The sequence below is a fragment of the Musa acuminata genome, chromosome BXJ1-7, assembly GCF_036884655.1.
Source record: "Musa acuminata AAA Group cultivar baxijiao chromosome BXJ1-7, Cavendish_Baxijiao_AAA, whole genome shotgun sequence".
NCBI classification, from domain to species: Eukaryota; Viridiplantae; Streptophyta; class Magnoliopsida; order Zingiberales; family Musaceae; genus Musa; species Musa acuminata.
In genome coordinates, this window is record NC_088333.1 from 27875234 (window position 1) to 27947322 (window position 72089).

Sequence of the window (72089 nt, forward strand, 5' to 3'; positions counted from 1 at the left end):
TGTCATTGAATATCTAGGGGCTATGAAAGTGGTAGGTTGTGTAGTTGGTATAGCTGGTGGTGAATTACGGACACCAGCCGGGCCAATTTGTGGCACTTCAATATCACGAGGTCTAGGAGAAGATGAAGCCAATGGCGATGTTGCCGAGGGTATTGCTTTATTAATTGGAGAAACCTCTAAAGGAGGGAGTGGAGGAATAATGGAGTGAGAAGCTGTTGAACTGGATGAGTGTGTTGATCCTGAGGGTAAGGACTGGACGGTGATGTGGGAGGTTCGGGTGATAGGATCAGAGAGATATTCTAGTAATGTATATTTGTCGGAGTAGCTTGCATGGTAGGATGCTCATGATTTTGAAAAGGAAAAGTCTTACTCCACAAAAATAACATGACATGATATAAAGACTTTTTGAGTTTGGGGTTCGTAGCAATGAAAAACGTTATGTTCAATAGAGTATCCTATAAAAATGCAAGGCTTAAATCGTGGTGTTAGCTTATGTGAGGCATAAGAACGTAGCCATATATAATATAGACAACTAAAGATTTTAAGTTTTTGAATGTTTGAAAGCTTATGGAATAGTTTTTCAAATGGTGACTAGTATTGGAGGACTGGAGTGAACATACGATTAATGAGATAAACTACAGTTTGAAAGGTTACTGACCAAAATGTGAGGTGGCATGGATACTTGATGTAGAAGTGTGAGACCAGTTTCAACTATATGCCGATGCTTACGTTTGGCAAAACCAACTAATTGGGGAGTATGGGGGTGACTTGAGGTGTTATATATCACAAGCTGTAAGGCAAGATGTAAGGGCTTGATATTCGCTTCCGCCATCAGAGTAGACTGTTCTAATGGAAGAGTGAAAGAAATTCTCGACCAACTTTCTAAAGTTAGTAAAGATTATTGAAATTTCATATTTATGTTGGAGAGGATATAACCATATGTACTTAGTGAAATAGTCGACAAAAATAACATAAAATCTGAACTTATCAAAAGAAGGGGTTGGAGCAGGGCCCCAAATATTGACATAAATAATTTCAAACGGTTTAGAGTAAGATATGGAGGATATTCCAAAAGGTAGTCTATGACTTTTATTGCCATGACAAGTATCACAATGAATTATAGTGCTACTAGTATTAAATATAGTAAGAGAGTAACGAGAAAGTAATTTTTGCTAGATAAGGAACAAGGGGTGACCAAGACGTTGATGCCACACATCAACTAGAGCGATAATTGAAGAGTGAGAAGTGGGCTAGGTTATTTACGAAGCTGATGACCACTCATAAATGTTGTCTATCTTTTGACCTTAGACTAAGGATGCCCTCGTGCTCAAATCATTGACAAGAAAAGAGTTAGGAAAGAATTCAATTATGATATTATTTCATTTGTAAAATTAAGAATTAGAAATGAGGTTTCATTTAATGTGAGGTGCACACAAAATATCATCAAGTGTAAAGGTTGTAGTAAGTGAATTAAGCATTGCGGAATCAATATGAGTAATGGGAATTCCATTATTGTCACCGATGATGATATCTTCATTTTTGTCATAATTGTTGTGCATATGGGTTTTAGGGGTTTACTAAAAGCCCATAGGGTTAGGAGACAGCTTAGCCAAACCTTTGTTGACGTTCTTATTGTATTAGTTATTTTTCCTCTTAGATTTTTGACTGACTTGAGCTGTGATAATTGGTTTGGGCAACTTATTCTCATGCTTTAAATACGTCTCATAGTCAGTCAGTTTGTTATAGAGTTCTTTGAATGATATAGGTGAGTCGTGTGCCCAAATTGCTGTTGTCATTTTCTTGTACTCGTCTCCTATACCATTTAGGATATGAACTAAGACTTCTTCATTACTGAGCGAATGACCTATCAAAGCTAAATCATCGATAATAACTTTGATATGTTATAGATAATTAAGAATAGTACTTCCCTCTTGTTTTGTTTTCATTATATTGGATAGAAGACTAAGCATGCGAGTACGCAAGTGATTTACCAAGGTGGTTTGCAACTTGTACCAAGCTTCTACAATAGTCATACATGAAGATATTAGTGGGGCAACGAACCTGGCGATGGAGGCTTGAATAGCTTGGAGGGTGAGATGATCTTGATGTAGCCATAGTTTATAGGTTGGATTTGGTACCGGACTGGGGTCTCCTGAGATGTTGATCATTGATGGTGGACAACTAAGAGAGTCATCGATGTAGCCTAGTAAATCATAGCTAAATAGGAGATTAGAGAAATTATGCATGCCAAAATACATAGTTGTTGCCTTTAGATAGTTTGAAAGGGATGAGTGATACAACATTGATGGTGATAAGGCATGTATATTGAGAAGTTCTATGATGTCCTATGGGAACAATGATTGGAGCATCAAAAATAGATGATAAAGACATTTTGAGGATATATCTGCAAGAGCGACAGTTGTCAATTGTAGAAAGAGAGTCAAAGTTGGCTACGACGAGGTGCAATGGACCATGCTTCTTCTTGAGCACGGTTGCTACAACGATTAGGGAGGAAGAAGGCGTCGGTCTAGATCAATGTCGCATGGGGTTGAAGTAGGTCTCTCCTGGAGCTACGACACCTTGATGTGCTTTGGTGGGGGTGGTCACTACATACGACAAGATGGCTATAGCAAGTGTTGTTGCTGGCGGACGAGGTATTGGCGCCTTTGCCCCTTTAGGAGGTCGCAGATCCTTAGAGTCGGGATTTTTATCGAAGTTGCAGGTCTTGAAGAAAGTTTATAGCTGACCGCTCAATCTCTTCTAAACGGTGTTATTTAATGCAGACAGAGCCCAAGAGGAATGCTGCACTGAGGGGAAGTGAAGAGGAGCCTTCGACAATGGGAATGTTTGCTATTATGAGTAGAAAAGACGATATTCGTTTTCGGTGCAAGCACAAGCACGAGATCAGATTGAGAGCAGATCAGTCATTATAAGCATCCATAGCAGTGTGAGGAGGTGGTAATGTTGCTGCTTCAGCGATGGCTTGTAACATCCCTCATTTTTCTGAAAATTTATAAGGATTTATTTATAAATATGAGGATTTTTTTAAATAATTCTTTAGCACTAAATATTTTTTATATATTGAAAATATTATGAGGGATCAAAATATGAATATCATTAATTGAAGGTGATTTATGAAAGATTCACACTAAAAAATAAAATAAAATAAAATGGAGGACATATGTCATTAGCAAGGATGAGCCACTTATATTTATTCTAAAGATGACACCTAAACCTCCATGCATGCTTGCCACCTCACTATTTTAACATGAGCCAAACCTAAGTAATTTAAGGCACAATTGAGGGAAACTTTACAGCGAATATAACTTGAGAAGAGGAGAAGGAATTGAAGGAGAGGAGAAAGAGAAAGAATTGAAGAAGAAGAAGTTTTATCTTGGCTTAAGGCTTTACATCAAATCTCCCGCATTTGGAAATCAAAACATTTTAAGGCAAGTGTTCTAACCCATCCTAGAGAAAAATTTTGATCCTTGTTATTCACCTTGATTTTAAGAAAATTGGAAGATTGTGGCTGCATGTAACATATCCATGCCATTTATACATCAAATGTTGAATCTGGAATTTTTCAGATTTTAACCTTTCAGTACTCATGTGGCCATAACTTTTTGCACCAAATTTGGATTGAGGAAAATCCTCTTTCATACGAAAGGAGACTTATAGAGCTTTCATTTGAAATAAAAGTCGAAATATTTGGAGTAAATTTACCTATCCAAACATATAAATGAAAAGACCTCATGTATTCATTAAAATAGATACTACAGCTTCTGATCTTCTATTACTAAATTGCTCATAACTCTCTAGTAAAAATTCTAAATTATGCAAAACATAGTTATTTGGAAACTATATTCATATATCTTTCTTTTGATACTTAATTTAGAAATTTTAAAGTATGTTTGCCTTCTAAAACATCTGTTTAAATTGATTCTATCAATTCTGCAAAACAGAGATAATCAATTCTAACCTTCTATTACAAAATTACTCATAACTCTCTAGTAAAAATTCTGAATTATGAAAAACTTAATTTTTTGGAAACTACATTCACATATCTTTCTTTTGACACCTAATTTGGAAATTTTGAAGTATGTTTCCCTTCTGAAACATCTGTTTAAATTGATTCTATCAATTCTGCAAAACAGAGATGATCAATTCTGACCTTCTGTTACTAAATTGCTCATAACTCTCTAGTAAAAATTCTGAATTATGCAAAAATTAGTTCTTTGAAAACTAGATTTATATATCTTTCTTTTGACAATAACTTGGAAATTTTGAAGTATGTTTGCCTTTTGAAACATCTGTTTAAATTGATTCTATCAAGTCTGCAAAACAGAGATGATCAATTCTGACCTTCCTTTACTCTATTTGTTGTAACTTCTTGTTTTTGGTTCATCTAAAAATAGATTGATATAAATTTCAAATGACATCCATTTTTAATAAATTAGAGTATACTTGGTCACTCAAACAATTTAGGAAATGTACCCTCCAAATTCTGTTAGAATTGAAAACTTTGTTGGGTTTTGCCTATTCAATTTTCAGACTATTGGAAATTTGATTTTTGCTAAATTCTTCTTCAATTGAGATTTATATTAGTCCTTTAAAATTCTTATATTGTTCATCCTAAAATTGTTGTATGTTTGAAATTTATTATGTAATGCTTTGTTTGCATTTCCTTATTTGATAAAGGCACATGCATATCTCCGTTGTTCCGCATGTGTTTCCGATATATGCCAATATTATTGTTCATACTACCCTTTTGTACTCTGGTGTCTTGTGAGATATTGTGAACCTTTATCATAAATGGTAAAGGGAGCTATGCATAGAGCCCGTGATGTTTTGCCGGCCCCCATTGACTTCATTTAGACGTGGGTGGATGGAGCTCTCAGACGTGGGAGACTTATGCTTGGTGGTCATCCAGAAATGGATGAATCACATTATATATGTGGTCCCACAGCGCCCTCTATGTTTTTGATATGATATCCAAAGCTTTGCTTATGAGTTTATATTTATGCTTTGGATAAAAAATAGAATGCATGCTACATCAAAAAGGGAGCTATGCATAGAGCCCGTGATGTTCTGCCGGCCCCCATTGACTTCACTTAGACGTTGGTGGATAGAGCTCTCAGACGTGGGAGACTTATGCTTGGTGGTCATCCAGAAATGGATGAATCACATTATATATGTGGTCCCACAGCGCCCTCTATGTTTTTGATATGATATCCAAAGCTTTGCTTATGAGTTTATATTTATGCTTTGGATAAAAAATAGAATGCATGCTACATCAAAAAATGACATACAAGCTTGTGTTTATTATTCGGTTCACTTGTTACTTTGAAGTGTTTTGTATGTCATTGTTATGCTCTTAAATACTCTTACACATTTGATATGCACCTAAATGCTTCATATGTCATTTGATACATGCCTAAATACTTCTTTTGCCAATGAAATGCTCCAATTTCCTTTCTCCTATTGTTATATCTAACGCCTATTTTCGAATGAGGTAACCCTTTGTGATTTTTTTATATCAAATGAAATGATTCCAAATGAACGCTTGTATTTCTGCTTTTGTTATCTTGATACTAAGTCTGCTTGAACTTCTCCTACCGCCATGAATATGTTAGTCACTTGCTGAGCTCTTTATGCTCACCCCATTGCTATATAAATTTTTCAGGGTAGCTTATCATGCACTGAAAAGCTAGAATTGGGTTCAAGCAGTGAAAGGCTAGAAGATTTTTTAGCTAATCTTTGTTGGATGATAGTTTTTTTTGTTGTATAGTATACTTTACTTCTGATGTAATGTTAAGGATATGTTGATACTTATGTGTTGTAAAAGTTTAAAGGACCGCTCATGTTTATGGAATGATAAGTTTAAGTTGTATAAGGATAAGAACTCATTGTAAATAATTATCTTTTTGTGATTGTATATATTTCTACTATTATGGATTTGTATTGTGGTTGATGTTTAGTTGAGTTGCCTTTAGATTTTGTGAATCTCTGAGTGAAGTGGATTATAATTTATGTAATGTACAGGTTTATGAATTGTGAATATTGATTTTGAATGATTCTTAATATCCTCAAATTGTTAGATTGGATCCTGGATTGAATTGATGATGAATTATAATATTATTGATTTTAGACAGGGTCACACCTCCTAAATGTGATAATTCGGGGGGCGTGATAGAGTTGGTATCAGAACGTGATTTGAGCATTTCTAATAATTTTGATATGCTAGATGTGTAATAAATTTTGAGTTTTAGTGATTTCTATTTAGAGACTGATCAAAAGTTTTCTTTTGCTATTTTTAGGAAGCAAGGATGACGAGGTCATTTGTTTCTCCTATTGCATCTACTTCTGATCAATTGAGTGGAATTATGAAAACTCTAGAGGCTATGACACAAGTAATGCAACAACAAGTTCGACAAGGAAGAAATGATGAAACGGAGAATTCAAACCAAACTGGGTTGGGAATTGAACAATTTAAGAAGCTTAGCCTCCCAGTTTTAGTGGTGAGCCTGATCCAATGGTAGCAGAACAATAGATGATGCGGATAGAGAAAATATTTGATGTTTTAAATTGCCTAGATGATAAGAAGGTTTCTCTTGCTACCTTTATGCTAGAAGGAGAGACTGAGCACTGGTGGCGAACCATGAAGAGGATTTCTGAAGCTCGATAGGAGCCAATCACTTGAAAGATATTTACAGAAAAGTTCAATGATAAATATTTTCCAGATTGTATCAGAGAGCAGAAAGAATTGGAGTTCCTGAATCTTATCCAGGGAAATTTGGCAGTAGCCAAATATGAGTCTAAATTCACTGAGCTCTCTAGATTTGCCACGCATATGATTGATGATGAATATAGGAAAGCAAGAAGATTTGAAAGAGGACTAAGGCCAGTAATAAAAAGTCGGATATCAGCTTTAAAACTCCAAGTATACACTAATGTAGTAGAAAGAGCTTTCATACTTGAAAAAGACTTGGAGGAGATCCAAGAAATTAGGGACAAGAACAACAAGGATAAGTTTATTGGTAAAAGAGAGGAAATAAAGCAGAAAGAAGTAACAAGAGGGTAAAGGTACCTAGATTTGAGAAAGGAACTCTATCGCAAGGAACTATATCGTGTACAAAATGTGGACGTAATCATAAAACGAGTGTTTTCGGGTGACTGGAGCTTATTTTGCCTGTGGAAAGTTAGATCATAAAGTCAGAGACTACCCACTAAACAAGAAGAAAGAGCCACTACCCCCTAAGCCAACAACTCATGCTAGAGTATATGCTATCACAGAACAAGATTCTAGAGCATTTAAATCAGTGGTTGAAGGTATTCTATATGTTTCTAATAGAAATGCAAATATTTTGTTTGATCCTAGTTTCAGCTTATCTTTTGTTTCATAATATTTTGCTTGTCACTTGGGCATTCAACCTAAACCACTGGATTATTTGCTACACGTAACTACTGCTGTTGGGGATTCCTTGACTACAAATCTAGTTTATCCATCTTGTTTGATTTCTATCGAAGAACATGAACTCCTTGCCAATTTGATACTCCTAGAAATCTAAGGTTTTGATATTATACTAGGCATGGATTGGTTATCTTCCTATCATGCTAGTATTGATTGTTATACAAAAATAATTACTTTCTGCATATCAAATCAGCCTATCTTCTACTTTGAGGGTATTAGGCATGATTTGTCTCTTTGCTTAATATCGGCACTTCAAACTCAACGCCTTATGTAGAAAGGATGTTTTTGTTATATTATATGTGTAAAGGAACATTCAGAATAAGAAACTCACCTAAATAAAATTTTTGTGGCTAAAGAGTTCCCTGATGTATTCCCAGAGGATTTGCTTACCTCCAGACAAGGAAGGTGAGTTTGTTATTGATTTAGTCATTGGGACAACCCCATTATCTAAGCCTCCCTACAGAATGGCACCACTCGAGCTCGAAGAATTGAAGAAACAAATATAAGAGTTGTTAGATAAGGGTTTCATTCAACCTAGCGTCTCACCGTGGGGTTCTCCAATGCTATTAGTTAAGAAGAAGGATGGGACGTTGAGGCTTTGTATTAATTATAGATAGTTGAATCAGATGACCATAAAAAATAAGTATCCCCTACCTAGGATTGATGACTTGTTTGATCAATTGCAGGGTGCAAGTATTCTCCAAGATTGATCTAAGATCATGTTACTATCAGTTGAAGGTCAAGAAGGAGGATATTCCAAAAACAGCATTTAGAACTCGATATGGCCACTACGAATTTTTAGTAATGCCTTTTGGCTTGACTAATGCTCCTGCAGCTTTTATGGAATTGATGAATAGAATATTTCAGCCACTCTTAGATGATTGTGTAATTATATTCATTGATGACATATTAGTATATTCAAGGAGTAATCAAGAGCATGATAAACACTTGAGAGATGTATTATCTATACTAAGAGAAAAGAAGCTATATGCAAAGTTCAGCAAATGTGAATTTTGGTTGAAGGAAATTGCTTTCTTAGGCCACGTGATTTTAGGAAAGGGCATATCTATTGATCCAAAGAAAGTGAAAGCAATAGTTAATTGGGAAGTGCCAATAAATGTAACAGAAGTTAGAAGTTTCTTGGGCATGGCAGGTTATTACAGGAGATTTGTGGAGGGATTTTCTCAAATTGCTCATCCCCTCACCAAACTAACTCAAAAGAATGTGAAATTTGAATGGAGTGGTGATTGTGAGCAAAGTTTCCAAGAATTAAAAAGAAGATTGACTAGTGCCCCTATTCTCACTATTCCAAGTGGTAATGAAGGATTTGTTGTTTATACTGATGCTTCAAGAAAGGGTCATGGATGTATTTTGATGCAAGAAGGGAAAGTAATTGCTTATGCTTCAAGGCAGCTAAAGAATTATGAATTGAATTATCCGACTCATGATTTAGAATTGGCAGCAATCATCTTTTCTCTAAAGATTTGGAGACATTACTTGTATGGGAGGACATTTGATATATTTACTGATCACAAGAGTTTAAAGTATATTTTTACATAGAAGGAGTTAAATATGAGGCAACGAAGATGGATAGAACTTCTAAAGGATTATGATTGTACTATCCGTTATCACCCAGGTAAAGCAAATGTTGTAGCTAATGCACTTAGTAGAAAATCTACAAGTTTTATGGCTAGTCTGGTTGTGAAACAATGGAAGCTATTAGAAAGAAATTATGATTCGAATGTAATGAGGAAAGGGCAAGACTCAATAATGTTGATGGCCTCTATCCAGGTGCAAACTGATCTCATTCAACAAATTAAAGAAGGACAACTACGAAATCCACATTTAATATACTTGAGGAATGAAGTTGAAAAGGGATTGAAATTGAATTTTCAAATTTCAAATGATGACCTATTGAGATTTGGGGATAGAATATGTGTTCCAAATGACCTAGATATCAAGAACCAGATCTTGAACAAAGGTCATAATTCAAAGTACACCATACATCCTAGTAGCACGAAAATATATAGAGATCTCCAAAGTCATTATTGGTGGAAAGGCATGAAGAAGGATATTGCAATATATGTTTCAAGGTGTTTGACATATCAGCAAATCAAAGCAGAACACCAGAGACCTGGAGGTTTGTTACAGCCCTTAGATATTCCTAAATGAAAATGGAAATGCATTACTATGGACTTTGTTTCAGGACTACCCAGAACCTCTAGAAAGCATGATGTTATTTGGGTCATTGTTGATAGGTTAACCAAGTATGCACATTTCTTACCAATCAATATGACTTATTCTCTTGATAGGCTTGTAGATTTATATGTTGATGAAATAGTATGACTTCATGATGTCCCGAAAGAGATCATCTCGGATAGAGACTCCAGATTTCTTTCTAGATTGTGGAGGAGATTACAAGATTCTATGGGCACCAAAGTAAAGTTTAGCACTGCCTGTCACCCTCAAACTGATGGTCAATCTGAAAGAACAATTCAAGTACTTGAGGATTTGCTAAGAGCCTATGTTATGGATTGGAGAGGTGAATGGGATAAAGATATTTCTCTTATTAAGTTCACTTACAATAATAGTTACCATTCGAGCATTCAGATGGCTCCTTATAAAGCATTATATGGGTGAAAGTGCAGAACACCTATATGTTGGGAGGAAGTTGGTGATAGAAAGTTGTTAGCACTAGATAAAGTACAAGAGACTACTGAAAAGATTCAGGTTATCATAAAAAAGCTAAAGGCTGCTCAGAGTCGGCAAAAGAGCTATGCTGATAACAGAAGACGAGATATCAAGTTCCAAGTAGGGGATTTTGTATTCCTAAAGGTCTCCCCTTCCAAAGGAGTTGTAAGATTTAGAAAAAAAGGAAAGTTAAACCCAAGGTTCATTGGACCTTTTGAGATCCTTGAAAGAATTGGCTCTGTCGCATACAAGATTGCCTTACCACCATCGATGTGTCATATCCATGATATATTTCTTGTATCAATGCTCAGAAATATACCTGATCCCTCTCATATTATTGAGTATGAGCCGATTGTGATTGAGAAAGACTTGTTTTACAAGGAAGAGCCCATTCGGATTATTGATAAAAAGGAGAAGGTCTTAAGAAATAGAATAATTACTTTGGTTAAAGTAATTTGGAAACATATTCCTACAAATGAAACGACTTGGGAGCTAGAGGAAGAAATGAAGAAACCTTACCATCGTCTTTTTGTCGAAAGAGGTATGACAAATTTAGAGGACTAAATTTTCTTTTAAGGAGAGGAGAGTGTAACATCCCTTATTTTTTTAAAAATTTATAAGGATTTATTTGTAAATATGAGGATTTTTTAAATAATTCTTTAGCACTAAATATTTTTTTATATATTGATAATATTGTGAGGGACCAAAATATGAATATCATTAATTGAAGGTGATTTATGAAAGACTCACACTAAAAAAATAAAATAAAATAAAATGGAGGACATGTGTCATTAGCAAGGATGAGCCACTTACATTTATTCTAAAGATGACACCTAAACCTCCATGCTTGCCACCTCACTATTTTAGCATGAGCCAAACCTAAGTAATTTAAGGCACAATTAAGAGAAACTTTACAGCCAACATAACTTGAGAAGAGGAGAAGGAATTGAAGGAGAAGAGAAAGAGAAAGAATTGAAGAAGAAGAAGTTTTATCTTGGCTTAAGGCTTTGCATCAAATCTCCCACATTTGGAAATCAAAACTTTTTAAGGCAAGTATTCTAACTCATCCTAGAGATAAATTTTGATCCTTGTTATTCACCTTGATTTTGAGAAAATTGGAAGATTGTGACTGCATGTAACATATCCATGCCGTTTATACATCAAATGTTGAATCTAAAATTTTTCAGATTTTGACCTTTTAGTACTCGTATGGCCATAACTTTTTGCACCAAATTCAGATTGAGGAAAAACCTCTTACATATGAAAGGAGACTTATAGAGCTTTCATTTGATATAAAAATCGAAAGATTTGGAGTAAATTTACCTATCTAAACATATAAATGAATATACCTTATGCATTTAGTAAAATAGATACTACAACTTCTGACCTTCTATTACTAAATTGCTCATAACTCTCTAGTAAAAATTCTGAATTATACAAAACATGGTTATTTGGAAACTAGATTCACATATATTTCTTTTGACATCTAATTTAAAAATTTTGAAGTATGTTTGCCTTCTAAAACATCTGTTTAAATTGATTCTATCAATTCTGCAAAATAGAGATGATCAATTCTGATATTTCATTACTAAATTACTCATAACTCTCTAGTAAAAATTTTGAATTATGCAAAACATAGTTATTTGGAAACTAGATTCGCATATCTTTCTTTTGACACCTATTTTAGAAATTTTGAAGTATGTTTGTTTTCTAAAACATCTATTTAAATTGATTCTATCAATTCTACAAAACAAAGATGATCAATTCTGACCTTCTGTTACTAAATTGCTCATAACTCTCTAGTAAAACTTCTGAATTATGCAAAACTTAGTTTTTTGGAAACTAGATTCACATATCTTTCTATTGACATATAATTTGGAAATTTTGAAGTATGTTTGCCTTCTGAAACATCTATTTAAATTGATTCTATCAATTCTACAAAATAGAGATGATCAATTCTAACCTTCCTTTACTCTATTTGTTGTAACTTCCTGTTTTTAGTTCATCTAAAAATAGATTGATACAGCTTTCAAATGACACCCATGTTTAGTGAATTGGAGCATGCTTGGTCACTCAAACAATTTAGGAAATGTACCCTCCAAATTCTGTCAGAATTAAAAACTTTGTTGGATTTTGCCTATTCAATTTTCATCTTATTAGAAATTTGATTTCTGCTAAATTCTTCTTCAATTGAGCTTTATATTAGTCCTTTGAAATTTTTGTATTGTTCATCCTGAAATTATTGTATGTCTGAAATTTATTATGTAATGCTTTGTTTGCATTTCCTTGTTTGATAAAGGCACATGCATATCTCCGTTGTTCCACATGTGTTTCCGATATGTGCCAATATTATTGTTCATACTACCCTTTTGTACTCTGGTGTCTTGTGGGATATTGTGAACCTTTGTCAGAAATGGTAAAGGGAGTTATGCATAGAGCCCGTAATGCTCTGCCAGCCCCCATTGACTTCACTCAGACGTGGGTGGATAGAGCTCCCAAACGTGGGAGACTTATGCTTGGTGGTCATCCAGAAATGGATGAATCACATTATGTATGTGGTCCCACAGCGCCCTCTATTTTTTTGATATGATATCCAAAGCTTTGCTTATGAGTTTATATTTATGCTTTGGATAAAAAATAGAATGCATGCTACATCAAAAAATGACATACAAGCTTGTGTTTATTATTCGGTTTACTTGTTATACTTTGAAGTGTTTCGTATGTCATTATTATGCTCATAAATACTCCTACACCTTTGATATGCACCTAAATGCTTCATGTGCTATTTGATACATGCCTAAATGGCACATCAAAAAATGTTATGCTCCTAAACACTCCTACACCTTTGGATAAAAAATAGAATGCATGCTACATCAAAAAATGACATACAAGCTTGTGTTTATTATTCGGTTTACTTGTTATACTTTGAAGTGTTTCGTATGTCATTGTTATGCTCCTAAACACTCCTACACCTTTGATATGCACCTAAATGCTTCATGTGCCATTTGATATATGCCTAAATGCTTCTTTTGCCAATGAAATGCTCCAATTTTCTTTCTTCTATTGTTATGTCTAATGCCTATTTTCGAATGAGGTAACCCTTTGTGATTTTTTTTATATCAAATGAGATTATTCCAAATGAATGCTTATATTTCTGCTTTTGCTATCTTGATATAAGCCTGCTTGAACTTCTCATATCGCCATGGATATATTAGTCACTTGCTGAGCTCTTTATGCTCACCCCGTTGCTATATAAATTTTTCAGGGTAGCTTGTCACACACTGAAAAGCTAGAATTGGGTTGAAGTAGTGAAAGGCTAGAAGTTTTTTGAGCTAATCTTTGTTGGATGATAGTTTTTTTTGTTGTATAGTATACTTTACTTCTGATGTAATGTTAAGGATATGTTGATACTTATGTGTTGTAAAAGTTTAAAGGACCGCTCATGTTTATGGAATGATAAGTTTAAGTTATATAAGGATAAGAACTCATGGTAAATAATTATCTTTTTGTGATTGTATATATTTCTACGATTATGGATTTATGTTGTGGTTGATGTTTAGTTGAGTTGCCTTTGGATTTTGTGAATCTATAAGTGAAATGGATTATGATTTATGTAATATATATGTTTATGAATTGTGAATATTGATTTTTAATGATTCTTAGTATCCTCAAATTGTTAGATTGGAACTTGGATTGAATTGATGATGAATTATAATATTATTGATTTTAGACAGGGTCACACCTCCTGAATGTGATAATTCGTGGGGGCATGACACGGCTATTACTGTAAATCAATAAGGAAGCTGCATTGTCGATGCTGTAGCAATAGTAATAACAGTAGGTGAGATGAGGAAGTTATGATTGTTAGGATTAAGTTGGAACTAATAGGGAGGGGGGTGAATTAGTGCAGCGATAAAATTACGTCGATTTAAAAATCTTCATATGATAAAATCATTTCAACAATGTTTAACTTTGAAAATATTCGTAAGAGCATGCACCAAAAGTAACGAGGAAGTAAAGTAGTTTACAATAAAGATAAATAGCAAAACAAAAATGTAAACTATTTTATAGTGGTTCGGTCGTCGTAACCTATATCCACTCCCAATTCCTCTTCCATCGAGGCCCACCGACATCCACTAACGATCTTTCTTCAATAGGCAAAGATCAAGTACTCTTTTACACTCTTTTCTTCTTTTCACAGCCTCAGGAGAGAACCTTTACACCTCTCTTTTAGACCTTACTCCTCCCTTAGAAACCTTCTAACTCTAGGAGGAAGAGACTCACTAATCTAAAGAGATTATAATTTTTACTCAAGGATTCTTTCCCCCACTTTTGCTCAAATTATTACTTATCTATATAGGAATAGCTGAGGTATTTATAGACCCTAAATAGCTTCAAATTGAAGTCAAAAAATATCTCATCCTGGGTCCTAGCGATACTATCGCCTGTAGCACTAAATATGCTGATTATATCATAACATTATCAATTGGTTTTATCATCAAAATATGAGATTCAACAGTGATGTGTAGATCAACTTAGCTCTCGATTGCACGAGAGTCGACAAGTTAGATAGAGGAACCGAGTTGGGAGACGAGGGAGAGCTGCCCGGCTCAAGTCCCACAAGCCCACCGGTCCTGTTGCTGAAGGTGCCGCTGCTTTGATAAAAGCACCCCGAAGGTGCTGCTGTCCATATCTAGAGTAGCGGTCGGTAGCAAAGTCCAAAAATCAACAATCAAGGGTCGCTACTGCTTGTTCGTTAAGTGGCAGATCAGAAGAGAAAGAAGTCTGCCATTATGTCTTTCGCACGGGAAGCTCCGGCGGTGTAGCTGGTAGTGGCTGATAGAAGAGAGAATGAAGAATGAAATTATAAGGATAAAGCAAAAAGGCACACTTCAAGTAGTATCATGTGAAGTCTATTTATACATAGTGAAAGAGGATATTTCTTTAACTGAGCAGAGAGATTTCCTCATGTAGTTGAGGAAATCTCATCTGCTATGCAGTTGAGAATATCTCTCTTTTATCAGAGAAAATCTCTCTGTTATCATGCCCCCGCAAGATCGAGCTCCTATCAAGGATACCGATCTTGGATCGATGAAACAAAAATAGTTTACGAGCTAGAGGCTTCGTGAGTGAGTCTGCAAGTTGATCAGCCGTATGGACATGAGAGACATAAAGTTGATGTCTGACAACTTGATCTCGCACGAAGTGAAAGTCGATGGCGATGTGTTTCATGCGCAAGTGGAACACTGGATTGACATATAAGTAGGTAGCTCCAACATTGTCACAATATATTGTGGGAGTATGAGTAAAGCTAACTTTGAGTTCCTTGAGGAGATTTGTGATCCAGTTGAGTTCAGCAGCAGTGGTAGCAATAACACGATATTCAGCTTCAGTTGTAGACCGGGCCACTGTCTTTTGCTTCTTAGAACTCCAGCTGATTGGATTAGACCCAAGAAAGATGACATACCCTGACGTGGAGGTTCTATCATCAAAGTTTCCCGCCCAATCAGCATCAGCAAAGGCATGGAGATGAAGTTGAGTGGTTTTGCGGAGAAAGAGACCATGATTAAGGGTCCCTTTAAGATATCGCAAAATTCGTTTAACCGCAGACCAATGTGTAGCAGAAGGTTGGTGCATGTATTGAGACAATTTATTGACTGCAAATGAGATATCTGGATAGGTGAGAGCCAAGTATTGTAAGGAGCCAAGTACTTGCCGGTATTGAGTTAAGTCCGTGATAGGGCTGCCATCACATAATTTGAGTGATTCACCAGTAGAGAGAGGAGTAGCAACTACTTTCGCATCCTGCATATTTGTCTTTGATAATAAGTCTTGAATATACTTTCTTTGAGAGAGGAAGAGACCGGAGGATGTAAATGTTGCTTCCATTCCCAGAAAGTAGCTCAATGGTCCTAAGTCTTTGAGGGAGAATCGATCAGCCAATTAATTTAAAAATGTATGAACCTCCAAGGGATCATTGCCTGTAACAATAATATCATCTACATAAACTAGAAGATATATTGTATTGCCATGATGTTGTCGGAGGAATAAAGAGATGTCAGACTTGGAGTTGATGAAGCCAATTGATATCAGAAACGATCCAAGTTCAGTATACCAAGCTCTGGGAGCTTGACGGAGACCATAAATGGCTTTTTGTAATTTGCAAACATGTCTCAGATACTGGTGATGAACAAAGCCAAGGGGTTGCTGCATAAAGACATCTTCAGTTAGAGTCCCCTGTAAAAAGGCATTGTTAACATCCAATTGTCGTAAGTTCCAATCTCTGGAGATGGCCAAACTTAGAATAAGCCGAATTGTTATGGGTTTAACTACAGGACTAAAAGTCTCTGTAAAATCAACTCCAGGTCGTTGATGAAACCCTTTGGCTACTAATCGTGCTTTATATCGAGCAACGGACCCGTCGGGGTTTCGCTTAATTCGGAATACCCATTTACACCCGATGATATTTTGTGCAGGATGAGAGGGTACAAGAGTCCATGTGGAGTTACGTAGAAGAGCATCATATTCTTCACACATAGCTTGACACCAATGTGAAGATTTTTGTGCTTGAGTAATTGTGGTGGGTTCACTGGTCTCAAGAGAAGAATTGATGATAGTATGGAGGTCGAGAACCTGACGTGGTTTAAAGATTCCACTTTTTGAGCGTGTTGTCATTGGATGGCTAGGAACTGCAGGTTGTGTTATTGGTAAGAGTGGTGAAGAGGCATCGACAGGATGCAAGAGAGGTTGAGATACATCGATGGCACTAGGTAAAGAAAGTTGTTGTGTTTCTGAGGATACGACTTCAGTGGTAGGGGAGACTTGTGAAGAAGAAAGGGGAGAAGGAATGGGGGGAGTGGAGAGTTGTTGAACCGGGAGAACAAAAGGGTGTGGATCTTCAACAATAGGACTGGATGGTGTGGGAGGAGGTTCGTTTGAGGGGATCGAATGTATACTCCAGGAATGAATATTTGTCGGAGTGGTATGAATGGTAGGAGATTCATGGTTTTGAAATGGAAAGGCAGATTCAACAAAAACAACATGCCATGAAATAAAGACTTTTTGAGATTGTGGTTCGTAGCACCGAAAGGCATTATGCTCAAGAGAATATCCTATGAAGATGCAAGCTTTAGATCTTGGCGCTAACTTGTGTGGGGCATAGGGACGTAGCCACGGATAACATAAACAACCAAATATTCTGAGTTTTTGAATGTTTGGGGATTTGGAAAATAGTTTTTCAAATGGAGACTAGTATTGAAGAACTGGAGTGAGCAAACGATTAATAAGATAGACAGCAGTTTGAAAGGTGGCAGACCAAAAAGTTGGTGGCATGGAGGCTTGATGTAGAAGTGTGAGAACAGTTTCTACGATATGTTGATGTTTACGTTCAGCAGAGCCAACTAGTTGAGGAGTGTGTGGGGGTGACTTAAGGTGTTGGATGCCACAAGTTGAGAGGTAGGATGTGAGGGCTTGAAATTCACCTCCACCATCAGAGTAGACTGTTTTAATTGTAGACTGAAAGAAGTTTTCAACCAGCTTTTTAAAGTTGGTAAAGACTTTTGAAACTTCTGATTTATGACGAAGAGGATATAGCCATGTGTATTTAGTAAAATAGTCGACAAAAATAACATAAAAGCTAAACTTGTCAAAAGAAGTGACAGGAGCAAGGCCCCAAACATCAGTATAAATAATTTCAAATGGTTTAGAACATGATATAGAGGAAACACTGAAAGGAAGTGTATGACTTTTATTATGAAGACAAGCATCACAATAAGTGACAACCCTATTATTTGTAAGAGTAGGAAGAGAATAACGAGAAAGTAATTTATTTTGGATAGGGAGAGAGGGATGACCGAGACGACGATGCCACACATCGATTGAAGCTGCAACGGAGGAGTAAGCAGTGGGCTGTTTTATTTATGGAAGTGACGGCCATTCATAAACATTGTCCTTACTCTGGCCTTGGACCAATGATGCCCCCGTGCTCAAATCCTTAACAAGAAAAGAGTTAGGAAAGAATTCAATAGAGGTATTATTTTATTTGCAAAATTGAGAAACGGAAATGAGATTTCGTTTAATGTAAGGTGCATATAAAACATCATCGAGTGTAAAGGTTGTGGTAGGTGAATTAAGCAGTGTAGAACCCGTATGAGTAATAGGAATTCCTTTACCGTCACCGATGATGATGTCCTCAGTGCCACCGTAGTTGTTGTGGATGGACAAGTTCTGGAGATCTGAGGTGATGTGGTGGGATGCGCTAGAGTCCACAATCCAATTATGATCGCTGGTCGTTGGAGTAGTCGTGAGATTTGCTTGAGGCCAATGTGATTGAGCAAGAAGTCTGGGTCGAGAACGACAGACCTTTGCAGAGTGACCGACTTTATCACATAGTTGGCAAACAATTCTTTGTTGGTTTGTGTAGTGAGGGCGCCAGGACTGCAAATGATTGAAGAAGCCACCTTGGTTGTTGTGATTGGAATGTTAAGGATGAGGAGGAGAAATAGTTGGTTTGGAGCTCATAGGTTCAGAAGGTGTCTTGGTCAAACCTTTGTTAACAATCTTATTATACGAATTACCCCTCCTTTTTTGAGTGACTTGAGCTGTGATGGATGGTCCTGGCGGTTTGTCCTCGCGCTTGAGATATATCTCAAAGTCAATCAGCTTGTCAAAAAGTTCTTCGAATGTGATTGGTGAATCACGCGCCCGTATTGCTACTGCCAATTCCTTGTACTCGTCTCCGAGGCCATTGAGGATATGAACAGTAACTTCTTCATCACTGAGGGAATGACCTACCAAGGCCAAGTTATCGATGATAACCTTTATGTTATGTAGATAATCAGCAATATTACTTCCCTCTTGTTTTATCTTCATGAGGCTGGATAGAAGACTAAGCATGCGAGTGCGAAAACGATTGGCCAAGGTGGTTTGCAACTTGCACCAAGCTTCGACAGCAGTGTCACATGAAGAAATGAGTGGGGCAAGAGATCCAGCGACCGAGGCTTGAATTGCTTGAAGGATGAGGCGATCCTGGCGTAACCATAGTTTGTTTGTGATCCGGATTTGGTATTGGATCGGATGCGCCTGGGATGTTGAGCATCGCCGGTGGACAACGAAGAGAGCCATCGACATAGCCTAGAAGATCATAGCCAAATAGTATATTAGAGAATTGAGCATGCCATGATGTGTAGTTACCACCGTTGGATAATTTGAAGGGGATGAGGGTTGCTGCATTTATGGAGATAAGGTTTGTATGTGGAAAGATACTATGGTTCCCTACGGGAACAGTAATGGGAGCATCAGAGGTAGATGATGATGACATATGAAAGATATGATCAGGGAGAAAGAAGTGTTGGTATAGATCAATGTCACCTGAGGTGGTGGCAAATAAGATCTGTGAAAGAATAAGGTCTTCGTTGAAGGAAAAGACCTATGCAAGATGGTGTAAAGCTGTAGATTTCTATGCAGCAGTTCTATAGGAGGGACTCTGGGCTGTGATGCAGCCAGTGGCGTGATCAGCTTTGTGCAAGACAACTGTAGATCTATGTGCAATAGATCAGCAGTGAGGAATCTTGGCAACGAGGCAGCAACGTGGAAAGTTACCGAAGGCTGCTTGTCTCTACGAAGGCAGGATGCTGGCTGCTGGGAGGCCTGCACCCAGAAGGTCCTCTCGGAAGCAGTGAGGATAATGTTGCCGGAGTCGAGGACAGTGGTGGCGGAGGCGTTGGAGGGAGAAGGCTAGGAGCTGGTCGATGGACCAACGCGCGGAAGCATAGCAGATCTGGCAAATCTGGAGCAGAGGGTCAATGACGGGGCGCTAGTGGCGATGAAAGGTGGGAAGATGATGATGCAACAGCAACTTCCATGGCCTGATGTGAAGTAGATGGGTGAGGTTGAAAGACTCAAAGAGAAGAACGCCGCTCTGATACCATGATAGAAGAGAGAATGAAGAATGAAATTATAAGGATAAAGTAAAAAGGCACACTTCAAGTAATATCATGTGAAGTCTATTTATACATAGTGAAAGAGGATATTTCTTTAACTGAGCAGAGATTTCCTCATGCAGTTGAGGAAATCTCATCTGCTATGCAGTTGAGAATATCTTTCTTTTATCAGAGAAAATCTCTCTGTTATCAGTGGCCACCGAGATCTGTAGTATTGGTGAATGCAGCACTAGAGGCGTCGCAGCGAGGAGGAACACAGTAAATGAGATCCTGCTAACTCCGGGCATGTTGGGGTGCAGTGGGCAGACACTAGCGCAGAGCGACAGCGAGAGAAGACAGGCGCCAGTGATATGATCAACGATGGGCCGAAGATGGCAGCACCTGTGCTTCCTTTGGGAGGTCTTCCATGAGGAAGAAAGAAGAAGGGGAAGGGGGGGGGATGCAGCACTGTCGGGAAAGGAGAAAAGAGTGGGACTAGACGGTGGATGATGTTGTAGACCTCTTGTCACTGTCAATCGGTGGGGATGGGTAAGTTCCACTTCACAGATTCCTCATTGAATGGCAGCAAAGTTGTGAAGATTTCGGAGACCATGCTGCTAGTATTGAGCCTAGCAATAATCTGATGTGGAGATTGCTCTGGAGAGAGGAAAATGGAGAGACAGCTCTGGGGAAAGCAGTCTCTTTCTGGTCTCTTCCCAAGAAGAAGCTATTTGCAGTGCGGTAGAGATTAGAGAGCTACAGCAGTTCTCTACTGAAGGAAAATAGACGTGCAGATCTGCTGGAGAAGAACTTTTTACCAGTGAAGAAAAAAGGTGCAGCCGCTTGTGCAGATCAGACGACGACGAGAAGAAGAGAGCATCGTTTGCGACACTCGCACTTGGACTCTCGACAAGGAATGCAGTGCTAGCTATTGGAGCAACAGAGGAGGCCGGTTAGAACGGCAAGGAAGGCGAGAAACCCCCGAGCCGGCTCCAGAGGCAGGCACCGGGATTGCTACAACTCGACGCCAAGATGAAGGACGCCCTTGCGTTGCCGGAGAACACCGCTGCTTGAGGACTTCGGAGGTGTTGCTGGAGTGGTGGAAGATTGCATCCGTGGAGAGCCTGCCAGCAAATAACATAGCTTCTCGTGTCGGTGATGAGATGTGTTCTTAGGCAAGTACTCTGATAACATGATGAGTTGAATTGTGATGATAAAAAGTACACTTAAAATGATTGAGTACAATGTATATATGTGAGAAGGAAGGATTTTTCTCAACTCTCCAACAAGTTTTATCTGCTATCAACTTTCCTACTTGCTCAAGCAAAATATACAATTTGATGCACAGTATACTTATGGGGTTTTAAGAGGTCGATCCATGAGGAGCAGATCAAGCAACTCAATCCACGACTCTAGAGAGCTATAATTGAATGCGATTGAAGTTTTAAGAGATCAAGAAGCCATGAAGAGTGAGAAAGACATTGTTTCTGATACCACAGGCTATTACTAGGAAACTTTCCGCCATAGTCTATAAGGAGAGTTGCCAAGCATAGTTTCTTCTTCTTGTGAAACATAACTTTCTGCATGGATCAAACATACTTCACCTATAAATTATGAAGGCTTCACTTGTTTTATCATTATAATAGCTTAAAGAGCATCCAGGTAGAAATTATCATTATAATAGCTTAAAGAGCATCCAGGTAGAAAGGAACATAAATAAGATAGTATAGATGACATTGTTATGTAGAGATAAGAGCCGTATACATGCATATTTAGCATGAATTAGGCAACTTACTCGTAAGATAAAAGCACCCACCGAACTAGCCATGAATCCTGCCCGTAAGAGACCGGAAAGATAGAGAATCAAATATAAGTAGCTTATATTCAGCTCAAGGTGGGTTTCATCAACCCATAGCTCACCCCCTCTTAATTTAACCCTAATTTATATTGGGACTATTCTCAATCATCTTGCAGTGATTTCATCTACAGTAGATTTTTACTATAATTACTTGGGGAGAATTATGGAGGATTTAGATATTATGCACAGTGACGTGATTCTTGTATCACAGTTATTCTCTTGTGATTGTTGCTAGGATTTTGGGCAAGAGATTGAGATTTGTATATTCATTATTATTATAGTGGATTATCTCTAGTTTGCCTTATGGTTTTTACCCTTCACATTGAAAGGATTTTTCACGTATATCTTGGTGTTCTATTTGATTGTGGTTCTATTTAATTCTGTTGTGTGTTATGACATGCTAGTATTTGTTCATATACAAAAGTTTATTTCTCTTTATATCCCATCAACTAGTATCAAAGCAGGATTGTAGTGATTTAATTTTGTATTTGAATATGGAGGCCAGTAATGTTTCTCGTATGATTAGTTTAAATGGAAACAATTGGATGATATGGAAACCAAGAATGGAAGATCTCTTGTATTGCAAAGATTTGTATGGACCTTTACAGGGGATAGTGTAAAACCCACAACTATGATAGATGATGAGTAGAAGAGATTAGATCGAAAAACAATTGGGTTTATTTGACAGTAGCTTAATGATAATGTCTTTCACTATGTTTCCATTGAAAGTTCTGCATATTCTCTTTAAAAAAAAATTGGAAGGTCTCTATGAAAGAAAAACAGTTGGCAACAAAGCTTTTTCTATTAGAAAACTTGTGAACCTAAAATATAAAGAAGGTGCTTTTATTGCTGAGCATTTAAATGAAATGTAGAGTATTACTAACTAGTTATCCTCTATGAAAATGTCTCTTGATGATGAGTTGCAAACATTGTTACTTCTTAGTTCATTACCAAAAAGTTGGGAGACACTGGTGGTTTCCCTCAGTACTTCTGCGACAGATAGTGTTGTCACCATGAGTCAAGTAACAAACAGTTTGTTGAATAAGGAGTTGAGAAGAAAGAATTCAGCAACATCTCAGAATGATTCACAAACACTTATCTCAAAGAATATAGGAAGGTCAAAGTCTAGAAATAGTTCACGCATGGGTAGGAGCAAGTCAAGATCAAGAAAAGATATTATTTGCTATAACTGTGGTGAGAATGGACATTACAAGAACTAATGTAAGCAACCTAAGAAGAGCAAGAAAAAGAGAAAAGAAGTGGTGTCTAAAGAATCAAAGGATAATACTACAACTACAGTGCAGGGTGGTGATTATTTGATTTTGTCTTCTTCTAATGATATTTTTTCTTGTGTGTGTCTAGATCTTGAGTGAGTGATTGACACAGGTGCTTCTTATTATGCTACACCACAGAGGGAGTTTTTTTGCTACATACAGGTTTGAAAATTTTGATGTTGTCAAGATGCGCAACTATGGCATAGCAGACATTATTGGCATGGGTGATATCCATTTAAAGACCAACCTTGGCTGCAAGTTAGTGCTTAAGGATGTGAGGCATATGGTTGACTTGAGTTGAATTTAATTTTAGTTAGAAGACTAGATGATGAAGACTATGATAGTAGATTTTACAAACGGCAATGAAAGATCAGTAAGGGTTCTCTTGTTATAGCTAGTGGAAAGAAATGTCATACTTTGTACAAGTTGTAGACTAAAGCTTATGGTGAGCAGTTAAATGCTACAGAGAAAGACTTTAGCATGGAGTTGTGGCATAGGCGACTGGGACACATGAGCGAGAAGGGGCTGTAAGCTCTTTCCAAGAGAGAGGTATTGTCAGACCTCAAAGATATACATTTGAACCATTGTATTGATTGTTTAGCTGGTAAACAACACAAAGTTTCATTTACTAGTCTTGCTTTGTCTAGAAAAATGCATGTCTTAGACCGTGTTCATACAGATGTATGTGGTCCTTTGAGGACAAAAACTCCTAGTGGATATATTGATGTTGCTAGTATAAGTGGTGCACTTTATTTGTCACTTTTATAGATAATTTTTTCAGGAAAGTTTGGGCCTATGCTTTGAAGACCAAAGATCAAGCGATTAATGTCTTCAAAGAGTTTCATACCAGGGTTGAAAGGGAGACAGAAAGGCAATTGAAATACATAAGATCAGAAAATGGTAGTAAGTACACAGGATTATTCGATGATTATTGCAGGTCACATGGGATCCAACATGAGATGACAGTTCCTGGTACACCTCAGTATAATGCAATTGCAAAGAGGATGAACCACACCATTATGGAAAAGATCATATGTATACTTTCACAAGCCAAGCTACTCAAAAGATTTTGGGATGAGCCTTTGAGGACTACAATTGATGTGAACAACTTATCACCATGTACAGCCCTAGATGGTGATGTTGCAGAGCATGTATGGTCAGGGAAAGATATTTCCTATAGGCATTTGAGAGTGTTTGGTTGTCGTGCATTTGCACATATTCCAGACAATGAGATGTTCAAGCTGGATGGTAAGACTAAAAAATTTTTTTTTCTTTGTTACTCATATGATCAGTTTGGTTACAGGTTTTGGGATCCAGAAAAGCAAAAGGTGTTCAGAAGTAGAGATATAGTCTTTTTTTATGATCAAACATTTGAGGATTTGAAGAAGAAGACACAAGCCAAGATTTCTGCAAAAGGATTAGTAGATTGTGACCCGGTTACTCCTCTAGTATATCAAGGTGATGGAGGAGATGTGCAGAAAGATGGTGTAGAGCCTGATGTTAATATACTTGTAAGATATGTTGAGCAATAAGAAGTTCGAGAGCAACTTCCTACAGCACCTCAATTGAGAAAATCTTCTAAACAACATCAATCTTTCATAAGAAACTCTACATATGAGTATGTGATGTTTACTGATGCAGGTGAACCAGAGAGTTACCAGGAAGCAATTGAAAGTGAATAGAAAGAGAAGTGGTTAGTTGCTATATAGGAAGAGATAGATGCTCTTCAAAAGAACCACACTTATGATTTGGTACTACTACCAAATGGAATGAAGACCTTATCAAAAGAAAGACAGAAGATATGCCGATAGCTGGTCAGCATGACTTCACATGATGAGTCATAGGATAACCTCCCTTATAGGCTGAAGGGAGAGGTTGTTGGGCTGACAGTCCATATTCAGCTCAAGATGGGCTTTATCAACCCACAGCTCACCCCCTTTAACCTAACCCTAATTTATATTGGGGGGCGTGGTGACTATAAAAAGAGACAAAAAAAGGTAACAATGAGATAGTTTTTGGCAGCCATGAGATTCTAAAGAAAAGGAGGAGAACAAGGTAGAAAAAGAACAGAAAAAAAGGGAAGAAGACAATAACAACATAGAGAGACTATTCTCAATCATCTAGTAGTGCTTTCAACTCAGGTTAGATCAGATTTATAGTAGATTTTTACTATGATTACTTGGGAAGAATTAAGGAGGATTTATATATTGTGCACAGTGACGTGATCCTTGTATCCCAGTTATTCTCTTGTGATTGTTGCTAGGGTTTTGGGCAAGAGATTGAGATTTATATATTCATTATTATTATACAGATTATCTCTAATTTACCCCGTGATTTTTACTCTTCACATTGAAGGAGTTATCCACATATATCTTGATATTCTATTTCATTATGATTTCATTTAATTTCTTATGACCTTCTAATATTTATTTATATATAAAAAATTATTTATCTTTATATCCCATCACCAATTTGATTTCACTCCATCACCTCGGCCCTAGTAAAATCCTGCCGCTAACATTGTTGGCGATCCAAAAATCAGAGGCATCGAGAACGCGTAGAAAGACGATGCCGCAGCCTATCAATATTCAATGTCAAAGAACACACCTTGAAGAACGCACATAAAGACAAGTCTTTGGATTGGCACATTTCATATATCACCAAACATATCAACTAATACTAAGAAATGACAGAAAATTTGCGAGACCAACAGAAGCATGATTCCCTACTAGAAAGCAATTCTAGATCAGGCGAGTATTACTCCGAGCACCGCAATAACCCACCATTGCTCGTAAAAAATAACTTGAATTCGAAGAAAAAGCTCGTCTTGGATTGTACCACTGGCCTTCGGAAGACAGGGAATCGGTAAAGGAATCCACTGGTAACAGAGGAGAGAGAGAGAGGAGGAGGAGGAGGATTGCCTAAACACCATCCACCTCGACAAAGGGATTCTTGGCCTCTTCCGGTGTCATCGGAGCAGACGAGGTTTTCTTGACCAATCAGCGACAGGTGCCCAACGCTAAGTTGGCTCGGATCTTAAAGCAAATGCATCTGGATCACGAACATTATTGACAAGCACACACGGTTGACTTGTCCGATTGTGAATGGTCGACCCTGTTGCTAATTTCTGACGGGTAAAAATGGACTCTATGATTGGCGATTAATCTTTTTGGGAGATTTAATATCCGAATACTGGGTGGAATTTGGATATCCAGCACCCGAAAAATCAATAATCATATGATATTTTTGTTTATAAACAAAAAAAAAAACACATGACAACGATTTATATATTACTGTTTACATTTATAAGAAATTTGGTGCAATAATTTAAAAATCATAAACCTTTCTAATAGAAAAGAAAAAGTAAAATAGTTGATTTTTGTTTTATGGTATAGTGGGATAAAACAACTCAGTTTTTCAGCAACAGTGATAATTTTTTCCTCTGCTTTTGGTGAAAGAATAATCGTACAAACTACTCGATGGACCGCAATATGAGAGGAAAAAAGGTGCAGCATTCATTTCAAGGTATATGCCTTCAATTTCTGGCTTCAGGAAAGATATAGTATCACAAAATATAATAGCTCATTGATTACCATGAGCACAACCATCCACCATAAACAACAAAAATATGAGCTCAACAACAGGTGTGTCAATCTTGCCACATGCCTCATGATATAGGATTCCAGCATTCTCCTGTACTCACTCTCCTGAGATGGATCAACAGGGTTAACAGCATGAATCAGTGAGTCGCCATGATCATCTGTGTCTCAAGGTTGGCCTGCTTCAACCTGATGAATTGGAAGCTTGGATGGGCAAGAGAACAATGGGAGACCAACAGCTGCAACAGCTCCTCCCTCATCATCTCCATCTCCATTAGTTCTCTGGCACACATCTCTCAGCTTCTTGATCTCCCTTCCCTTGCCCCAGAGGACCGAGTAGAGTCCTCCAACTATTAGTGCAGATCCTGTGACACTGCAACCGGAGGAGAAAGAAGCTATCTGAGAGTCCGTTGCGTAAGAACCATGGTCTGTGAACTTATCTACCTTCCAACGTAGAGCTTCTCGTCGAGGATCGCCCAACCGAGGATCGAAACGATGACGAGCAGCAGCGGGCTGAACATTGAGACGAAGAGGGGGCCTCTCTTCTGTATGCACCATGACATGAGAGAAACTGCCAGCCCTGATCCCACCAATCCCTGCCATGGTCGGATCAAGGATTAGCAAACAAGAATGTGGTACCGAGAACAGATTTGCTCTTCGTGGACGTGCGTTACGGTGTAGAGCGACGCCGCGAGCCTGATGTCCCAACCGAGCGCCCACGCCGAGAAGCTCCTCTCGACGCCGGCTGCGATGACGAAGCACTGCACGCCGGCCATGAAGCACATGAGAGCGGAGCTGGTGTACGGAGAAGAGAAGCTCTTGCTCATCTTCGCCTGCCAAAAGGAAAGCATGACGGTCTACTTAACGCATCCTTCTGCTGCAAACCTTCTCACTTGTTGGAGTTGTGTTCGTCACCTGGATGATGAACCAGACGGCCCAAGCCAAGCAACTGGAGATGACCAAGGCAGCTCCAACAGCCATATTCTGGTCGCTGGCGTTGTTCGCGCTGCTGATCGTCATCTCTTCGGCGTATCTCCAGTGGATGTGGGATCGCCACACCTTGATGAGGCTTCCTCTGTAGAAGGTCATCAACATGGAACCACTCACACACAACAGGGTTCCCATCACCTTGGCCTGCCCGCCCAGTGTTCTGATCCCTACTGTCTCCATCCTGAGACCAATGAATCGAACAGTAATGTTTTTGCCAAGATGAATTAATTTGATGTTGCAAGATGGCAGGTGATCATACCTGAAAGGAACGGCCATGATGAAGGTAATGGCAGGCAGCATGTTGTTGAGGGCGCATGCGATCGTCGGCGAGGAGTACTTGAGCCCGAGGAAGTACAAGACTTGGTTCAGTGTAGCCCTGCATCAACCCAATCCATTGAAATGTGAATCCAATCAAGAGGTCTCAAGAGAAAGATATGCATCTGAGATGTGGACGCCAGGCTCCTCGGGAGCAGGTTCGGTGCGACCAACTCGTGAACCGCCACCTCGTTCATAACGTGGGGTATGGCTCGCTCGGATTGCTGTCACCATGCAACATGTGTGGCAGACCTAATACGTTACGTATGAAGCATCATGTGTCCAGTGCAGTGATACTGTGATTTGGAGACTCGAGGATTCACAAGAACAAATGTGATTTGCATCCAAAAGTATGCACTCGTTTGCTAAATTTGCTGGAGACTTACCCGAACACAGAGCAGAAGAAGATTTGGATGATAACCCTGCGTGTAATCTCCCTGCAAGCTTTCCTGCATTGGAAGTGACGAAAAGAAGTTTCGTGAGCGGTGGCAGCAGAACGCACGCAACCAAGTGGCAGGAGGAGGAGTGCTGATTCATCTTATCGGTGAACAAGAGTTCCAACTGTAATTAATCTTCCCATTTAATAGGAAGTAGTCGACAGGCCAGTGGTGTCCGAAAGAACTAGATCCGATGTCAAGAAGAAAGCGTGCAAGAACAAGATCATGGCGACGACGACAACAATGAGACGTCGGAACAGTAACTGGTGGAAGGAGATGCAAGGGAAATGGTGGAGAAGCAGCGGATGTATATATACCTTTCAAGAAAGATGGCAAGAGGGGAGAGGAAGAGGGTGGCGACGAGCTGACGGTAGGCGATCATGACGAAGGGGCTCATGCCGTCGTCCAACGCCAACTTCGACAGCACGTTGAGGCCTGCAAAACCCACTTGGACTGCCACCATGGCCAGGGTTGGCGTGCAGTCACCTCTCATCCTTTCTTGGCCCCTCCCTCTCTCTCCTTGACTATCCTGATATATAGTTCTTGAAGGAGCCAGGATGTGGATGTATAGAAAGAGGAAGAGTAAGGGAATAAGAATCATCAACCAAGAAAGACAAGAATAGCTCATAGATCGTTTCAAGAGAGAGAACAGCCATTAACCAGGAAAGAACTTTGCGTTAGAGAGAGAGAGAGAGAGAGAGAGAGAGAGAGGTGTGACGTATGCACTAGAATGGTGTCCACTTCGTAGGAGTAACAGAAAGCGTAGAGGACAATCTAACACCACTTTATGATATATATATATATATATATATATATATATATATATATATATATATATATATATATATATATATATATATATATATATATATATATATATATATATAATGTTTTCGTAGCCTCGGCGTTTAATACCCCTTTTTGTTGCAAAGCCAACCTTAGACTTGCTTTGGGATTGCATGGAAGGGAAGTAAAGGCAGTGAAATGGATGCTGGCAGGAGTGGCAGCACCATCTGCAGTTGCACAAGAGGACAAAGAGAGAAAGGATTGTTTGAGAAACGAAGCCTCTTGTCCCATGCTTGGGATGCGATAGAAGGATTGGGCTTTCAGTAGCTTTCTCATCTGACATGCGCACTCCCAATACTCCTCTCTTTGCTCCTAAGTAATATTTTCTTATCTGGGTAGGAGCATATGGAAAATTATCTCACATTAATCTTGTTTTACTTCTCTCCCTAATAACAGACTTAATTTTGGCTTTATACAGAGAGAGAGAGAGAGAGAGAGAGAGAGCATTCTAAATTGGTTAACCCTCCTGCCATTTAATTTATTTACTTAAGATCATTACCCCTACTCAGCTCCACATGAATCATCTATTACGTTAATGTCATTTTACAAGCTAAACTAGACATAAGCTAGAAATGATGCGTTGAAAAATAGATAACAGGAGGACCACAAGCTAGTGACTCTCAAAATGGTCTTGTTGGATGTGACATGGAACAATGTGAGCAAGCTAGAAAGACTATAAAGTTAAAATGACACATTTCCAAATGGAGATTTCTGTCATAATACCTCCTCATCCTTGTTACAAATTTATTCAAGTCTTCAGAATCAGCAAAAAAATGTAGCTGTGATATGAATTCTCATACTCATTGGTATTGAAAGACAATTTCCTTCTCTAGAATTTCTGTGTTCTGTGGGGAAATCTTCTTGTAGCAAACCAACACAAACATACAACTAGAACAACAAACTGAAATATGTATTGCACAACCTACACCCCAATATGGATGTGAGGAAAAATAAGGCAAAAGATGAAGCCACTACCAGTTTAGCTCCAAAATCCACTACAGATGCAGTTGCCTACAATCTCAAGGAAGGTTGTTAGGGAACCCACACCCTTTCTTCTTGGTCTAGACAACAATAAAAGATCATTCTCCTTGAACAATGAGTTTCTACATCCCAAAGTTTGATTAACAGAAAGAGGTATAACAACAGTTAATGGATGGTTGGAAAGCAAAGTAATCCTTGATAAGTTGCTGCAAGTATATAAACATACGAGAAGTGAAGAAAAAACAAAGAACAAACATAATCACTATGGCACCTGAAAAATAAGCCTTTTTAGGGTACCAGAATTTTAGTTAAAGACAAAATAGAAGATGAGAAATAGAGAGAGGTTTTAAGCAATGTAACTGAGTGCCAACGATCAATATATACTACCACAATTTGCACCAGAAGATGATGGCCCTCTGCAGCAACTGCGGAGTCATTTATGAATGCAAGTCTTTATGTTGGAGACGCAATTAACATGAGACCTAGAATCTAGAGCCAATCAGACGTGTACATGGAATTCCATTAGACGAATATTTGAATGAGAAATGCCCCGTGGCACGCGCTCATAACTAAATCATTTGGGATTCAGATGTGAGAATAATTATATCTACTCACAGTGGCCGAAACCCTGCTGCCACTATTGTAGATATAGGTCATTTGAAAATACACCTCAGCAATGAACATCATTTAACGGTGCCATTGATGGGTGGTTGGGTCTGATCAATGGATTTCTCTGTTTAACGCGAAATAGGAAAGCAAACTTGGTTAAGAATATGCATTGAGCACCCAATTTGTAAACAATATCGAATATGCAAACTACGACTTCGATAAGAAAAATGCTGCACTGCTAATGGTTTATTTTAGACTTTGTCCTCCAAAAAGGGCCAAAAAAGTTATTCTAAGGATGAGACACCAAATAGAATTTTTTACTGCTTGAAGAATACCATGCAGTAGCTTTAACCATAACATCATCTTCTTGTCCAGCCCACCTCATTTGGACACCGAACTTACTTGTTACTTGCCAACCCTGCTTAATGGAAAAACATTAGCTGTAACACCAGTCCATCATATAATTCTAAATTGAGGGTCAATTGTCTAGAAAAAGGAAGCTAAATGAAAAAAAGCATGTTAACATAAATTTCATGGTAAGTAGAGAGAAATTCATGGCTGAAAGGATGACCTTTTTCCCATAGAAACAATGTTATAAAAAGGCCATAAATTCACACTTCAGAAAACAACAGAAACATACTCAAAATATATTACATGAAAATAAACAAAAAAGAGAAACAACAAAGAGCCTAACTGCCTAAGTAACTCCTAGGGGGTCCTCAACAAGCTTCTGTTAAAATCCAAGTCAGTAAATAAGTGGCATAAGCTCATAAGCTACTTTCAACATGGTATTTTTGAGATTTGAGACTGGAACACTCAAAGAGAGATTTCCATGGATCATCAACCATCAAGTCACTTCAGTTTGAGTATGTAGAACAGTATCAGATAGCATAAATCATTCTGCCATTTCAAAATTGTTAATTAAGACGGAACAAAGTAAGAAAGTAAATAATAACTTATTCCTACTGAGATTCATAGGCAGTCATTTAAACTTAAACATATCCCTTACGTCATAACTAGAATCAACTTTAGACATTTTGAAAACCATTAAAAGTAGGTTTTCTCAGAGACATACACCATTCAAATCCTGGCTTTTGCTAATCAGCCAACACAACATTTCAAATATATATATCCTCACTAAGAACATCTCAAAATTTCTCACTTCTTTAAAAACCTTCTCAATAACTTTGCAACACAATGTTGATCACATATGATCTATCTTTCCATGCAATTTGACCTACTTCTGTAGCACAAGAGGAAGCAAAACTAGAAAATATTTTCAGCTAGAGTGAAAGATGCCATTAGGAAAAATTTCCTGTTGACACATTTTTAGGCGTTTTCAATCTATCCATGAATCACAGAGGAGTCCTCATTCCAGTTAATTATACATGGTAATAAGCCCTCTATACAAAGAAATACATATATAAGTAAATTCCAAATGACACTAGATAAAAGGTAAAAAGCCAAAATATAAGAAACTAATATTTTTGTTGATCTGATTCATTCGTAGAAAACATCCAGCTAAATAGTTTTCTTTTGAGAATCTTTCTGTTGCTTACTCAGACAAAGTGCATCATTTGCTTATACATCAAAGAGAAATACTTGAACGTTAATGAGATGAGCCACCTCATGAACGTGGTACTATGTCTAAAAAGCAGGCACAAGACTGTATTTTCCTCTGTTCCAATTCTATGTTTTTCTTTATCTTTGGAAAATCATTAAAGCCTTATTTATACAAAAGTCATAATGGAAAATCACATTCTTACCTTTATTTCTTTTCTTTTCTCCTCACCTTACAACAATATGCATCTAGTCAATGGATGCTGTCGAGGACATCATATCTGCTCGTCCACCACTCATTCTCTCAGCTTTCTCACCACGTTCACCTGAGGATTCAGGACCAAATAAAACATTAGGATAGGAATAGTAACCAATTCAAGATAAATATTTTCACCGATATGGAGACTAAACACATAAAAATTGCAAGACTCTCCAAATTGCATGTACAGATGTCAAGAATAAATAAGTTAAGCATTTTATTGTGTTATATGTAACAATGAAAAGAAAATTTCAAGAAACAAGTTAATAGAAAAACATAAAAGAAAGCATGCTTGGAAAGGTGAAATCAGCTAAAAGATCTCCTGAGTTGATTTTTGTCTTTAAAATAGTCAGACAAAGGCCAATAATAACTCCGAATTAAATAAATAATTTATAAAGAAAAATGAGTATTTTTCATTGCTTTACCTGTACGAACTCTAATTACATCTGAAACTGGTATTACTGCAAAAAGGTGAAACCAGATTAGGAAGATTCACAGGAGATTAATGAAATCAACTAAGAAGTAATGAAACATAATCTGATAAGCAATGACCAGTGAGATTAAATTGCATAGGCTAAAATTATAGTTCAGTCTAACATTAATACAACAACTACCACTTTCGAGACATGATTATCAGTTTATAAAAGTCTTCCATGCACAATGTTGACTATTATGATTTTTTTTTCTAAAATAAAACATCTTTAAATTACTACGTTAGAGTTTTTATGACCATAAATGGTTTTTGTCTGGATTCATACATTCTGATGTTCAGTCATCTAGTATTACTTCGTCTAGTTGCATTAACTCAAGATTTCGAAGAAGCAATTGCTGCATTTTTCACAGTATCTAATTATAAAATTGTCCTAAATGCTCTAGGTAGTAAAGCATTACTGGTTGAGTTCCTTCTCAACCAGAGTACCAGTTTTCTGACAACCAACTTGCTCAAATTTATTCTTAATTCGAAATTATTGTACACTGTAATGAAGCATTTAGAGACAGTTGTTTTGTTAAAGTCACACAAAAAAGTTTGTCCAGGACTAACTTTTTCAGGCTAACTTATTATTATCATCATCAGTTTTTTATCATTGATCTGGAGTCAGCTACAGAAAAAGAAAATTTCTGATCACTGAACTTGATGTCCATCATTTTGAGAAGCAAAGCTAAGAATATAAGGTTAAAGTTTTAACCACTAGGACATCTTGTCAAATGCAAGAAACTGAAACTTAAACAAAGAAGAAAAATACAATAGCTAGAGTATAAGTGAAACATGAGTAAGATAAAAACAACTTCGAAAGGAAGTTTGACAATAAAGGAAATTCAATTTTTGAGCAAGCTTTCTATACAGGCAAGAACATCCAGTTAGCTTACCATAGAATTGCAGACCTTATGTGGCTGGAGTAACAAATACTAGATGAGAAAAGGTAAACAAAGCTGGGAAGCCTAAATAGTAATGCTTTATGAAGATCACTTCAACTTTCACATTAAATATAAATCCTCCATTGATACCATACTTGGAACATTGTGCATAAAATGTAAAATCAAACATAGGCGGTGAAGGTGTTCAAGAACCTAGGAATCCAGTGTTGGACACATTGATGAGATAACCAAGGAACTTCTAACTAATTGTTGATGAGCCCTATGCAGGTAACATTAGCAAAATAACAATGGGACTTCAATTTCCTCAGGTGAGCAGTTACATGGACTATGCATGTCTTATAAGATAAAGAAAACCCATCGGATGAAAAAAAACGATCTTACAGAAAATCTTGCCATCACCAATTTCTCCTGTTCTTGCTTCCTCAATTATTTTCTCAACTACAGCTTCAACCTATAGAAGTAACAAATGAACTAAATAAAATAATGGAAAAACATACTTTATAACTAATTTTAAATAAGTAAAAATATCTAAATAATTGTCCAATATCTGTTCTCTACAAACAACAGAAAGGCAATAGATTAAATTATTCATTTCATAGAAACTGATTATGTTTATCCATGGCTATCAAAAAAAAGGATGCAGCACCCAATATATGGATAATAACCATAACAAGTATCATCACATTCATCTTTATTGCATAATCAACAGCAAAAACATATACATATGTATATGTCTAACACACATCTACCTGGTCCTTGCATACCACTATCTCCATCTTAACTTTAGCTATGAACTTGTCTTCTGAAAACTCAGATCCTGAAATTCATGGAAACAAAATTATTGGCAGGAACTGCAACATCTTTGTATATTAATTTTTCCAGTGAGTATAAACATATATACAACTAATGAAGCTCTATGAAAAAATCAATATTCTTACTCAAATAATGCTCCTCTAATTGAAAAATCAATAATCAACAGAGAAGATGACAGAGTTACACGTAATGTTATATTTCATCTAAGGCCTTAGAAAGTAAAAGATGCAGAAGCAAACAAGTTTACAGCACTACAGTCATTACTACTATAAAACATGACAATGGAGGATATCATGTTAACTAACATATTTCTTCAAGTTACCATTGATTTGCTTCTAAATTGTCACAATGTCAGTGAAGTCCACAAGTGAGTTTCACGAATGTTTTATCACAGACGAACATGCCTATCCGGTGTGGTAAGTGCAAGCTTGTTATTATATTTTAATTGTTGAATTTACTAGTTACCACAGATAATAATTGTCCTGGTTTCTAACAGATAATGGTTATTCTGCTGGGTTTGGTCAGTTGTCACACATAAGGATAACTCCATAGATGCTTCACTACTTTATGAAAGACTTTATGTATGCTAATTTCCTCGATCTCTTCATCAAGATGCCTTCTTGTGGTCTCATATAGCATAGGAGGCTATATCCTGGAACTATGCTTCTAAATGGTGGACACCATGGATATGTAACACGTTCATTGAGCTGCATTAAGATGGATGCATTTGGAATCAAACCACTTCACAATTGTCTTGCGGAATCAAACCATTCCGCATCAGTTTTAATAAGAATCTGATGCCATATTTACACTCGTATGCCATCATGTTAGTGGCACTTAACATGGTGTTCCACCAAAGACATGCCAACACTGCAATTAGCATAGTTCATACTAAGACATACTAAATGCAATGTGCTATGCCAGCACATCACTTGCACATATCAGAGCTGAAAGCATTTTGTAGGCGACGGAACTGATGAGTGGGACTTGTTCAAATGATGGAAATCTCCCTATTAGGAGTTAGTTTTATGGTTCTACACAACAAATTGAGGCCACTATTAATGCTATAAAACACAAGGAAAAGTACTAAAGCAGGATAAGGAAAAAACATAGCAAATATGTAAAATGTAAACTAGAGTATGATGGATAAGGGAAACAGGGAAAATCTTTTAAATTCATCCATTTCTATCTTCAGTAGTCCTCTCATAATGAGAACAATTGCTGAGTCCCTTTTCGCTTGTTTATTATCTCTTGCAAATTAGAAATACTATGTAGAAGAACATAAATTGTTGAGCCTTGTTTTGTGATATTATGGATTTTAAATTTCAACCCCGAAAGACATATATACAATTACTTGAAATCATCAATGAACTAGTATCTAAAACAATCTAGAATGTGATGAATCTCAAGCCCATAAACAATATTAGGGTCACCAAGTTATTGGAAGATTCCATCACACCGAGTACCAACCACATGCTCATATAAAAGTGAAAAACAAAAGTTCGATATCAAGATAACCAAACAGGACACACCCAAGAACAGGCAGATATAAAGACAGAATTTATTGATCTGGCTAAAGCATGCAATCAATCTGGAAGTTTGTCTAGTAGCAATCTTTAGAATGTTAAGCATGTATATTTCCAACAATATAGTTACTTGTTTGGTTGGCAGCTACAGAATGACATGGTCCAAGCAAATAACCAAAGAAACAAGCAAAAAGAACAATCTACGCATTATCCAGAGATCAAACTACATAACATACAAGTTGAATTGACAGAATGCCTCCAACGTCAACCCAATGATAAACCAGACACCAGAAGAAACAAGAACATACCGCCATGCCTCTCTGTTGAGCCGCCTTGTGCTCCAAAACCTCGAACGTCGGAAACTGTAACTCCTCGAATACCCATTTGCAGCAAACCCTGGGTTTCCACACAATACTTCCATAAACCTATAGAACAAAACTAACTCCTAGCTCCCACGCCACCAGGAGTTCGACATTTTATTGCCAAACCACAGAACGAGTTCTTTTATTTTCTTACCGATGAAACATGATGAACTCGCCAAGGCCTGAACTCCCATTTGACCGCCAAAATGAACAATTTTTAGAAGAAAATACAAGTCATTTCCATGAAATTAAATCCAATGCGTCATCAACAACAGAAGCATAAAGCAGGCAAGAAATTCAACAAAAGAAACAGAAATAGAAAAATGAGAAAAAAAAAACACAAAAAATTACCTTACAATCGCTTCTATTTTGTAAAATTCCGCATCCGGAGTATATTCTACTTTAACAGAGTCAAGAATCAGATCGCAAAAAGGAATATTCATCTTAAATGCGCACTTTTCATAGTTCTGGCCAAGAAAGAACTGATCCTTAAGGCGTACCTGGAGAGCTCTGGGCTCTAATCACAGGGAGCAACGAGGGAAGCCTCGCGCCCCCAAACCTTGTATGGAGCGGCGCAGCCCTCGAAACAGAAATGAGAAACTTGGGCTTGGAAACCAGGGCGAGGGAGTTCAGATGACGAGTTGCTAAGGGATTCGCAGCCCGCAATCTCGCGGAAAAGGGAGAGGTGGCGGCCGCCATGATCTCAAGCTCGAACTCGCTGTCGCGCTCTCGGGTCCTCCTCCTGTTCCGGCTCTTAATAAAACCATGGCAATTCGCACGGCCCAAATTATGCCTCTTATAATGGGGATAAATAATGGAGAACTCCCGCATAGTATATCTATGCGAAGTTGCATCAACCGTTGATTCACTTTCGAGTTTCAACTTTTCATCCCAACCATCGAATTTTAACATAAAATAATAAAAAAAACTGGATTTGATAGATTTAGTGAAAGGTTGAGATTTGGGAATCAATAAAATTGTTAACTCAGTAATTTAGATATATTTATTTGGAATAAAAAGATCCTTGAATTTTTTTTTCCAAGTCATTGCCTGAGTATTTAATATACCTTATAAAGTGTCATGATACCCCTATATAAATAATAAACCTTTAAAAATATGAATATTGTACAATGCTAGAAATCTCTAATGTGATTAGAGACCTTGAATTCCGTATCTTTTTGGGCTTAATTCCATTTTATGATGTGTCATATGACTCATTATGACAACTATTAAGGTTGTAAAATAGAATTTTTGAAATCTATTGTATATACATGAAAATAAATGTATTATCTGTATTGAGATATCGGAGTTGGTTGGTACAATATTGCACTTACATGCTTAGTATCATATACATCTTTCGATATAATAATAAAAAAATACATATCATATCAACACAACTCCAAATTTATAAGGATGATGTTGTCTTGAGAGATCACATCACAACCAAAGTTACTGGGTGTGATTTGGTTAACATAAATTAACAATCTAATTTGATAATGGTGTATCTTATTACCACATGAGTAAGTAATGGGTTCATATCTTTTCTGCCAACTTAGTTGTAATTGGATGGCTTCATACACAGAAAAAAAAAAAAAAAAGTTAAATCAACCCAATTTTCTTTGCTCAAAAGTCATATGATACAACATTAACAAATTAGATATGGATCAATTGATTTTGGCATCAAGGATATTTACGAGGTAGGAATTGGCACGAGGGATCTCCACGATACTTGATAGTCAAAAAATTAATTTCTTTAAGTTTATCAACTATATATTATAACAATTATAACACCAAATCTAAAATATTTTTTTCTTGGCATATAGGGAAGACATACATACAAAGCATATATTGGGGGTCAAATGCTGGTCTTTTTTATTTTGTTAAAAGGAAAGCCCCTACTGATATCCATCATCCAGCTAATCGGATATATGTTTCCAATTAGCTCTCAGGTCTCAAATCTTTTTATTGTGTTGATAACCATTTATATGTTCCTCCAATCTCTTCTTAATACTCTTGGTGTGTTAAATGTCATAAGATAAAGCACCTATATGCATCTAATCTTTATGTAGGAAAACTTTGTCATTTCATCGAACCCTATGTATGGTATATGATCTGTTGTCTTGAAATAAAGTTTCTTTTTAGTGGCTTTTAGGGTTGGCTGCTATGTACAACTTAAGCACATTGTAAAGTGTTCTCTTTTATATCAAAAGCTCTAACGGTTCTAAGTTGGTCTTCTCCAATGATATCTGTGTTTTTGCTTCAGATTTCCACTTTTCATTCTTGTGCTCTCTGCTGAAGGAACACTAGTAGTTTATATCTGGAAGAAAGGAACCACCACCATGAAAACATCAATAAATCAATTGTCACTTGTGGAGTGGTGTCACCAACCTATACCTCCTTGTATGGAGATTTCTCAGCTGCATTAGCAGTTGGTTGGTTGGTTGGGAGTAGGTGAATTTTTTTGACTTAAACATTCACAGTACTCCATTGAATACATATCTTCCGGGAAGATGCAGTTTCATGTTCTAGCACTTCTTCCTTCTTCATGTCACTCAATATTGATCCTGAATCAAGCACATATCTCGTTCTATCACACTGCAAGCGTACTGGTATTAGATCTTAAAAGTTCAACTGCAAGTGGGTGGTGCAAGTAAATGAGACCTGTATGCTGTCTGCTATAACATGGACGGAAGTGAGTGGCGAGGCCTCACAGGGCTTGCATTGCAGATTAGAGAGGCAGGCATGGAGAGGTCTACTAAGATGGTTCTGCTCCTTGCACTGTTGCTTGCCACCTTCATTGTGGGTCTTGAATCGAGGAAGCTCCAGACGGAGGCTGAACCATATCAGCCTCAGAACCTTCACCGTGCGCATGGGGGGCTTTGGGCTCTTCTTCGGTGGGGCTCCTGCCGTTGGTTTTGGAGAGCCATTTCGTGGCTTAGTCCCCGGCTTCGGGAGCGTACCGGCGGTGCCAGGGGGCAGCGGCGATCGCGTCGCTGCACCATGATGGATGCGATGGCCTACACTGCTGAAGACTTCGATCTGGTTACATTGTTATGGAGGGCAGAAGAAAGGCTTTAGCTTCTCTGTGTGGTTTACGTGTCCGAGTCGTGCGTTCCATATCTACATGTGAGTGGCCGGGTCTATTAAATAAACATTATGTTCTGTGATTGATATCTTTCTTTCTCTCTCTCTCTCTCTCTCTCTCATACACAATTTCGCTTGATATTATCACTACATCGGAAAGAATTGTATCCTAAGAACGCTTGGGATCATATCCGCCAACTGTAACACGATGAGAGCATGTCTAAAGCGTGGGCCAACCTCTCACAAGATTCCATTCAACTGCAAAGCCATCGGTTAAAACAGCATGAGGAAGGGTTTAAGGTTCCTCTATATGCCTCATCTTGGGAAAAGAATCCATTGCATATATAACCTGAAATGACCTTCCATCTTAATAGTTTTACTTTAGTAAATTTAATGTCATATTTTCTAGATTGCATGACTTTGGGTAATACAGTAGAGAGAGTAACTGCACGCTTCATTGGCCCTGAAGTTGTCAGCTTCAGGACAATATTTAGATGCATGTTGCGAATGCAATTAATCAATAAATCCTCTGCCATATTTAAATTGTAAGCAGTTTAATTTATTTATGTGCCGTGCCAGCTAAAATCACTGTCATACTTTTATCACCACAAAAAAAAACAAGAAAACAAAAAGCTCAAATTCTCTTATTCCTCCTCAACACCACAAATTTAATTGTCTTGATTTTTCTAATAGTTTCAAAAACACTCTAGGTTTGTAGAAGGTACCTAAAGCCCGATGGATTATGATGCTCATGTTTCCTTTAGGTTTGTAGAAGGTACCTAAAGCCCGATGCATAATAATCCCTTCAGTATCAAAATATTGATTGCAGATTTCCCTTCTTTTTTTTTCTTCCTTTGTCCTCCTGTCTTGTCTCTTGCTAGGATTGACCTCGGTGATTAGTTTACTAATGTCAAAAATTAAAATCAAATGGTGTCATTCTCAGAATCGAAACTAGAAGTAACGATTTCGGTTCGGAATCGAGTACGTTAATTTTTTTTAATTTTTAGTTAAATATAATTTAAAACATGATGAACTTATATTTCTATTTCTAAGATTCAAAAAATGAATGTATAATAAGCATAATGATATAAAAATTGATAATAAAAAATAAAATTATAAAATTTTTAATTACTTTAGGTGTCAGATGTTGCAATAATACCTTCAGTTAATACATTGAATAAACAATCATTATCTTTGTGCAAAGATGATATTTTGATTTCTTTTTGCGTGTCTTGATCTAGTTGAGATAATCATTATATTCCAACAATCATTATCTTTGTAGATACGCTTCAGTTTCAATTAATTCGTTAAGGTCATCGTCATCTTACGGCCTTCCAACCACTTTTTTATGATACTTTCTCTTTTTTATTGATTTAGGAGAAAACTCTTACAAACCTCAAACCTCTTCTTCAAGGATTAGAAAACTAGAAAGGGAGGACGATGAAACTTAGCAATTTTATAAACCAAAATCTTAAGATTTTTATTCACGCTTTCGTGCTCTATAGAAAAGAGTGGGGTATTTATAAGCCCCAATGACTTTAGAAATGAAGCAAAAAAGTATTTCATCCTGAGTTTCCGGGGTACTAGTGGTACCATCATCATTATTGGGTGATATCACTGCATATAGACTGACACTAGGCGGTACCACCACCTAGTTTGGACGATATGATCGCTTGACAAAGCCTCGGAGACAGGGCTCTGACGATACCATCACCTAACAGCATTAATTGCTGATAGTACCACTACCCAAACCACCTAGGAGGTTGAGCCTCAAGTGGTACCATCGCCTAGTCTGGGTGGTGCTACCACCTGACGTGGCTGAATGGGCCATCCAACCAGCCCAATTCAGCCCTGTTTTAGGCCCATTGGTCCCTAATTAAGTTAGTAGTATTTCTCTCAAAATTAACTCAATTAAAGTCCTAACTACGATAGTTAAAGCTAAAACAATTACACATATTCTAAGTTGTCTAACACGTTAATTATTCAACCAAACTCTCGGTGAACTTTCGACGAACTCCCGACGATCTTCTGGTGAGCTTTCAACGAACTCTCGGTAAACTTCCGACGAGCTTTCGATGAAATCCTTACGAACTTCCGATGAGCTTTCACTACATCATCCGATCCTTCGGTGTATCACTCGATTCAACAGGCCCGATGCCTAATTGTTAACTCTAGCCCAACATTGGATTTCTCTTTAATCATTTTTCTTATCTCACGATCGTAGTTAGTCTTACATCACTTATCTCAATACATAGATTAAATCATTAATTCACAAATTACTTTTATCATCAAAATTCGAGATTCAACAATCTCCTCCTTTTTTATGATGATAACTAATTAATGATGAAGTTAGCCTTAACTCCCCCTATCTATATGCCATATTGAGATAAAGCAAACTTGAATTCAAAAGAAACCACAACCTTTAAATTTAAGTAAAACTATTTCGATGATAATGATCAAATGTAATATATCATATCAAAATTATACATCATTATAGCTTCAAATTATCAAAATATAACATGCACAACGTCAAAATATTACAACTCATCACTATTACTTTAGCTATAACATAAATGATACTAAAGCATTCATCATTTCATGCATTGCATCATATCAAAGTGTGCATAACATCATGCATGGTAACATTAAAGAGTATATATCATATAAAAGTGTGCATAACATCATGCATGGTAACATTAAAGAGTATATGGAAGAATCTATTGCATCATATCAAAGTGTGCAAAACATCATGCAAGGTAATATTAAAGAGTATACGAAAGAATCCATCAATTTCTCCCCATTTGTCATCAATAAAAAAGAAGACATAGATAAGCTATTCTTGTGGTGATAAATTGAAATACCTAAACAAAGGATTAAGCTATCGATGAATTTACTGCATCTTGATTAAGATTTGATATTGACATAGTTCAATTCAATCCAATCGAGTCATTATGGCATTGGTAGATGAGGGTGCTAGTTCTGTTAGAGGTGTTGCCTCAAAGGGACTAGTAGGAGGAGATTAATTTTCCCTACATATAGGTTGTTTCTGGTTGTTCTGGTGGGAGAGGGTCAATCCTTCTAGGTAATCTAGTCTAAACCTCATTTTTTACTATACATCTTAATCTTCTTAATATGTTTCTATTTATAACATTAAATCTATCTAGTTTCAAGGTTTCTTTGTTTAGTGAAATGACTATGTCATGTGTATGCATTAGTCTAGTAATCAAGCCATCATATAGAAGCATCATATCTTTTGTTAATAGTTCAATCATGTTTTATCGTATCAGATATCCATCATAGTTATCATGTCCTACTATAATCTAATAGAATACATTGTTCCTAAATCCATTTGACTAACTTTATCTTGATGTTATTATTTTGGAAGTAGAATGCTTATCATGATGTGATGAAGCAATTTTGTACTATAATCTAATAGAATACATTGCTGAAAGGTAGCAAGTGTTTACAATTTTTTGGATCAATAGACGAATTTGGGTTACCAAAAATAGTACTTATAGCCTAATCCCAACCGATTTTGTGTCCCATTATCCTCTAAAATAATCTATTCCTTTCTCAGGAATTCTATTAGGTTGCAAATCACGCTATCCATAATGGGTATGTGATGCCCTAAGAGATAAGTGGACACCTTATCGTGTTCATCCACATGTAAGTTATTGTAAAACAACCGAACAAGTCTAGGATAAATGGGTTCACTTATTTGAAGAATTAGAAGGACATCTAAGTTAATGAACTATTGAATTAGTTCTAAATCACTCAATTCTTTTATATCTATATATTTTCCCTTATGTACACTTCTAGACTCAAAGGTTGAGAATTTAAGGGCATGTTGAGGGGAATCAAAGAGTATGAAATCAAAGGTTTAATCTAATCTCTTCTTTCCTTTATCCCTTGAGGATCTTCTAGATGTCATTGGGACTACATATATTACAAAAAATAAGAGGCAAGAACAAGTAATAAATGAGAGAAACAATTGGGTTTAGGAATTACTTTTGTAGTTTAATATTCTTGTGATTACCAAAACGAGGTTTTGAGATTGATCGTTAGCTTTATAAAGGATAATGGTTTTCTTGAGTTTCTAGAGGGAGAATAAGGGGAATGAGGGGTTTGGAGTAGTTTAGAGGGGTGTAGAGAGGCTTGGGGGCGATTCTACTGCCAACCCTAACTTTGATTTTTATAGGGTAGGGTTGCAGGCGGTGGTATCGCCAATTGGGTGGTGCTACCGCTTATAAGCAATGCGTACTAGCGGTGCTACCGTTGGTGCACTGTTTTGCTTAGCATCTCGCTATTAATTGTCTTTGTCTAACTTTTTTTTTTTTCTTTTGAGATGTAGCAAGCAGGTACTCTTGCCTCCTTTTCTTTTGGGACAAGCAAGATTACAATCATTATGTGGTGCAAACACTCATTTGTGTAAATATCATATCAAGTCATTCCATGAAATAAAGTTCTACTTTCGTAAATAAAAAGAGGAAGGATTCATATGGAAAAGATCAAATATACTAATGATCCATAAATTAGATCTCTTTTTTTATGAATTATAAAGAGAAGAAATGATAATAAACGATCTCGAAAAAGAAAACTCAATTTTCAAAAGTCAAGAAATCCAAAAAATATAAAAGATAAACTCATTCAGAAAGATTTAACATACTTAATTCTCTTATAATAAAATAAAATTATTCCTCATTAAATGATTTTATAAAAATATTAGCTAATTGATATTTAGTATTAATAAATTCTAAAGATATATCATAATTATTAATATGATCTATAATAAAATGATGCCTAATGTCAATATGTTTAGTTCTAGAGTATTGAATGAGATTTTTTGTTAAATATATTGCACTAGTGTTATCACATTTTATAGGTATATTTTTCAAGTAAATTCCATAATCTTATAATGTATTTTTCATCCATATAACTTATGCACAACATGCACCTGCTGCTATATACTTAGCTTCAGATGTAAATAATATAACTGAGTTTTATTTCTTGGAAGACCAAGAGACAAGTGCATGACCTAAGAGTTGATATATTCCAGATGTGTTTTTTCTATCTATTTGACAACCAGCAAAATCAACATCGACATAAGCAAGTAACTCAAAGTTTTTAGATTTTGGATATCATAATCCTAGGTTAGGAGTTCCTTTTAGGTATTTAAAATTTTTTTTAATAGATTTTAAGTGAGATTGCTTGGGATTAGATTGAAATATAGCACATAATCTAATACTTAATATAATATCAGGTCTAGTTGCTGTAAGATATAAGAAACTATCTATTATACTCTTATAAGTCTTTTGATAAAAATATTCTCTATTAATATCCATATCTAATTTTGTAGAAGTACTCATTATTGTATTAATAGCTTTAGCACTATCCATATTAAATTGTTTCAATAGATTAGTCTGACTAATAAAAATTCCATCACTTAATTATTTAATTTACAATCTTAAGAAAAAAGTTAATTCACCCATTAAGCTTATTTCACACTTTTGACTCATATAAAATGATATCATTAACATATATTTAAACAATGAGAAAATTATTTTTAAAATATTTAATAAATAATATAGTATCGGCCTTACCTTTCATAAAATTATTTTGAATAAAGAAAGAGCTAAGCCTCTTATACTAAGCTCTAGGGGCTTGTTTTAATCCATAGAGAGCCTTAGATAACTTAAACATATGATTCGAAAAAATTATATTCTCAAATTCAAGTGGTTGTTCAATATAAACTTCTTAAAAAATAAAGCCATTAAGAAAAGTACTTTTAACATCCATTTGAAATAACTTAAAATTATTACAACTAGCATAGGCAAGGAGAATCCTTATGACTTTAAGTCTAGCCACAAGAGCGAAGGTTTCTTCATAATCGATACCTTCTTTTTGGTTGAAACATTTGGCCGCTAGTCTAGCATTATTTCTAACCATGATATCAAGTTCATTCTACTTATTTCTAAAGACCCATTTAGTACCAATTACCAAATTGCCACTAGGTCTAGGAACAAGCTTCCACACTTTATTTCTCAAATTGATTTAATTCTTCGTGCATTGCAAAGACCCATGAATTATCTTTTAGGGTTTCGTCAATGCATTTATGTTCAATTTGAGATAAAAAAGCTACATTCACAAAAAAAATTTAAAAGGAGAATGAGTCTGAACTCCTTTTGATGTGTCTCTAATGATTAGCTCCTTAGGATGAGCATCTATGTACTTTTAATCCTTAGGTAAGGATTCTTTGTAAGAAGATGCATCTAAGTTGGTTGGGAAAGGAGAGTGTTTATTCAAATTAAATTTAGGAAGCTCATTAAAAATAATATGAATGGATTTCTCTATAACCAAAGTTTTTTATTAAAAATACAAAAGGCTTTAGAAATAAAGGAATAACCAAGAAAAATGCCTTCATCAAATTTAGCATCAAAATTTTCTAAGGCATCTTTTTTATTTAAAATAAAATATTTATAATAAAAAATTTTAAAATATGAAATATTGGGTCTTTTATTGATCCACAATTCATAGGGAGTCTTGGAAAGTAATGGTCTTACGAGAACCCTATTCATGACATAGCATGTCGTGTTAATGGCTTCGGCCCAAAAATATATGGGTAGGCTATGATTGTTGAACATGATTTTTGTCATTTCTTGTAAGCTCCTATTTTTTCTTTTAACTACTCCATTTTGTTGTGGATTTCTTGGAGTAGAGAAATTGTGATTGTACCCATTTAACGCACAAAAATTTTGAAAATCATGGTTTTGAAATTCACCACCGTGATCACTACGAATAGATGAAATCATAAAACCCTTTTCATTTTGAACAAGCTTATAAAATTTCAAGAAATATTTAAAATAATCACTTTTGTGAGCCAAGAAGTATGTCCAAGTATATCCACTAAAATCATCAACAATTACAAAGGTATATTTACTACCTCCTAGGCTTGTTATATGAATTGGTCCAAATAAATCTATATGGATCAATTATAGCGGTCTAGATGTACTTATTTGATTCTTTAATTTGAAACTACTTTTTATTTATTTTTCTAATTGACATGCATCATAAACTTTGTCTTTGATAAACTTGATGCTAGAGACATTTCACTTACAAGTTCTCTAGGTGAAATTTAAAGAGATTAGTTTCATGCTAGCATGACCTAATCTCCTATGCCAAAGCTATGCATCATTGTCTAAAGCTGAAAAACACATTTCATCGTAAAAATCATTAATATCAATAGTATACATATTATTATTTTTTATGACAATCATAAATCTATTTTTGTGTGTTATTTTAATGATACAAGTATTAGATTCAAATTAGATAATATATCGTTTATCACACAATTGACTAATGTTTAATAGATTATATTTTAAACCATCTACTAATAACACATCGGTTTAATTTATTACATATATTTTCTTTCTTAATAAATTTTCCTTTGTTGTTATCTCCGAAGGTGATAAATCCTTCGTCTTGGCTAGTGAGCTTAGAGAAGTGTGTTGGATCTCCGATCATGTGCATTGAGTATCTATTATCAATGTACCATCTCTTGTTCCTTGCTTGTGATTGTTAACATATCTACAAAAAATGAGGTTTTCTTTTAGATACCTATTTAACCTTGGGTTCCTCATAAATAGATCTACATATTGTTAGGATCGAGTTGGCACTAAGAGAGGGGGAGGGGCGGTGAATTAGTGCAGCGGTAAAAATGACGTTGAGTCAAAAATCTTCATACGATAAAACCAATTGATGATGAAACCAATTGATAATTGTGTTTATGTTTTAATCTGCATTTTGAGTGACGCAGGATGCTTCGATCAGGATGAGACAATTAAAGCAGGAAAAATCATGTTGTGCCAGAGGAACATGTCAGAAGATTGGACGTCGGGCCGGTGGATCGGTCAACGTATCGAAGCCTTCTGGCCATGGACTCGGGCATTGGGCCAAGAAGAGCGGGTATTGTGCCAAGGATATCGGAGTTACGGAGTCAACTGACCGATTGGGCAATAGGTCGTAGGAGAGGACGATGTGCCGAATAATCGAACGAAGTGTCGAGGGACCAATGACATGCCGGATAACTTGGTTAATTGATTAGGATTAATTATCTCGATCGAAGTTATGCTTTACATATGCAGGATTAATTATGATGAAAGTAAGACATGCAGCATGAGTTGCGCCGGAGTCAAGACTATGATCACGTTGGGAGTTCGAGAGTTCGACAAAAGTTCGGATAGTCGTCAGAGGTTCTACGGGAACAAATCCGAGAAGTCCAGGAGCTTACCAAAGAAGCTCGTCGGAACTCGCCAAGTGGATCGTCGCAAGTCCAAGAGTTTACTGGAAGTCTGCCGGAGCATTGCCGAAGGTTCGTCGGATGTTCGCCGGAAATTCATCGGAAGCTCGCCAAAAGAAGCGATTGACGCACCGGAGCAAGTTGTAGTAAATGTCTTAAGAAATATCGTAGTTAGCATATAGATTAAGTTAGGAATGGGAGGTGATCCCATTAACTTAATTTGGGGGCAATTGGAACCTTGATAGACCCAAATTGGGTAGAATGGATCAACCCATTCGGACCAGAATTCCTACCAGGCGATGGCACCACCAGGGTCAGTGGTGGCACTGCCTAGGAGATGGTCTCCCAGGAAAGCTAGGTGGTGCAACCGCCTAGGTCAAGCGGTGGCACTGCTTGGGCTCAGTCTCCGAGCGAGACTAGGCAGTGCAACCGCCCTAGTCAAGTAGTAGCACCGCCTAGGCTCAGTCTCCGAGCGAGACTGGGCAGTGCAACCGCCCCTGTCAGGCGGTGGCACCGCCTAGAGGCTCAGTCTTCGAGCTACCAGGAAGTTGTACCACCCCAGTCAGGAGGTAGTACCGCCAAGACCCCGGAAATCCGGAAAATGATATTTTTGAGCTCCAAATTCAAACCAGTTTGGGGCCTAAATATACCCCACCCTTTCCTGCATGAAAGGGAAATGAAAGCTTGATCTTACTCTGTGATTTTTAGAGCTCAAAAGTGTTGTAAAGGCTAGAAGTTCTCCTCCCTCTTTTCTTCCAAGTTTTTAGCTTTTAAGAGGAGAGAAATTCTGTAAGGGTTGTCTCCTAAGCCTATCAAAAGGAGTGAAACTCTAAAAGCTTTCAAAGGGTTGGCCTTCGCCTATTGAAAGAAGGCCTCTAGTGGACGTCGGTGACCTCGTCAGAAGAGGAAGCCAAAAGTGGATGTAGGTCATGTTTGACCGAACCACTCTAAAATCTGGTTTGCATTTCCTTTGTGTTATTTATCTTAACTACAAACTACCTTCCTTACTTTACTTTAAATATGTTTCTGTAAGCTTTCAAAGTTATTATATGCACGAAACCATTTTTACGTCGGAATCAGATTTCAACGTACAAACGCAGTTTCAATTGGTATCAGAGCCCGATATTTCTCATTTCGGATTTACACCCGAGAGAAATGGGTCTTCATGGCTTTCGAGAGGGCTTATCAGTTGTTCATCCACCATTGTTTAACAAATTGGACTACACTTATTGGGAAACTCGAATGAGAGTTTTCTTGATTTCTATGAATTTAGATTTATGGAATATTATTGAAAACGATTTTCAACTTCCCTCTAAACCGATGAATGAATGGTCGGATTTAGAGAAGAAGTATTTTTCTTTAAACACAAAGGCTATGAATGCCTTATTTTACGCTTTGGACAAAAATGAGTTCAATCGGATTTCTACGTGCGAAACGACTTTTGATATTTGGTGAACACTTGAAATCATGCACGAGGGAACTAGTAGAGTCAAAGACTTGATATTTAATATTTTATTGCATGATTTTGAACTTTTTCGAATGCAACCAAGCGAGACTATAGGCGACATGTACACCTGTTTCACGGATATCGTCAATAATCTAAGAGTTCTTGGTAAATCTTTTTCGAATTTTGATCTCGTAAGCAAGATCTTAAGATCCCTTCCAAAAAGGTGGGATCCTAAAATAACCGCAATACAAGAGATAAAAAATTTAAATGATTTTCCATTAGAAGAATTAATCGGGTCATTAATGACCTATGAAATGACACTTTTGGAACATTTTGAACCCGATGAGCACTTGAACCACCTTCCAAAGAATAGGAAGGATTTGGAACTTTGGACAAATGAATACCACTTGACCGATGACTCAAGTGATGAGGACAATGATGAACTTGAACTTCGAACACTAAATCTTAATAAGTTTATTAAACAAAAATCTAAAATAAATAATAAACTTGAAGGGAGGAAGAGGCCAAAGAAGAGGAAGGCAACTAAGGATGAATCAAGAACTTCCAAAAGTGAAACGGCGAATTGGGCTTTGACGTGCTTCGACTACAAGGTAAGTAACTCAATTCTCTTGAATTATTTTAAAATTACTTGAAGTTTTTCATGAGTGCTTAATTTAGATAGTAGGAATAGGAAATAAAAAAATATTTTTCAAAAATTATATCATGTTTTTCTTTTTAGCATCTTTGAAAAATTAAAAATTTGATCATGAAAAGTATATTGCTAAGGTTTCATGCATGTTATGTTTTGAAATGTTGAATAATGTATGCAACATTAGGGATGATAATTATATGATATATGATAATGCTTAGGGTTAATCCTGTGTTGTTGAATCTCGGATTTTGATGATGAAGTCAATTGTCATTTGTTGTCTAATCTATATGTTGAGATAAGTGTGTAGGATTAACTACGATGAAAGTTAGACAAGCAGCAGGAGTTGCGCCGGAGTCAAGTCAATGATCACGTTGGGAGTTCGAGAGTTCGACAGAAGTTCGGACAGTCGTCAAAGGTTCTGCGGGAACAGATCCGAGAAGTCTAGAAGCTTGCCAAGCGAAGCTCGTCGGAACTCGCCAAGTGGATCGTCGCAAGTCCAGGAGTTTGCCGGAAGTCCACAGGAGAATCACCGAGGGTTCATCGGATGATCGACGGAAGTTCGCCGAAAACTCGCCGGAAGAAGCGATTGACGCACCGAAGCAAAGCTGCAGCAATTGTCTTAGAATTAATCGTAGTTAGCACGTTGATTAAGTTGGAAATGGGAGGTGATCCCATTAGCTTAATCTTGGGGCAATTAGGCCCCTGAAAAACCAAAATTGGGCCGAATGGAGCTACCCATTCGGACCCTGATTGCACCAGGAGGTGCAATCGCCCAAGCCAGGAGGTAGCACCGCCTGGGCTAAGTCTCCCAGGGAGACTGGGCGGTGCAACCGCCCCAGCCAGGAGGTGGCACCGCTTAGGCTCAGTCTCCGAGCGAGACTGGGCGGTGCAACCTCCCCTGATAGAGAGGTAGCACCGCTTGAGCTCGGTCTTCGAGCTCTGGTAGGCGGTGCAACCGCCTCAGTCAGGAGGTGGCACCGCCTGGGCTCAGTCTCCGAGCGAGACTAAGGCGGTGCAACCGCCCCTGACAGAGAGGTGCAACCGCCTGGGCTCAGTCTTCGAGCTCTACCAGGCGGTGCAACTGCTCCAGTCAGGAGGTGCTATCACCTGATCCCGGAATTCCGGGATTTGATCGTTTTGAGCTCCAAATTTGAACTGGGTTGGGGCCTATAAATACCCCACCCATTCAGCACAGAAAGAACATAGACCTACACCGAAATCTTGATCTTTTTTGTGATTCTAAGAGCTCAAAATTATTGTAAAGCCCAAAAGTTCTCCTCCCTCTGTTCTTCACGTTTTGAGTTGTAAAGAGAGGAGAGAAAAGTTCTGTAAGGGTTGTCTCCTGAGCTCGTCAAAAGGAGTGAAACTGTAAAAGGGCAGTTGGCCTTCGCCTATTTAAGGAAGGCCTCTAGTTGACGTCGTTGACCTCGTCGGTGGAGGAAGCCAAAAGTGGAGTAGGTCAAGACTGACCGAACTACTCTAAATCTCGGTTTGCATTTACTCTGAGCACTTTATCATTACTGCAAACCTCCTAAATAGCTACTGCCTTCTGCACTTTTACGAACGAGTTTCTAAGTTCAGATCTTTCCAAATCTGTGTTTAGACGTAAATCGGCGTTTTCGTACGATCATTACATTGCAGTTTACGTTTACGTTTTGACTCCAATTATAATTGCAAACTGCCTTCTGCACATTTACAAAACATATATCAAAGTTCAGTATTTTCAAAGTTGACGTTTAGACGTAAACCGATTTTATCGTACGAACATCGTATTTCAGTTTGCGCTTGCATTCTAATTTTTATCATAAACTGTAAACTGCCCTTGTAGATTTACTTTAACGTCATCTCGCTTGATTTTAAGCTAAAGTAGTCTTAGAATCGGATTTTACATCGAAGTCATTTTCATTGTTCAAATGCAGCTTTCGATTTTAATCGTAGAAAGTTTTTCGCTGCACTAATTCACCCCCTCTTAGTGCTCTTGATCCTAACAATCGATATCAGAGCAAGGTTAACTCTCTAATGGATTAAAACCCAAAAGAGATGGCATACGCCGGAAACCAAGAGGGGCATTCTATTACACGTCCACCCATGTTCAATGGGACGGACTATACCTACTGGAAGACTCGAATGAGGATCTTTCTTATTTCTATGGATTTTGAACTATGGAATCTTGTCGAAAATGGATTTTCGAAGTCTTCTCTTCCAATGATCGATTGGAATGAATTGGAGAAGAAGGCTTTCGCTCTTAATGCAAAGGCTATGAATGCCTTATTTTGTGCGCTTGAGAAAAACGAGTTTAACTGTGTTTCAACTTGTGAAACCGCATTTGATATTTGGCACACACTCGAAGTGACTCACGAAGGCACAAGTAGAGTGAAAGAGTCAAAAATCAATCTGCTGTTACATTCTTTTAAACTTTTCTGGATGAAACCGAGTGAAACCATTGGCGACATGTTTACCCGCTTCACGGATGTCGTCAACGGTCTAAAAGGACTCGGAAAAAGCTTTTCGGATTTTGAGCTCGTAAATAAGATACTAAGATCCCTTCCTAAGAGTTGGGATCATAAAGTCACTGCTATTCAAGAGGCAAAAGATCTGCGCAACTTCCCTCTTGAAGAACTAATCTGGTCATTAATGACCTACGAAATGACTTGTAAAGCTCGTGAAGAGTAAGAAGACATCCTTCCAAAGAACATGAAGGATATGACACTTAAAACTTCAGAATGCCACTTGAGAGAAAACTCAAGTGATGAGGACTGTGATGATGACTTGGCACTTCTAACAAGAAAATTTAAAAAATTCTTTAAAAGAAATAAGTTTAAGAATGATGCAAAAAATAAACTTGAACCCAAGAAAGACCAAGTTATTTGCTATGAATGCAAAAAACCGGGACACTACAAGAGTGATTGTCCCCAAGTCAAAAGGAGAACATCAAAGAAGAAGGCGCTTCAAGCAACATGGGATGACTCGAGCGCGTCCGAAGAAGAGGAGTCCAACACCGAGCAAGTTGCTCATTATGCCTTAATGGCCATCGGAGATAAGGTAACAAATTTAATAGATGCAGATTTATCATTTGATGAATTATTAAATGCTTTCCATGAATTATTTGATGAATATAAGACTATTAATAGAAAATATAAATTGCTAAAAAAGGAGCATGATAGTCTTATCTGTAATTTCGATAAATTGAAAGCTGAACATCATGATAGTTTAAGCTCATGCATAAAATGCCATGATCTAGAAACCTTCCAAAAGGAAAACATGCTACTTAAGGACACCTTGAAGAAATTCGAGGTTGGTAGCAAGTCATTAACCATGATCCTTGCAAACAAGGGTCACGTTCCCAAAAGAAGTGGAATTGGATTCTTGAGAAGTCCTCACCAAAATCCAACCACCTTCATAAAAGGCTCCATCTTACATGTTCGACATCAAGACAAATTTAACTTTTGTTGCAAAGTTGGACATAAGACGCATTATTGTCCATTCAAGAAAATAAGTCCAAACAAATTGATTTGGGTTCCTAAAGGAACCATGATAAATTCTATGCAACATGATAGACAATTTAGATCTATTTGTGAGGCACCCAAAAGCAAATGGGTACCTAAAAATCATCCCTTCCTGTAAAAACATTAAAATTTTAGGCTGGAGCAAGAAATAATATTCTGCTCCTTGATTCTCGATAGTCATGACCCAAGATTCAAAAAGGAACTCGCAACGCTTAAATAACAAGTGAAAATTATGAAATCACAAATGCGATTTGGATACAATCTTATTTGACTTTTCAGAATTAGAAACGTATGATTCCCAAATTCACATATCCCCTTGATCTTCGAACCCGTCAATTTCATCCATTCATCATCTTCGAATCAAACCTTGTATCATGAAGAAACTAAGTATGTCATGAACTTGAAAGGGTTACCAACTTGAACAAACTATCACAAACATGTGTATGACATTGGGAGTATGCACGTTAAAAGGTCTATCTTAATCGTTCAAGAGTTTTTGTCTTAAAATAAAAACTCATACGTAATTACGTAAGAAAAGTTAATTGCTCTGAATGAAAACTCTTCTCAAGACAAAAAACTCCCAGATCAAATCACGCTGATCAGAACAAAGTGCTCACTGCCTGCAGGCGGTGGCACCTCCCCAACTGGCGGTGGCACCTCCAGCTATCACGGGTTGCTAGCGGTTGCACCGCTCCAGCCAGAGGTGCAACCGCCCGCAACTTTGCCCTTTTTAACTCGAGCTAGGGCCGGCGGTGAAACCGACCCCAACTCACTCCCTTCCCTCCTCTACTCCTCCAAACCTCCTCCATCCCCATTTCACCTCGTTTAGCTTCCCAAATACCCTTCATTTCAGAGCAAAACATCAACAATCCTTCCCTCTCTTGAAGATTTCACTAAGGTACTCTCTAAGAACCCCTTAAACTCTGTTTTTTTTTTTTCATTTACTCTTGCTTATCACTATCCCTCTAAACAGTAGTAGTTATGGGATCTAGAAGATCCTCAAGGGACAAGGGAAAGAGGAGATTAGTAGAATATTTTGATCTCACCCTTTTTGATTCAAAAAACCATGCTGAAAAATTTTCCTCTTTCGAACTTAGGAGTATCAATAAGGGAAAATACGTAGATCTGAATGAACTAAGAGACTTAGAGACTATCCAATGGTTTGCAAACCTAGATCTACTTCCAATCTTGCAAATTAACGAACCCCTCTATCCAAGACTTGTTAGATTGTTTTACAATAATATACAAATAGATGATGAAGAAAGAATGTCCACCTATCTTTTAGGACAACACATCTCAATCACGGATAGATTCATTTGTGATATGATAGGCATTCCCATGAAAAGCATAGGACTTTACTTTAGAGGATCATGGGATGATGAAACTATTGGAACATCCTATGTTGAAGCCTTAGGAACAATTTTTGCCAATCCCAACTTAGCATTTGTTCCTAAAAGTTGTGAACATCTACTGCCTTTAAACACTAAGATACTTCATCATATCTTGACTAGCATAATTCTTCCTAAACAATACCATCATGATGAAGTGAGTCAATTAGAATTGGGAACCATGTATTTGATCATGAAGGGACATGACATCTGTCTTGGTTATCTTATCCAACAAAACATGTTAGAATTATCTAAGAAAGACATGATGCTCCCATATGGTGGTATAATCACTAGAATAATGAAAGCTTACGATATTCTGATACCACCAGAAGAAGAAGTAATAAAAGTAGATAGATTTAGCATAATAAACAAAAATCTACTTCACCAACTAAGATGTTATTATAGAAACGGTAATTGGGTTAGAATGCTAAGAAGAACTGATCCCCCTAAACCAGAACCAGAACCGAAAACACCAGTATTTAGGGGTACCCAATCTCCTCCGATCTGTCCTTTTGAGGAAACACATCCATTTGAGCAAACTCATACATCATCTGTCGAAGATATTGGGATTCGGATGAACCAATTCGAACAGAGATAAGAACGGATTGAGCAACGACAAGATCAAATCCTATCTGAGCTGCAGCAAATTCATAGTCAATTTGACTCCTTGTTTAGGCACTTTAGTTTTCCACCTCATGAATGAACTTGTATGAACATCTGTTGTTGTTGTAAAACTCCTTATGTTAAGCACCATGATGTACTTTGTCTTGATCCTTGATATGGTTACCTGATATATTTTGAGCATATGTGGAGTTGTAAACATCTATCGTGGTAAACATATGTCTTGTGCCTTGTGGTAAATATAAACTGAAAGGTTATCTCGGATTTTTATGGTATTATTTTTTTTTTTGGTATGTGATATGGAATATTGTGCTAAAAGTTTTGAAATCACATCACTTGATTGCCATTACATAACATGTGTTGAAATGTTTTGTCTTCATGATTGTAGCATAATCGTGTCCGAATGCATCTCATTATCCAAATGCTATAAATCAGATTTTCTCGTACACTTTTATGAAAAATATTTTTCTGAAATAGATTTGATGAAATGATTTCTGCGTATGAATTCCATCTTGAAATATCTTCACTTGTACAAAGGATTATAACAAAAAAAGGGGAAGAAGTATTCAAAGCAATCTATGTATAATGCCTTCCTCTATATGCTTGCTTATATTATTTTCCTGGTATCACAAATTACCATGCTTTTTGTTGATGACAAAGGGAGAGAAATATATGAATTGATGCTATAAACACTACTATGATTATGCCATCCTTGCTTCACCAAGAAATATATGAACATATGCTATAGTTTGCATTATGCCTTGAGTTGATACCTTACCATGTGAAGAAATGAAAAACTTGCTAGAAAATTTGAAATGTGTACATCATGTAATATTGCTTCACAGCTTTACATGTTGATGTTCAACTACATGATGAATAGTTACAATTACTATCATTCAAACTTGATGATAGATGTCAAGCCTTGACATCATCTTCAGAGAGATACCTCATGATGGGAATCATGATAGGAGTATTGATAAGTACAAACGATTTAACTTATCAATATGTCGCTTGAATTCTTAGGTCTTGAATTCAAGGTTGACTTATCTCAACTATGGCATATAGACAGGGGGAGTTAAGGATAACTCCATTATCAATTGATTGTCATCATCTAAAAGGGGGAGATTGTTGAATCTCGGATTTTGATGATGAAGTCAATTGTCATTTGTTGTCTAATCTATGTGTTGAGATAAGTGTGCAGGATTAACTATGATGAAAGTTAGACAAGCAGCAGGAGTTACGCCGGAGTCAAGTCAATGATCACGTTGGGAGTTCGAGAGTTCGACGGAAGTTCGGACAGTCGTCGGAGGTTCTACGGGAACAGATCCGAGAAGTCCAGAAGCTTGCCAAGCGAAGCTCGTCGGAACTCGCCAAGTGGATCATCGCAAGTCCAGGAGTTTGCCGGAAGTCCGCAGGAGAATCACCGAGGGTTCATCGGATGATCGACGGAAGTTCGCCGGAAACTCGCCGGAAGAAGCGATTGACGCACCGAAGCAAAGCTGCAAAAATTGTCTTAGAATTAATCGTAGTTAGCATGTTGATTAAGTTGGAAATGGGAGGTGATCCCATTAGCTTAATCTTGGGGCAATTGGGCCCTTGAAAAATCGAAATTGGGCCGAATGGAGCTACCCATTCGGACCCTGATTGCACCAGGAGGTGCAACCACCCAAGCCAGGAGGTAGCACCGCCTGGGCTAAGTCTCCCAGGGAGATTGGGCGGTGCAACCGCCCCAGCCAAGAGGTGGCACCGCCTGGGCTCAGTCTCCGAGCGAGACTGGGCGGTGCAACCTCCCCTGACAGAGAGGTAGCACCGCTTGAGCTCGGTCTTCGAGCTCTGGCAGGCGGTGCAACCGCCTCAGTCAGGAGGTGGCACCGCTTGGGCTCAGTCTTCGAGCGAGACTGAGGCGGTGCAACCGTCCCTGACAAAGAGGTGCAACCGCCTGGGCTCAGTCTTCGAGCTCTGCCAGGCGGTGCAACCGCTCCAATCAGGAGGTGCTACCGTCTAATCCCGGAATTCCGAGATTTGATCTTTTTGAGCTCCAAATTTGAACTGGGTTGGGGCCTATAAATACCCCACCCATTCAGCATAGAAAGAACATAGACCTACACCAAAATCTTGATCTTTTCTGTGATTTTAAGAGCTCAAAATTGTTGTAAAGCCCAAAAGTTCTCCTCCCTCCGTTCTTCAAGTTTTGAGTTGTAAAGAGAAGAGAGAAAAGTTCTGTAAGGGTTGTCTCCTGAGCCCGTCAAAAGGAGTGAAACTGTAAAAGGGCAGTTGGCCTTCGCCTATTGAAGGAAGGCCTCTAGTTGACGTCGGTGACCTCGTCGGTGGAGGAAGCCAAAAGTGGAGTAGGTCAAGACTGACCGAACCATTCTAAATCTCGGTTTACATTTACTTTGAGCACTTTATCATTACTGCAAACCTCCTAAATAGCTATTGCCTTCTGCGCTTTTACGAACGAGTTTCTAAGTTCAGATCTTTCCGTATTTGCGTTTAGACGTAAATCAGCGTTTTCGTACGATCATTACATTGCAGTTTACGTTTACATTTTGACTCCAATTATAACTGCAAACTACCTTCTGCGCATTTACAAAACATATCTCAAAGTTCAGTATTTTCAAAGTTGACGTTTAGACGTAAACCGGTTTTATCATACGAACATCGTATTTCAATTTGCGCTTGCATTTTGATTTTTATCATAAACTGCAAACTGCCCTTGTAGATTTACTTTAACATCATCTCGCTTGATTTTAAGCTAAAGCAGTCTTAGAATTGGATTTTACATCGAAGTCGTTTTCGTCATTCAAATGCAGCTTTCGATTTTAATCGCAGAAAGTTTTCCGCTGCACTAATTCACCCCCCCTCTTAGTGCTCTTGATCTTAACATATGTATCTTGATGATTTTATGTCATGCATGAGTTTTTAAAGTAAATGTTGATTTGAAACTCTCATTTTAGATTAATATGTTTTTGGTCTAATCGTTTTTATGACGAATTAAGATGACATTCTCATGACATATTAAGATGACGTAGTGCATGTACATTTATGTATGAATTTCTTAATAGTCGTTTGATGATAGATGTGATATTATGATGTGTTTGGTCTTGACGGTTTCATGACAAAACTTATGTTTCGATTTTAAATGATGATACATATTTTCACAAAAGACTTGAATACCGTGACATGAAATCAATTGTATGAAATGGAAATGAATTTTCTATCCTATTGAGATTAATGAATTTATTTTACCAATCTTGTGAATCTCATGAAAATAAAAATGATGAATATTTTGAAAATAAATGAGTGTATCATGCATCTAGTCTTAATGATTTCTCTTGAACATACTTTTTGAAATCATACTTGATGATGAATATCAAGATATTAAAAGGATGTTATCATGGAATCATGCTTGATGATTTGTTTTATGAAATTTACCTTTCCGTCTTAAATGTTGACACTTGTTTTATTAAAGATAAAGGCATGCTTATAAGAAGCAAATCACATGAATAGAAATTTATAAAAACGAAATACGATCCTCTATCTTATCGACTATTCAATAAATCTATACTTGTCATGTATGAATTTATTGAATATGACTTTGAGGATGATTTTGGATTTCACAAATGCTTGATTCATACTTATGACATGAGACACATTTTAAATATGAATCATGTTCAATGCTTCAATAATGTTATATCTCCCTTAATTCATTTTATTCTCTTAGATTTATTTACCAAAGAGGAGAATCTTCCGAATGAATGAAATGATACAAATGAATCACTTATCGATATATCTTTTTGAAATATCTTTTTAATGTGATGTTGATAATTTGAGATGTTTGTTGGAATTTATGACATGAGATAATTGAATCCTTGACTTACTCTTTATATGACTTGAAAATAGATGTTTAAAATCTTGCTTGATGAGTTGTTTTATAAGATTTTGCCTTTACGTCTTGAACTTTCATGCTTATCTTGATTTAGTATATAAAGACTAAGGCATGCTTAGATGAAAAAGAATCATTTAAAAAATGCTTTTCCCATCTGATCGAGATTAATGATTTCATGATATTTTGTGAATCTCGAAATTAATTTTGATGACTTGATTATGAGTTTCAAGTTAGCAATTTGATTTGAATGAGTTTTATCTAAATCATAATCTTGATCTTGCAAAATTGGAATCACAAATAATATCTTTTGGTATTCATGAATTGATACTCACACTATGAAAGTATTGGTATTCATGACTTGAATTTGATTGAAACATTGTATGCTTAAATTAATCATTCTCCTATGTTTCAAAAATTCTTTAAATGCCTTATGTGATGATTGAAAATTAATTTGTTTTATGATAAATCACGAATCATGACTTGATCTATAATATTGATATATTTTAATCATGATCCTTGGTTTTATAATTCTTTTGCTCTATTAAAAAGATTTATCGAATGAATCATGTCATTCGTGATTTTTTTGATATTATGACATGATTTTGTAATATGGCTTGTATAATGATTAATTTTTTTAGCCATTAATTTCTCTCTTCTTTTCGATAATGATAAAGGGAGAGTTAGTTTACTAGCCTGTATATTTCAAAGGAAGGAAAATTTGCTAGCTCGATCATTTCATTGAAAGAACTTGCTATCATGAACACTATCAATGAATTACAAATCTTGCAATCTAAAGAGAAGCAAAGAATTGCTACCTCGAAAGAAGCAAGAAATGCTTTCTTATAATCTCAAGCAAATGTGCTATCTTGCCTATTTCAAAAAGCAAAACTTGCAACTTGCACATTGCAATATGAAGCAAGAATCATGAGCTTACACAAGAAAGCTATCTTGCACTTGCTTTCAAAATTGTTGCTAGCTTATATGTAGCAAAACTTGCATATCGTAAAAATTGTTGGCTTGTAGTTTAAAGAGAAGCAAGCAGTTGCTATCTCAAGATGCTAAACATGCTAAACTTGCACTTTGCAATGGAAGCAAAATTGCGAGCTCAAACATTGCAAAGGAAGCAAAATTTGATAGCTTGCAACTTGCATATTTCAAGAAGCAAGAGTTGCTTTCTTGAACATATCAAAATTGCTAGCTTGCGTGTCTTAAAACATTGAAATTTTTTTGCTAGCTTGTATATTGTAAATTTGCTATCATACTACCATGTATATCTTTGATGATAACAAACTTGCATGATGGTAAAAATTGATATTATGTTTTTCATGCAATGAGTTGAACTTATATTCCAAATACAAGAATAGTTGGACTTCTCCTTTTTATTGATGACAAAGGGGGAGAAGTATGATGTTATGTATAAGTTTATACATAAGTTCATCATGACGTGTTGCAAGTATTCATGATGAAAATTACAATGACTTGAATTCAGTTTGAATTCAAGGTTCTATCAATATGGCATATTGATAGGCGGAGTTTGTTTAAACTCTGGGAGTTAAGTTTAACTCCGTCATCAATTGATTGTCATCATCAAAAAGGGAGAGACTGTTGAATCTTGTATTTTAATGATGAAACCAATTGATAATTGTGTTTATGTTTTAATCTGCGTTTTGAGTGACGCAGGATGCTTCGATCAAGATAAGACAATTAAAGTAGGAAAAATCATGTTGTGCTGGAGGAACATGTCAGAAGATTGGACGTCGGGCCAGTGGATTGGTCGACGTATCGACAGAAGGCTTCGGGCTGTGGACTCGGGCATCAGGCCAAGAAGAGCGGGTATTGTGCCAAGGATATCGGAGTTATGGAGTCAACTAACCAATTGGGCAATAGGCCGCAGGAGAGGACGATGCGTCGAATAATCGGACGATGTGCCGAATAATCGGATGATGCGTCGAGGGACCAATGACATGTCGGACAACTTGGTTAATAGCTTCGGATTAATTGTCTCGATTGAAGTTTTGCTTTACATGTGTAGGATTAACTATGATGAAGGTAAGACATGCAGCAGGAGTTGCGCCGGAGTCAAGACTATGATCACGTTGGGAGTTTGAGAGTTCGACGGAAGTTCGGACGATCGTCGGAGGTTCAGCGGGAACAAATCCGAGAAGTCCAGGATCTTGCCAAAGAAGCTCGTCAGAACTCACCAAGTGGATTGTCGCAAGTCTAGGAGTTTGCTGGAAGTCCATCGGAGCATCGCTAAAGGTTCATTGGATGTTCGTCGGAAGTTCACCGGAAGCTCGCCGGAAGAAGCGATTGACGCACCGGAGCAAGTTATAGTAAATGTCTTAAGAAATATCGTAGTTAGCATGTAGATTAAGTTAGGAATGGGAGGTGCTCCCATTAACTTTATCTGGGGGCAATTAGGCCCTTGATAGACCCAAAGTGGGCTGAATGGATCAACCCATTCGGACCAGAATTCCTGCCAAGTAGTGGTACCGCTAGGGTCGGCGGTGGCACCGCCTAGGAGATGGTCTCCCAAGAAAGCTAGGCGGTGGCACCGCCTGGGCTCAGTCTCCGTGCAAGACTGGGTGGTGCAATTGCCCCTGTCAGGCGGTGACACCGCCCAGAGGCTCAGTCTCCGAGTTGCCAGGCAGTTATACCGCCCCAATCAGGAGGTAGTACCACCAGGACCCCGAAAATCCGGGAAATGACATTTTTTAGCTCCAAATTCAAACTAGTTTGGGGCCTATATATACCCCACCCTTTCGTGCATGAAAGGGCACCGAAAGCTTGATCTTACTCTGTGATTTTTAGAGCTCAAAAGTGTTATAAAGGCTAGAAGTTCTCCTCCCTCTTTCTTTCAAGTTTTGAGCTTTTAAGAGAAGAGAGAAATTCTGTAAGGGTTGTCTCCTAAACCCATCAAAATGAGTGAAACTCTAAAAGGGTGGTTGGTCTTCGCCTATTAAAGGAAGGCCTCTAGTGGACGTCGGTGACCTCGTCGGAGGAGGAAGCCGAAAGTGGATGTAGGTCACGTTTGACCGAACCACTCTAAAATCTGGTTTGCATTTCCTTTGTGCTATTTATCTTAATTGCAAACTGCCTTCCTTACTTTACTTCAAATACGTTTCCGTAAGCTTTCAAAGTTATTATCTGCATGAAACGATTTTTACGTCGGAATCAGATTTCAACGTACAAATACAGTTTCAATTGTCGAAAGTTTTCCACTGCACTAATTCACACCCCCCCCCCCGCCCCCTCTTAGTGCTCTTGATCCTAACACTATCAAGGTACCATCTCTTGTTCCTAGCTTATGATTGTTGACATATCTACAAAAAATATGGTTTTTTGTTTTAGATACCCATTTAACCTTGGGTTCCTCATAAATAGATCTACCTATTGTTAGGATCGAGTTGGCACTAAGAGAGGGGGGGGGGGGGGGGGTGGTGAATTGGTGAATTAGTGCAGCGGTAAAAATGACGTTGAGTCAAAAATCTTCATACAATAAAAACGTATCACTTAACTTGGAAGCATACGAAGGCATAGTGAAAGTAAGAATTTAGTTTACGATATAAGGAAAAAACATAAAGGAAATGCAAACTAGAATTTTATAGTGGCTCGGTCATAGTGACCTACATCCACTCTCGATTCGTCTTCACTCGAGGCCACCGGCTTCTACTACCGATCTTCTTTCAATGGTCGAAGATCAATACCCTTTTACACTCATCTTCCCATTTTCACAAGTTTAGGAGACAACCTTTACAAGCACTCACTCCTCCCTAAATAGAATTCTAAACTTAGAACTAGAGGAGGGGATCTCTCAAGCGATTGCAATAGCGTTTTCCCACTTTTAAACTCTCTGTGCTTGTGTGTGTTAACTAGGGATGAGAGAGGGATATTTATAAGCCTTAAATGGATTCAAACTTGGAGCCTAAAAATGTCTTATCCCCGATTTTTGGGGTACTAGCGGTACCACAGCCTACAACACTGACACTAGGCGGTACCACCACCAAGTCTGGTGGTACCACCACCTGACACCCTACCACTAGGCGGTACCATCGCTTGACAGTCTCTCGGAGACTGTGTTTGGGCAGTACCGTCGCCTAACATAGTTTCAGAGATTATACCATAACGATTCCACTTGTTGGGTCATTGTTTGGGCCTTTCACTTGGCCCAACATAGCCCAAGCTTGGGCCCAACTAGCCCCTAATTGAGTTGGCCTAATTCCAACTCAATTATGCCTAAAACCTACTTCGATCTAGATAATTACTACAAAGCTAAATCAAATGTTATTTGACATGTCATTAGTTCATCGATGCTTTATCTGATTCTTTGGTGCATCGTCCTCTCTTGCAGCCTATTGCCTAATTAGCCAGTTGACCTCCGCAGCAACTTTGATTTCCTTGGCATAATTTTTGCTCTTCTTGGCTGAATGCCCGAAGCCTTCTGCCGATATGTCGACCAATCCTCCGGCTCGACGTCCAATCTTCTAACATATTTCACTCCGACCTAACATGATTCTTCCTACTTTTAATTATCTCTCCCTGATCAAAGCTTCCTGCGTCACTCAAAACGCAGATCAGATAAACACTATCAATTGGTTTCATCATCAAAATCTGAGATTCAACACCTATCATTGAGTGATTTATGATTCCTTTAGGAACCCAAACTAACTTGTATGAACTATATCTTTTAAATGGATATTTATAGGCAAAATGACCATATTTTTCACAAAAGTTACATTTTTCTCTAGGTGAGACATATAATGTAGATCATTTAACGAAGATAGTTGGCTTTTGTTGAGTGTTACTCACAAAGCCAATTCCTTTCTTTCTATGAACATAACTCTCATTAGCAAGGATTATGTTTAGCGATTTATTTTTTATTTTAAATTTTTCTAACATTTCTTATAGTAAAGCATTTTCTTTCTTAAGTGAATCTATCTCATCATACTTAGTGTAAGAAGCTAGCATACTATCATCATGTTCATTTTTTTATTTATCAAATTTACTAACAAGTGAAGCATGTTCCTTTTTTAACAATTTATATTTTTTACCAACTAGTTGCTAGTCATAGGTGCCTTGCAAGCCAATCACGTGAGTGATGACACGTGTGACTTGACACGTAGTCTTTTATTTATCATTATATTTGATATGTTATCACTTTATATTGTTTGTTGCTCGAATATATTGTGATGTTCATGGATCTATACAATGGGAATCGGATTATGATGATATCACGATAATGAGACTGATTTACCTTTAAATACTAATCCTAAATAATCCCAGTCATAGGTTACTTGAGAGAGATATCGAGATAACCGGATAGACTGGTGTGTTGTATACCCATCCATATGATGGATGCAGCTGGTCTCATAGCTGCTCATGTGGGGACACTAGGGATATAGTACAGGTGCTCATTGGGGAATGAGTTCACTAATTGATCTGCTTGGATGATTGATAATATCTTATTATCAGATAGTGATTCCATAGTCCTAGTGTTGTATCTGGTCCTTAGACTTGAGGTACCAATGATGTCCTATATAAGTACTACATTCTTTGATACCGGACTTTCTAGAGGTTTCAGATCTAGCACAACCAATTATCGGGAGTGGTAACCAACCTTACGAGGACTATTGAGTGTCAATAGAGGATCATCCACTCTCGGTATCATGAGAGGAATATCTCATGTGTTTTAGCTCAGACAAATCCCTTACTAGTATCATTCGGATTGAGAGAGAAAAAGTTCTTTGGGAGAATCCGATTACAGTGAGACTCGAGTAGAAACCGTATGGGTCTAACAGCACCATGCCCAATATACGGTCTCTGAAATATTAGATGGATAAGGGAATATAGGTACATGGTAACTGAGGATAGATAGATCCAATTTATTGGATTCCCCTGTATCATTTGGGGACTACGACGTAGTGGCCTAGTATGTCTACAGTCAATAAGTCTAGTGAATTATTATGGAGATAATTATTCACTGAGCCAAAAGGAGTTCTGACGGGTATGACTCATGGCCAACTCGATAGTGGGCTTAGAGGGTCACACATATATGGTAGGCATTACGATGAGTAGAGGTTCGGATATGAGATATCCATCGGAGCCCCTATTTTATTGGATATCTAATAAGCCCCTGAATTATTGGATCCGATATATGAGATCCAATGAGAGATTATTAGATAGAGATCCACTAATCTAAGAGGCTTGGGTAGTTGGATAGAGATCCAATACCCAATAGGGCAGGATCCATTAGGGTTAAGTTGATAAGGGACCTCTATAAATAAGAGGGAATCAATGGTTATAGGCTAGAGTCTTTTTTATTGTCTTCTCCTATTCTCCTTGCTTTCTCCTCCTCAGAGCAGGCTTGGAGTTTTGAGGGGCGTCGTCGCAACAATACTATGTGAATCACCGCTAGAGAGGAGGATATTTGACCTCCTTCACCCTCCTCTAGAGATTTACAAGGATTTAGGGATATACGATCTCCCTAGGTAACACAATCTTCCATATACATAGTTTTAAGTTTCATGAATTTTTGCGCACCAATTTTCACACAACGATGAACATATATTTGGAAAATTCAGGATTTTATCTTATGTTCTTCAGCTGCACATGTGATGTCGGCCCCAAGATTTCCCACTACTAGCTTACATCCATCATATAGATCATTCAAAGCGATCAGTAAATCATCATAAACTAAATGAGATTTGATTGAGTCACTTACCTCGTCATTGAGCACTATTAGAGCGTGGTTAGCAACTTCTTCTTTATTGGATAGCTTCTTGTTTTCGGATGTACTCGAATTGTCCCAAGTTTCTTTGAGCACCTTTTTCTTTAGTTGATTCTTTTTCACTTGGAAACATTCATTTTTAAAGTACCTCGGCTTCTTGTATTTATAACACATTACTTGGTCCTTTTTTAGTTTGCTTTTGTTCTTAGTGTCTTATTTTGTTTTGTTCCTCTTTAAGAATTTTTTAAACCTTCTTGTAATAAGTGCCAAGTCATCATCATTATCATTGTCATCACTTAAGTTTTCACCCAAGTGGCCTTCTTTTGTTCTAAGTGTCATGTCCTTCCTATTCTTTGGAAGATTATTCTTAAATTCATCATATGCTATACACGTCATTTCATAGGTCATCAAGGACCTAATAAGTTCTTCAAGTAGTAACTTATTAAGATCTTTTGCTTCTTGTATTGCCATTACTTTAGGATTCCAATTTTTTAGAAGGGATTTTAATATCTTGTTAACAAGTTTAAAATTAGAAAAGCTTTTACCAAGTGCTTTTAGACAATTGATGACATCCGTAAAACGAGTGTACATATCTCCCCATAGTCTCGTTTGGTTTCATATGAAATGACTCATATACATGAACCAAAAGATTAATTTTTGACTATTTAACCCTATTTGTGCCTTCGCGTGTAACTTCAAATGTGTGTCAAATCTCTTATGTAGTTTCGCATATAGAAACTCGATTAAATTCGTTCTTATCAAGAGCACAAAATAAAGCATTCATCGTTTTAGCATTCAAAGAGAGTTTTCTTTTCTAAATCATTCCATTCATTCATTGGTTTCAAAGACTTCTCAAAATCACTTTCAACAATATTCTATAAATCGAAATCCATAGAAAGTAAAAGATTTTCATTCTGTTATGTTAGTGCTTTCGTTAAAAATGTCGATTTAAAAATCTTTTGTTCGATAAAAAACTATATCGGAAAGATGTTAACTTAAAAGTATACAGAAGCATAGTGAATAAGTAAGTAAAGCTGTTTGCAATGAAAGTAAAGAGCTTAAAGTAAATGCAAACCGAGTTTTATAGTGGTTCGGTTGTCATGACCTATATCCACTCCTGATTCTTCTTCACTCAAGGCCACCGACTTCCACTATTGGTCTTCCTTCAATGGGCAAAGACCAACTATCCTCTTACAACATTTTCTCCTTTTAACGAGTTTAGAAGATAACCCTTATAAGCTTCACACCTCTCTTAGACTAAGCCCGAAACTTAAAAGAGGAGGACACTTAGCACTTTTTTAAATTCAATATAACAACCCCTTTCTGCTCAAATTCTTGCTACTCTATATAGGAATAACTGGGATATTTATAGACTCCAAATGACTTCAAAATTGGATCCAAAAAAGGTCTCATCCTAGGTTTCCCGAGTCCTAGCGGTACCACTACCTACAACATTGACACTGGGCGATACCACCACTCAATCTAGTGGTACCACCACCTAAACTAATGGTACCATCGCCTAGTCTGGCAATACTACCGCTAGACAGAGTCTTGGAGATTATATCTTAGAGATTGAGCCACTAGTGGTGCCACCGCCTGGACCGACAATACCACTGCCTGACTAAACTTTTGGGTCATTGAATGAGCCTTTCTCTTAGCCCAAAACAACCCCACTTTGGGCCTAGTTGGCCCCTAATTGAGTTGACTTAATTATATTCTAAACCAACCTAATTATGATCTAAACTAACTCGATCTAGATAAATTATTACAAAGCACGAATCATTTGTTGTGCAGCATGTCATTAGTTCTTCTGACGCATTATACGATCCGTCGGTGCATTATCCTCTCCTTCAGCATATTGCCCAATCGGCATGTTGACACCCGTAACTTTCGATCTTTTTGGCGTAATGTTCAATCAGCCCGATGCCCGTATTCATGGCATGAAGCCTTCTACTGTCATGTAGATCAATCATCCGGCCCGACGTCCAATCTTCTGACATATTCAACTCTGGCCCAACATCTGATTCCTCTTGCTTTAATCAATTTACCTCTCCTGATCGAAGCTAGTCCTATGTCACTCAAAACACAGATTAGATTATAACATTATTAATTAGTTTTATCATCAAAATCCGAGATTCAACAATCCCTCCTTTTTTTATGATGACAACCAACTGTGACGGAGTTAACCTTAACTACCTCTATTAATATGCCATATTGATAGAACATTTAAATTTAAAAAATCATGCAACGTATCAAAATATAAAAATATTGAATATCGAATTTTAATGATGAAACCAATTGATAGTGTTTATCTTATTTATGTTTTGAGTGACATAGGAAGCTACGATCAAGGAGAGACAATTAAAAGCAAGAAGAATCATGTTGGGCCGGAGTGGAATATATTAGAAGATTGGACGTCGCACCGAAGGGTCGGTCGAAGTATTGATAGAAGGCTTCGAGCCATGGGTTCGGGCATTGGGCCAAGAAGAGCAAAAATTACAGTAAGGAAATCAGAGTTACGGAGGTCAATTGGCCGATTAGGCAATAGGCCACAAGAGAGGATGATACGTCGAAGAATCGGACGAAGCGTCAATAAACCAATGACATGCTAGATAACATTTGATTCAAGCTTTGTAATAATTATCTAGATCGAAGTAGGTTTTAAGTGTGTAGGATTAACTATGATAGCGATTAAGGTATTAAGGAAAATGAAGTCCCGGAGTCAAGAACCAGATTTCGTTGGGAGTTCGAGAGTTCGTCGGAATTCCAAACGTTCGTCAGAAGTTCTATTGGAATTGACCGAGAAGTCCAGGAGATTGCCAAAGAAGCTTATCGGAACTCGCCAAGAAGATCATCGTGAAGTCCATGAGCTTGTTGGAAGTCCATTGGAACATTATCGAGAGATCGTCGGAAGTTCGCCGGAAGATCGTCGGAAGCTCACCAGAATAAACCTAGACTTACTGGACTTATTTAGCTTAGTGTACACTTTGAAATTCTTAGTTAGCACATAATTGGGTTGAAATTGTGCCAACTCAATTAGAGATCAATTGGGCCTAAGTTTAGGCTGTGTTGGGTCAAGTGAAAAAGCCCAAATAGTGACCCAACAGGTGAAACTATCGTGACACAGTCTCCGAGATTGTGTCAGGAAGTGATACCCCCCAGACTTAGTCTCTAAGACTGTCAAGTGGTAGTACCACTAGTCTAGACAGTGGTACCGCTAGTATGAGCGGTGGTACTGCCCAGACATAATCTTCTAGGCGATGGTACTACCCAGTATCAGTGCTGCAGGCGATGGTACCGCCAAGATCCGGGAAACCTGGGATAAGACCTTTTTAGGCTCTAAGTTTAAATCAACTTGAGACTTATAAATAACTCTCTCATCCCTAGTTAATATACACACAACTGAGAGCAAAAAGAAAAGAAAACGTTGTTATAATCTTGTGTGAACTCCTCAAACTGTAAAGTGTTAGTTTACTTAAGAGAGGAGTGAAGGCAGGTTGTAAAGGTTTTTTCTTGAACTTATTAAAAGGAGAATCGAGTTATAAGGGTAGTTGATTTTCACCCATTGAAAGAAGATCGTTAATGAAAACCGGTGGCCTCGATGAAAGAGAAATCGACGAAGTGGATGTAGGTCACGACGATTGGACCACTATAAAATCTAGTTTGCATGTATGCTTTGCTATTTACATTTATTGTAAACTGTCTTAGTTGCTTAACTTTCACATTACATTCTTCCATTCGCTTTCAAGTTAAACTCACTTTGTCAAAATCGGTTTTTATCCTAAGAAGATTTTCAAACGAACGTATTTTTATCCACTGTACTAATTCATCCCCCCTCTCGTTCCTAACAATATATATATATATATATATATATATATATATATATATATATATATATATATATATATATATATATATGTATATATAACTCATAAACCCTTTAGTTGCCAATAGTTTAGAGTACATCAAAGACCTGCCGAGGACAGTTTGAGAGCTCAAGATACTGGTCAGGAAAGAAGCGGCGTAGAAGGGAGAGGGTGAAACATAACTGCTGTAGGCCGGAGACCAAGCAGCTTTGGAGATGAAGAGCTCCTTCCTAATAACTCTCATGGCGGGTGTTGACCGTCCCTCCAAGGGAACGCTACGAAACTCGTGGCTCCAAAGGAGAACCAAAGGCACATACGTGGACGTCCACATCGTGGACGATGAGCTGAACTTGGGTCAAGCTCACTCGACATAAGAGGCTGAACTACTTGTTTTTTGTCGCGAAGGCCCTCGACGAACTCCACCTCGAGCTGCTGCATTTATCAGGAGAAAACGTAGGAGACTCCCACGTCTTCATTCTTCAACATCAAGGTTGACATCACGTACTCTCAATTACTTTTCGTTCTTCCAAATATTAGTAAAACCCCCTTAGGAAGATTTGCTAGAGCTAAAAAGAGACATTTTTTTTTCATAAATTACGAAATGATTATACTATATAATTGATTCATAGTAGTTATATCTGTTCAGAATTATTATTGACAACACACAACCCATATGGCATAAATCATATTTGCATCAGAATATCTATTTTGATTCATAGTAATTATCTAGATAATTATCATGTTCTTATAAACATATTCTAAATAATAACCCATGATCTAAAAGTTATGGGATTAGTGCCTACATTAAACTTTGAGTGATATGATGAGATGTAATTACTATTAGGTCTTATAAATAGAATCATAGTTCATGAGCAAATGAGAGTATGTATTTAAGAATATCTTATAAATAATACTATATTAATTTTTTTAATTAAAAGTATTATCTTTTAATTGCATCACAATATTCTATTTTATCGTTTCCTTGCTCTCTGTCCTCAATAATATCTCCTCCAAAATATTATTGAGTTCCGGCATCGACAGCGCCTTGCAGATGTGTTGTTGGCTCTTGCAGACACCCAAATCTCCTGACAGCCTCGTGCACAACTGCAATCACCAGAGGAGGAATCAAACTGCTTGGTTTAGAACTGTGAAGCTACTTCATCAGCTACAAACCGGAGGTTTCTTTGAGCTGCAGCTTCTAAGCTTGTAATGACAAGTTCAACTTAATACCTGTCTATATAATGAAGAATCTCCATGAGATTTTCTTAGCTCCACAATATACAGAGATGGACTGAGCTCAAACACCTGATATCACCATTGTAGAGAATTGGGATCAACAGAGGATTAATAGGATACTGTGTAAGTGGAAGCGTGAGCAAGAAGATGATCAAGATTTACCTCTGCAGCAACAGAGAGTGATGAAGAGATCCTTGGGAACTTCGAACTCTTGATTTGGTGGCTAAATTTCAGCTGCCAAAGAATGGATTTAGAAACAACTAGTTGTAATTTCTGAATACTTTTATTATTGGACTGGCCTCAGATGGAATTATCAGATGAAGTACCAAGCACTTACTTTGCCATGTCCTCTATGGATTTGAAACCCCATTTCAGTAACAATATGCTCAATCTTCTCAAACAGGTGTTTGGGTGAATGATTGGATGTGAACCTTATTTTCCTCTCTGAGACATCCTACAAAAGTCAGTCAGCAGAGGCGTTTTTGTCGG

At 37.4% G+C, this 72089-nt stretch overlaps 3 protein-coding genes across 7 annotated transcripts in view; all 3 read right to left on the reverse strand.

Moving 5' to 3' along the window:
• Window positions 1–26732: 26732 nt before the first annotated feature.
• LOC135679968 (WAT1-related protein At1g09380-like) lies at window positions 26733–29198 on the reverse strand. The gene is made up of 7 exons (XM_065193948.1): window positions 28873–29198; window positions 28505–28567; window positions 28063–28179; window positions 27729–27984; window positions 27488–27646; window positions 27258–27409; window positions 26733–27186 (listed from the first exon to the last, which is right to left on the reverse strand). The coding sequence occupies exons 1-7, from the start codon at window positions 29181–29183 to the stop codon at window positions 26982–26984; spliced, it is 1263 nt and encodes a 420-aa protein (XP_065050020.1). The 5' UTR covers window positions 29184–29198; the 3' UTR covers window positions 26733–26981.
• A 1934-nt stretch (window positions 29199–31132) lies between these two features.
• On the reverse strand, window positions 31133–37661 carry LOC135679000 (nitrogen regulatory protein P-II homolog). 5 transcript variants are annotated; one of them, XM_065192327.1, is made up of 9 exons: window positions 37389–37661; window positions 37240–37252; window positions 37043–37070; window positions 36835–36922; window positions 34937–35004; window positions 34569–34638; window positions 33236–33271; window positions 32758–32877; window positions 31133–31409 (listed from the first exon to the last, which is right to left on the reverse strand). In XM_065192327.1, the coding sequence occupies exons 1-8, from the start codon at window positions 37585–37587 to the stop codon at window positions 32801–32803; spliced, it is 579 nt and encodes a 192-aa protein (XP_065048399.1). In that variant the 5' UTR covers window positions 37588–37661; the 3' UTR covers window positions 31133–31409; window positions 32758–32800. The 5 variants fall into 5 exon arrangements, with proteins under 5 accessions (XP_065048399.1, XP_065048398.1, XP_065048397.1 ...); XM_065192326.1 differs by having other exon boundaries at window positions 32784–32877; window positions 37240–37285; XM_065192325.1 differs by having other exon boundaries at window positions 37240–37285.
• Window positions 37662–71253: 33592 nt separating this feature from the next.
• LOC135679001 (CBL-interacting protein kinase 1-like) overlaps window positions 71254–72089 on the reverse strand; it is a 3145-nt gene continuing 2309 nt past the window's right edge. The window contains exons 10-13 of the mRNA XM_065192328.1: window positions 71938–72054; window positions 71763–71834; window positions 71595–71669; window positions 71254–71468 (exon numbers count right to left, since the gene is read on the reverse strand). Of these exons, the coding sequence (XP_065048400.1) occupies window positions 71331–71468; window positions 71595–71669; window positions 71763–71834; window positions 71938–72054 (402 nt within the window). The 3' untranslated portion in view covers window positions 71254–71330. The remainder of the gene's footprint in view (window positions 71469–71594; window positions 71670–71762; window positions 71835–71937; window positions 72055–72089) is intronic.

Coding starts and splice junctions, on each gene's coding strand:
- LOC135679968 (XM_065193948.1), bottom strand. CDS start 29,183: ATGAGCTATTCTTGTCTTTCTTGGTTGATGATTCTTATTCCCTTACTC. Junction 28,568..28,872: donor CTTGCCATCTTTCTTGAAAG/GTATATATACAT, acceptor CTTCCAATGCAG/GAAAGCTTGCAGGGAGATTA. Junction 27,410..27,487: donor TCGCGGCGTCGCTCTACACC/GTAACGCACGTC, acceptor CGACCATGGCAG/GGATTGGTGGGATCAGGGCT.
- LOC135679000 (XM_065192323.1), bottom strand. CDS start 37,587: ATGGCGGCCGCCACCTCTCCCTTTTCCGCGAGATTGCGGGCTGCGAAT. Junction 37,071..37,239: donor AAAATAGAAGCGATTGTAAG/GTAATTTTTTGT, acceptor ATGGGAGTTCAG/GCCTTGGCGAGTTCATCATG. Junction 36,923..37,042: donor GAGTTCATCATGTTTCATCG/GTAAGAAAATAA, acceptor GTGGAAACCCAG/GGTTTGCTGCAAATGGGTAT.